The 72,089-nt window shown below is 42.0% G+C and overlaps 1 protein-coding gene across 5 annotated transcripts; it reads right to left on the minus strand.

Moving 5' to 3' along the window:
• Positions 1-5,651: 5,651 nt before the first annotated feature.
• Positions 5,652-45,761, minus strand: LOC140211991 (uncharacterized). 5 transcript variants are annotated; one of them, XM_072282319.1, is made up of 12 exons: positions 45,689-45,761; positions 41,196-41,939; positions 35,059-35,118; positions 34,473-34,525; positions 31,535-31,679; positions 27,882-28,312; positions 20,017-20,245; positions 18,837-18,954; positions 16,926-17,049; positions 12,455-12,566; positions 10,826-10,938; positions 5,652-9,476 (listed from the first exon to the last, which is right to left on the minus strand). In XM_072282319.1, the coding sequence occupies exons 2-12, from the start codon at positions 41,925-41,927 to the stop codon at positions 9,404-9,406; spliced, it is 2,190 nt and encodes a 729-aa protein (XP_072138420.1). In that variant the 5' UTR covers positions 41,928-41,939; positions 45,689-45,761; the 3' UTR covers positions 5,652-9,403. The 5 variants fall into 5 exon arrangements, with proteins under 5 accessions (XP_072138420.1, XP_072138423.1, XP_072138421.1 ...); XM_072282322.1 differs by lacking the exon at positions 45,689-45,761 and adding an exon at positions 45,573-45,628; XM_072282320.1 differs by lacking the exon at positions 45,689-45,761 and adding an exon at positions 44,227-44,364.
• Positions 45,762-72,089: the final 26,328 nt, after the last annotated feature.

Below are 72,089 nucleotides of genomic sequence, written 5' to 3' on the forward strand. Positions count from 1 at the left end.
TACTCCCTGTCCACTCTAGCTATGCCTCTCATAACATTATAACCTCTATCAGATCTCCCTTCAGCCTCCAGTGGCGGTCTCCCAGACTTCCCATGTCCCACACAAAGTACGAAACACTGCTCCGGAGCCATTCTCACTAATTTACGATGCCCTAACAGATGAGGAATGAACAAATAAGGACAGAGAGTAACTTACAAGACAATATACCTCACCCAAACCTGATCTCCTCTAAGTACCTCACTCATACCCAAGCAAACGTTCCTTGAGTGGTCCTACCCGCTCCCTAGCTATCCTCTTGCTCTTGGTGTCTGTGTAGAATTCCTTGGGGTTCACCTTAATCCTACTTGCCAAGGACTTTTCATGGTCTCTCCTGGCTTTCATAATCCCTTTATTGAGTTCTTCTTTGGCGTCTTAATACTCCTCAGGTGCTTCATTTGATCCTAAACCCTCTGAAGCTTCACATACTTTTTCTTTTTCTTCTTTACTAACTTGATCACCTCTCTGGACATCCAAGTTTCTTTCCATTCCCTTCCTTCCTTCTGACAGGAACATATCTTTCTTGTACTCTGTGCAATTGATCTTTAAACACCCTCCACATGTCTGATGTGGAGTTGCCAGAGTAAAGATGTTCCCAATTAATGCTTCTTAGTTCCTGCCTAATGCCCTCATAATTTGCCCTACTTCAATTAAACCTCTCCCATAAGGACCATACCTAACCCTATCTATAGCTATCCTGAAAGTTAAGGAGCTGTGGTCACTGTTCCCCAGCTGTTCACCCATTGAAAGGTCAATCACCTGGCCAGGCTCATTACCCAACACCAGGTCCAGTACAGCCCCTCCTCTCACTGGACTGTCCACATATTGATTTAAGAAACCTCCCTGGCTACACTTAACAAATTCTGCTCTATCTAAATCGCTTTCATTAAGAAGGTCCCAGTTTATATTAGGGAAGTTGACAACCCCAAAATAACAACCCTATTATTTTTACACATTCCCTTAATCCAATTACATATCTGATTCTCAATGTACAGGTGGCTATTGGGGGGGGGGGGTCTGCAGTACAATCCCATCAGTGTGATTGCACCCTTCCTATTCCTGAGTTGTACCCAAGTGGACTCAGTGTCTGACCCATCCATTATGTCTCCTTTGAGTTCAGCTGTGATATTGTCCCTGATTAGTGGTGCAATTCCACACCCTTTTACCTCCTCCGCTATCTTTTCTAAAACTGTGAAAACCTGGTACATTAATCACCCATTCTTGTCCCTTGCTCAACCAAGTTTCAGTAATGGCTACAACATCATAGTTCTATGTACTGATCCGTGCTCTGTTCATCATCCTCACACATAATACTCCTTGTATTAAAACACACACACTTCAAACTATCCAACCCGTAATACCTGTTAATTTGATTTTGCCTTTTAATACCTTCTGGTCCGATCCTTCTCTACAAACCTGAGGCTCTGGTTTCCAGTCCCCTGCAAAACTAGTTTAAACTCTTCCGAGTAGCATCAGCAAACCTCGCAGCCAGGATATTGGTTCCCCTCCAGTTCAGATGCAACAGGTCAGTCCTTCCACAGAATAGGTCCTGATGATCCAAGAACTTGAATCCCTGTCCCCTGCACCATCTCCTCAGCCACACATTCATCTGTACTTCCACCCCATTCCAACCTGCACTAGCCCACAGCACAGGGAGCAATCCAGAGATTACAACTTTGGAGGTCCATCTCTTCAGCCTCTTTCCAAGCTCTATATACTCACTGCATAGAATCTCTTTCCCTTTTCTGCCTCTGTCCTTGGTGCTAATATGCACCATGGCCTCTGGCTGATCCTCCTCCCCCTTGAGAGCTTCAGAATATCCTGCAGCCGCTCCGATATATCATGGACCCTAGTACCTGGGAGGCAACACACCATCCTCATGTTTCTTTTACGGCCACAGAATCTCCTTTCTGCCTCCCTAACTATGGAGTCTCCTACAATTACCACACTGCCCTTTACCCTTCCCTGTCGAGCCTGCAAGTGGATAACATTACTTAGGGTACTCAGACATGCTGGTAATAGTGGACGGGTTTTCAAGAGAACTGGAGGCTATTCCAGCAAGGAAAACCACTGCCACACATACAGAAGAACTCTGATCAAGCACTACGTTTCTAAATGGGGATTGCCACGTCACGCTGACTTTGACCAAAGGGCACATTTCACTGGAAGTGTTTCAGGATCAGAATCAAGCTTAATATCACCATCACATGTCGTGAAATTTGTTAACTTAATGGCAGCAGTACAATGCATTACATGATAATATTGCGAAAAATAAATGTCAATTACAGTAAGTATATATGTATATTAAATAGTTAAATTAAAAAAGTGCACTGCCTCACTTTTTTTAATATACAGTATTTCGGTTTTTGCACTTTTTAAAATCTATTCAATATACATAATTGATTTACTTGCTTATTTATTATTTTAATTTGATTTATTATTATTATTTTCTTTTCTCTGCTATATTATGTATTACATTGAACTGCTGCTGTTAAGTTAACAAATTTCATGTCACATGCCGGTGATAATAAACCTGATTCTGATTCTGGAAAAAAAACAAATAATATTAAAAATGTGAAGTAGTGTTCATGGGTTCGATGTCAGTTAAGAATCGGATGGCAGAGGGGAGGAACCTGTTCCTGAATCGCTGAGTGTATGCCTTCAGGCTTCTGTACCTCCTTCCTGACAGTAAAAATGAGTGATGGGGGTCCTTAATAATGGATGCCACCTTTCTGAGGCATCGCTCCTTGAAAATATCTTGGATACTACGGAGTCTAGTACCCAAGATGGAGTTCACTAATTGAATAACTTTCTGTGCAGTAGCCGCCCCATCCCCCCATACCAGAGAGTGATGAAGCCTGTCAGAATGCTCTATGCGGGACTTCTGTAGAAGTAAGCAAATCACCTCAAACTCCTAATGAAATATAGTCACTGCCTTGCCTTCTTCATAGCCGCATCGGCATGTTGGGACCAGGTTAGATCCTCAGAGATCCTGATACCCAGGAACTTGAAGCTGCTCACTGTCTCCACTTCTGATCCCTCTATGAGGATTGGTTCATGTTCCCTCATTCTACCCTTCCTGAAGTACACAATCAGCTCTTTGGTCTTACTGACGTTGAGTGCAAGCTGTTGCTGTGACACCACTATGTTATATCTCGCTCCTTATGCACTCTCGTCTCCATCTGAGATTCTACCAACAATGGTTGTATCATCAGCAAATTTATAGATGGCATTTGAGCTATGCCCAGCCACAGTCATGGGTAGAGAGAGAGTAGGGCAGTGGGCTAAGCACACAACCCTAGGTGCGCCAGTGCTGATAGTCAGCAAGGAGGTGGTAGTATTACCAATCTGCACAGATTGTGGTCTTTTGGTTAAGAAGTCAAGGATCCACTTACAGAGGGAGGCACTGAGGCCCAGGTTCTGTAGCTTATCGATCAGGACTGGAAATGGTGGTGTTAAATGCTGGGCTACAGTCAATGAACAGCACCCTGCCATAGGTGTTTGTCGGGAATTGAATTTGCTGATGAACACTGAATGGTGCTTCCATTGTCCAGATCATCAGAGTCATCAGCACAATTAGAACGAATGAAATGAATTCTTACACAGTGACTAACTTCCATGAAGAGGGCATACCTTGGCTTTCAGCTCTTCCCATGGTCTTGTGCAGTATCAAAGAAACTCCAAAGACTAAATTAAGCCCATTCAAGATGGTAACAGGACAACCTACATCGCTACCTCGAGTCATTGATCTCAGAGAGGCTGATATATACGTCATGACAGTTTAGTTGACTTTTGTGTGAAACTAACCCAAGCTATTCAGTCTTCTCAACAAGTTTCTACTGCTTGGGGTGATCCAACAAATAGAGGTCATACTTTGATTCCTGGTGAGTGGGTCCTGATCAAGAAACCACATAGACATTGGATACTCAATGGGAAGAATCTTATCAAGTGCTGTTTATTACCAACCCAACCGTAAGTCAAAGGAAAAAGTAAGTGGATACATGCTACCATTGCCAGTGAGCTAAGGCGGTACCAGAATATTGTCAATAGTGTCAGAAGTCACTTTCTGGGTAATATGCTAGTAACTTCTGACTCAGTGCCTATGCCACTGGGTTACAGTGAGTAAATCAATAATTAGCCAGAAGATGCCGAACAATCATTAACTACTGGACATGTTTATTCTGTTATTGTATTTTGACCAGTCTTGTCTAATTAATGTATTGCTGCAGCTTTAGAAAGAGTAAGCACCTACACTGCTGGTTGCTTACATAAATTAAGAACAGAAATGGTTGTATAAGATGGTTCTCCAAAATCTTATGGTGCTAGATCTTTTTTGAGCTGTTAAGAGAGGATATAGAATGTAGTTATAGGCAAGGAGTGTTGTATGTACTGTACATACCTAACCAGTCTGAAGACCTTAACTGATATGGCTGATCATACTCAAAGAAGCTTAAGTACATCACCCTGATGTGTGGGATGACTTTGACTGGATCAAATCAAAGCTAGGAAGCTGGGGCTACTCAATATTATGTGTTATAATATTTGCTATGGTGTGCTGTATTACTATTTACATCCTAATTACTTGTATAAGGGCTATCATTAATAGCATTGTTTAAATTTATGTGAGATTGAGACAAGTGAGGCTCCCCACCCCCATTCTACCAGAGAACCATTGAAAGTGCCCTGACCAGCTGTATCACTGACTGATAGGGGGATTGCAAAGTATTTGACTGCAACAGAGTGAGAGGACTGCTGAGAGAATCCCTCTCCCCCAACCCAGCCAGGACATACACCAGAGTTGCTGCATTCACAGAGCCCTCAGTGTTGTCAAGGATCTTGCCCATCCATCCCACAATTTCTTTAACCTCCCACCATCAGGCAGAAGGTACCACAGTAATTATAACGTGGACTGTTAGGCTGGGTAGCAGCTTCTTCTCCCAGGCTGTGAGACTTCTGAGCACCCTGCTACAACCCAGTACACATCATTTACGGCAGCACCAGCAGCATCGCGCTGTTGTATATTTAACTATGTCATTTGTTTCAACTTGTAGATCTACAGAATAACTTTTTAAACCTGTTTATATTTATCAAATGTGCTGTATGTGATATATGTACTAAGTTTTGTGCCTCATCTTGACTTTCAAATAACCTTCTTGTTCAAAATATTTCCAGGGCCAACAGGCTGTGGAAGCCAAGTTACTGCATATTTAAGGCTAAGATTGAGGGGTTCTTGATTGATAAAGGGGGTTAGGGGTTATGGAGAGAAGGTGGGAGAATGGGGTTGAAAGAAATATTAGCCATGTTTGAATGGTGGGCTGAATAGCCCAATTCTGCTCCTAGACCTTATGGTAAGCAGCAGCAGTTCAGAGTACACAGAACTGCAGAACACTAGCATACTGTACATTGTACCCAAAGCAGTCAGATGGTAGCTACAAAGCATGGGTTAGGTTCCATAACTGATCTTCATTGGGCCATAGTCTTTAGTCAATGCTGGCCCATACTTCAGTCATGAGGCATGCATGAGCAATGGCCCATCCAGATGAATAACAATGGGTGACAACATTAGATGAAACATAATCACAATACTTACAGCGCACTATGAATAAGTATTGTAATTACCTGTTGATGCATTTATTACAGAAAAGGTTAAGAAAAACAGAAGGTTAATAGAGAGTGCTCTCCATTCTGGTTACAACTAGTTAAGTAAATGTTAACACGAAATATGTTTATCTGCAATTTCTCCTGATTCTGGTGCTTTTATCAGATGATGCCACTGGTACAGCTATCAGGCGTTCATTCATGACTTCACACACAGTGATTTTGTGAACTACCTTCATTAATTAACAAAGGCCTATGAAATTATAAGCAAAATAAAACACTTTTACTCCAACTACGCCATAACAAACATCTCAAAACTGACAAAACTAAAGTTTATTTTAAAATACTGTCAACTCTACATACATGCAAATGTGTACTTCTTATTTTTAAAATATTTTGTCAGTTCATCATATTAACCATTTCAGAGTTATAATTTTGCACCAAAATTCAGAACTATGACCAGGTTAAAGTTTATTATTCCCAGAAAATGCTGTATTTGACTACCGCATGTCTCTCTGCATCACTAGAAGTTTACCAAATGATAATAGGGGTTTACAAAGCTCACCCAGGCAAAGAGAAGACTCAGTAACTGGTAGTACAAATTGGAAATATGGAACGCTACCATGGATAATGTACTTATAGTGCCTGTGCTCCTGACCCATGCTGTTGGCAGACAAGACTCCTCCCTACAGCAGGTTTGGTCAAACTACCGGATGTATCTCGTTAACAGGCTGATGTGACCATGGACGGACCTGACTGCATGGCTGCCCAGTGAATGGTCTTGGTCTTCTTTGCAGTCAGGTCATGAGAGCACAGGGAAACTGTGCTCTACAGTCACGCCTTTACACTGAACAGTTGCTGAAGGGAGGTGGTAATAGCTGGTGGAGGTGATGGGGAACAAAACCCAAAGACACTCTTGTTACGAAAGTGACATCTGTCATTTCATGACATGGGGAAAAAAAACTCATGACAATTAGGGCCTTGAGGAGTTATACTCCAAAACAAAGGAGGGCCATTTCATTACTTACCATGGGTCATAGCTGAGGGTTTTAGTTCCATAAGCATCATGTTCAGACTGGCACCAGCATCCAGTGCTTAGCTAAATATCAGATTCAGATTTAATCTTACAAAGTTTCATTTTTGTACTTTCCTCTTGTGAACCAGTTGAGTTAAGAGGAGCAGGAGTAAATAGTCAGCAGGTCAAAGAGCACAACCACACAAAGTAACGCAGGAAGAGCAAGAGGAGAAATGCTAGAATAAATAAAAACTGTCTAACACCAGAAATCCAAAATTAAAAAAAAATATTAGAAATACTCAGCAGGTTGGGAAGCTACGTGGAGAGAGAAACGAGAGCTGTTGTTTTAAACTGATGATCTTTCATTAGGTTTATTTGTCCCCAGACCTGAAATGTCAAGTTTCATCACTGCTGCTGCCTAGATATGTTACCTTTGTTTTCTTTGTAATCAGGAGCATAGGAGACACTGAGCTATGGACAAGGTTTCTGGAAGCAGGATGCTGTTCCTGTGCACCACTGTGAGAGTCAATGAACAAGTCGAAGAAAATTGTACTGTATCTTCAGTTCACTCCAGGCAATTATAAGAATATACAACTGAGCTTAGAAACTCAAGCTGCAGTCAGAGAGACAGTCAAACTCCTTGCTGCCAACAGTCCTCTGTGGAGACATGGGCTGTCGGCTAAGAGTTTTGCCAGGCAGTTCTCTTCCCAGGCTTGCCCCTGAGAGATGCCAATCTGAATGAGGTACAAGGTGGGGTAAGAGGGCATGAAGGATGGCTTGCACACATGCAGAAGTCACAGACATCATATAAAATTTGGTGGTGAGATGGGGAGTGAAGAGCCAGGATGCAAGTAATTAGACCTACACCATCCAAAATGCTCAACACCCAAGCTTCTGAAGGCCCATAGCTCCCAGTTCCTGAAGGACAGAGCAAATATGACTGCCAGGGACGGAAGGGCCACAATCCAACACTGGTTTTCTGCAGGTTGGGCTGCAAACATTTATTATCATTCCAGCAATTCAATTCACTTTGCTCTGCAAACACGAAGTGGTGTACTGGGAAGCTCCATTACTTATACAGTGGAAACCGGCATTGTCCAACTGGGCAACAGTGGGGTACTCAAACCTGGGAGGCTTGGAGATAGATCCCACACAAGCATGGGAGCCTGTGTTTTAACTCTTCCATTCCAGTGGAGGGGTACCTGCTATCTGCAGGAACGCACAAAGGTGACACTCTACTCTGCTACTCTCTTTAACCAAATATTCCAAGTGCCTTTTCAATTCACTATAGCCTTATTTGCATAGAGAAAGGGAGGGTTAAGAATAGAGATTGACAAGAGTTACAGCTCTTCGTTCTAGCACCCCTGATGTACAATGTATCCATCCCTTCCCGCCACTTGTATTCTCACCTTCCTTCTTTGAAAGAGGACCTTGGACTTTAAAATGTTATCTATCTCTCTCTCCACGGACGCAGGCTGACCTGCATTTTCCATTTTTACTTTTGATTTTCAGCTGTTTCTTGATCTTCAGAGACTTAGAAATTTTTGTTAGAAAAGTTTTTTGGTGGATGGGGTTGGGGGGTCTGATCAGTCATTCGCAGAGCAAACAACAAAGCAGAATCAAGTGAGGGAATGGAGTACGCTTTTGTCCTACGCTCCACAAGTAGAGTCAAGACCACAGAATGAATCACAGGGCTCAGGGACAAATACATGTTATTAGATGGGAGTGACAGTGGAGAATCCTACCCGGTGGTTTTCTTTAGCACAGCATTTATTCAGAATCAGTAGGAGACGGGGATGGAGAATGTGGAAGCAGTAATGCTCATGCATTTTACAAACTACTACCCACGTGGATGCCTGTTGTTCACCAAAAGAGGTTTTTTAGTTCATTCTTCCATCTCACTTACAGGGCAACAACCATTTCCTTGTTTATTGTCGACGTGGCAACGTGTTGCATAGAATAAGATTTGACTGCATTTTATAAAATTACCAAATTAAATGTAAATCAACACAGTGATAACCTTTAACATTCAAAGCCAAATAAGAACTCAACTTCCAATTGTACTTGCGTGCAGGCTCCTGGTGCCACAGATCAGGAGGCTGGGCTGAGTTAGAGCACCATCAATTCTCAGAGTTTCCCTGCATCACGTTACAGCTTTTGTTGATCCTTCCTACACAACTGCAGCAGCACGATCTGCTCTGTGGCATGTGTTCCAGCGAAGAAAGGAAAAGACTCGGCTAATGCTGTCAGCAGGAGCAGCACTTCACTCAAACTGTATGCGATACGGGTAACTTGGTGGACGTTTTGCATACTACACAGTTCCGGTTTCATTAGCTGCTGTGTCTACTGGTACAAACACACCCAGAACTTCCACGTGACAGGACAAACCGGTACTGGATGACTGGCTCAGAAGAGTTGGAGTGGATTGCCAGCAGGGCACAATGACTTTCGCCAACTTGCACCTCTCATACACTGTAAATAACGTAGGGCAGTCATCAGATGCGTCAAACCCACGTGCACGACCAAGGCATGGATGGCGTCATACAGTAAACGGCGTCCCATTCCTCAATGGACTCTTTCACCCCCTCTCCCCGAGATCCTTGAAATTTGAAAACATTTATCCTTTCATCACCTCACAGGAGGTAGAAAGAAACAACAGGGAAAAAGAAAAGCACGCACACACCAAACCCACTCACAGAGTCATTACTAAGGCCACCGTTCCCCAGTCAGGGATCCCAAGCAGGGCCACTCTGCTCACTTCCGGTGCTGCTGCTGGGAGCGGCGGGACACGGTCTTCACACTGTTTGAGTATTTCTGTTTGTCTTTGCTGTAAAAGAAACACAAAGAGCAAAAGGTGGCATAGGCAAGTCAGATCCAGCTGTGAGATCCATACATTCAAAATCAATCCTCTTGGAACTCCAGCTTCTCTCACCCTTGAGGGCATGAATAAAGCACCAAATAAAGACATGCTTCCTCACTCCTTGCTGGTGAGTGGTGGAGGTAGGTACAATTATAAGACCATAAGACATAGGAGCAGAAATAGGCTACTTGGCCTATTGAATCTACTCCACCATCACATTATGGCAAAAGTTCTTAACCTCTCAACACCATACCATGATCCTGCCTTCTCCCTGTAACCTTTGACACCCTTACTAATGAGGAACCATTATCCTCTGTTTTAAATATACCCAATGGCTTGGCCTCCACAGCCACCAGTGGCAACGAGTTCCATAGACTCACCACCCTTTGGCCAAAGAAACTCCTCCTCATCTCTGTTCTAAAGGGACATGCCTCTATTCTGAGGCCATACTCTCTGGTAGACTCCCCCACTATAAGAAACATCCTCTCCACGTCCACTCTATCCAGGCCTTTCAATATTCGATGGGCTTCAATTAAATCCACTTCTCATTCTTCTAAACGCCAATGAGTACAGGCCCAGAGCCAAATGCTTATATGTTAACCCTTTCATTCCTGGGATTATTCTTGTGAACCTCCTTTGGACCCTCTCCAGTGCCAGCACATCCTTTCTTAGATACGGGGCTCAAAACTGTTCACAATGCTTCAAGTATGGTCTGAGTCAACGCAATATAAAGCCTTAGCATTATATCTCTGGTTTTATATTTCGAAATGAATGCTAATATCGCATTTGGGCATTTATATGGCAGTAGAAGGAATGCACCACCTCACAAACTATCTACGCATTGGACCCATCAACTACCTCTTTGCCTATATGTGGAAAGGTCTGCAGCTCCCACACCTCTCATCCGCCACTCAAACTGATAGAACAGCAGTGACTGCAAATCATCTTTGATCCTGGGGGATTGCCTCTGAAGTTATAAACATATTTAATGTAGGTGCAGCCTCTCCCAATACCTGATACTCTTTGTTGATTTGCCTTACAGACAAGGGGTAAACACACGAAGGTACAGCCATGAAGCTAGGAAGTGAGAGGCACTGGGATTCAGAGATTTAAAAAACATTACACCTTTTCCATTGAAACAGGTGACAAGTGTGTATAAAGTAAAATAAAAGCTGAAAGTTCGCTAACAAGGTGAAGTAATTTTGGATTCCAGTGCAGGGCCTGAGAAAATTATTCTGATAAATGAACAAATCCCGACTCCCCAGTCTTCCTATTGACTCCGCATTTCGGGGACGCTGAGGTCACTGGTAACTTACCGACTCATCCGCACTTGGTTCCGGCAGCCTCGGCCCCCTTCCCAGTGGCTGCTGTGGGATCCCTTTGTCATCATAGCTCCACAGGCAGCACAGGGTTTCCCGTTGCTGTACGGCTGCAAACACATACACTTTGTGAGTCAGAGACAAAACAGCCCTGCCACCTTCCAGACTGAAACTCAACCCTGCTCGCAAACTAGTCTCACTGGATCATAATCCTAGTTGAGATATTATCACATAGACAGCCAGTATCAGGGCTGAAATGTCTCAATACTGGAGGGCATGCATTTAAGGTGAAGGGGCCAATTTTAAAGGAGTCACGCAGGACTCCTGTTTTTTTTTTAAACTGAGAGAGTGCTGAGTGCTAAGAGTGCACTGCCAGGGGTGGTAGTGGTGGCGAATATGGTAGAGGTGTTTCAGAGGCTCTATGATAGATATGTAAATATGCAGAGAATGGAAGGATATTGATGTGCAGACAGAAAGAACTAGCTTAGTAGACCTTTAATTAGTTTGGTATGACACTGTGAGCCAAAGGGCCTGTTCCTGTGCTGCATATCTCTATGTTCTATCACAAGCTGACATGCAAGGTACAAAACATAGTGACCCATTTCCACTTACGCCTCCACGGGGCAGAAAAAGACCTGCATTTTGAATACATGCCTCAAAGCACATTATAAACTTTCCTGCATATCCTTGCAGTATCAAGAAAGGGCAGCAGCCAAATTGCACAAAAACAAACATCAAAGATCGAAGGGACAGGTTACCAGGGAAAGCCCCCACTCTTCAAAACAGTACCGGGGATTTTTTTTTTTTGGGAACAGGGAGGGCCTCAGGCTCATCTCACACCAGTAAAATAGCAGCTCCGACAATCAAGTACTCTTGCAGTAATTCAAGGTTTTGGTCCTCAGGTTCCTGAATTGGAACTTGAACCACAGCCCTCTGGTTTGTTAGTTAAAAACAGCACTAACTAAGCAACATCAGATATTCCTTTAATGTGCACCCATTACATCACTTAATCAGGTGGTAACCCACATGACCACGGCTGGTAGTGTCCTCAGCACTACCATCTGTTGTAGTCTGCAAAGAAAAAACACAGCACTAAATGCCTGTAAGGATCATGGTTACGAGCTGTCTGGAACCCATCCCTTACAATCTTCTCTATTAAGTCACACCCCACCAACAGGCCTGGAAACATATTGCCTTCTTCATCACACATCTCCCGAAACATATGGGTATTCCTTCACACACTTGCTACAGTGGCTCATCACTACCACCACATATTCAGATTCTTTTTCATACCTTCATAGAAGAAGCAGGACACCATTCAGCCCAACTCATCCGGGGAATTCTCTGAGCAATCCCAACAATTTCCCTCTCCCATTCTCTCTCACAAGCCAATTAGTGATGGACAATAAATGCTGAGCTTTCTTTCATTATTGGCATCCCATGGGAGAATTTTTAAAATTCTCATACACTAGGTTTTAGTTCCCCAACCATCGGCAGGTTACACTTGTCCCTTCCTTTCCCAGTCCTCACCTGGGATAGCTTTGCTGTGACTAATACATCATTACATGGTACTTGTTGTTTTGAGTTTCAGATCATCCAAAGTTACTTTGACACAGCTGGGCTCACCTGCTCCTTTGCACAGAATCCACAGATCATTCGAGTGGCCATCTCCATTACGTGGTCCTGGTCGTCATCATGACACAAGTCACATGGGTAAGCTTTCCCACAACACTGAAACCTGAAAGAATCCACCAAAAAGGAACAAGGCTTATAACAATGCAAGAGCAGACATATATAAAACACCACAGAAATATTGAAATTTTGCCTGCGTGAATTCCCTCTCTGGAAGAGGGGGAAGTTTAACACAACAACATTAAATAACGGCCTCCACTTTGGGTGGGTTTGTGCCCATCGGGAAGGGAATGCAGATCCTCCAAATCACTCCCTTACAGCAGGGAAAGTGGGCTGTAATCCTAGCAACTGACGCGAGCCCAAGTGCTGCAGCCGAAAGGACCTTGCTCCAACTCACTGCACGGGCGACAATCAGCCAAACGTCTGATTCCAGTCAAACGAAGGCTCTAAGAAAAGGAGGGGGTAAAGTAGGCAAGTTAATAGCCAACACGACACAAACGTTTTGTGCTAACAGAAAAAAAAAATCAGGCTAGATTTACATTTATAATTTGGCTTAAAACTGCACTGCAAGTACTTGGCAACACAATTCTGTGAAACCACCAACAGAATTACTCAGTCACAATAGAAAATCCATGTGACATTGATACAACCTTTTGATTTTGAGAAAAGATGGGGCTCATTTGCTCGTTATTATCATTTGAGTTAATTGATATAATTTTTCCATGATCTAATTGTAAATTTTTTTAGTATATTTTCTTTTCTTGCTGGCGGTTTGATGTTTATTTTTAGAAGCTTTTTGTATGACGCATGGCTCCGGGGTTGTACACCTAATGGGTTCTTTTTTTTTCTCACTTTTCTGCTTAGTAGGTTTTTTTTTGTTATCACAAAATTTTTTTTCAATCTTTAAGATAATTTTTTTTTGAGGCATTGTAAGTGTTGTTACTTCGATGTACTCATGTTATTTTTTCTGGATATAACAATAAAAAGATTTGAAAAGAAAAAAAAGATACAACCTTCAGATTAAGTACTCAACACAACAACTCAGAGACCGGGGATCTCAAGCATGTACCCATGACATTGTAAAGCTCAAGAAATAAACCATAACATTCAAAGTACATTTATTATCAAAGTACACACAGCACTGTGCAAAAGTCTTAGGCACATATGCATAGCTAGGGTGCCTGGAACATTGTTGTAATTTGTATGTATTGCACTGTACTGCTGACACAAAACAAAACAAGTTTCTTGACATATGTGAGTGTTGATAAACCTGATTCTAATATGGGTCTCTATTGGGAACTGAGAAATGGAAGGGGGCAGGGAGAGGGGAATCATGGTTGAGAAAGGGGGAAGGGAGAGAGGATGGACCATGAAGAATGAGATAGACATTCTGTCATGATCAGTAGACTAGTTTGTTTGGAATAAAGTGACCTTGCCTGGTATCTCGGAGCTGGGTGTGTCTGCACCCATGCCACCTCCACCCCTGGTGCGCATGCGCGCACACACACACATATATATACACACATATATACATCTATATTTGTGTGTGTGTGTGTGTGTGTGTATATATACACACACACACATACATAAGACCTCTACACAGTACTGCAGCTATTCTCCAGTCTTGTGGTACTTCATCCATGGTTAACAAAGATGCAAAAAGATGCCAGAATCCAACTCTGGTGCTCCCCTTAGCACTTTTTAGATTCATTTTATTTATTATACAAATGAAATGGGCTGTTTGTGTTAACAGCCATCAGAGCCCAAGAATACGCTGGGAGTAGCCCACAAGTGCCACCACATATTCTGGTGTCAACACAGTCTGTTCATAACGCTCAGCAGAACACCAGTAACTAAACAACAGCAGCAAAACAAGCCCCGTTCCTCCCTCCCACCCTGGAAGAGGTTCCACCAGTTCCTGGGGATTTATCCACCCTAATGTGTGCCAATATTTCTAACACTTCCGCCTTCCTGATACAGACATGTTCCAGAAAAACAGCATATCTGTTCCTTAATTCTCAAGCCTCGCTGGTGAATACCGATGAGAAGAATCCATATCACCGGCTCTACATGTAGATGATCTCTTTGTTCCCTATCGGGGCTACTCTTCCCTTAGCTGACCTCTTGCTTCTGTACCAGTTTCTAGCAGTCCTTTGGATTCATCAGCTGCGTAAAGAGGGGGAGCCTGTTGCATGGGCAACAGCTGCTCTCCATATCGTACCGGCCAGGCTTGTGTATCAACTGATGGCGATAATGTAGTCAACCAAGAGGCAACATCCATGGTCGCCCCTGACCAACAGAGGGCCTCTTGCTTTTGATATACTTACTATGCTTATTTGTGTGTTGGATAAAATGATTTTTCCCTACAAACAGTATCTTAGTAACATGGTAACACCTACAAAATGCTGGAGGGAATCAGGTCAATTAGCATCTATGGAGAGGAACAGGCAGTCAACATTTCGAACCAAGACCCTTTATCAGGGCCTGAAGGGTCTCAGCCCAAAACATTGTCTATTTATTCCACTCTGTAGAAGCTGCCTGACCTGCTGAGTTCCTCCAGCATTTTATGTATGTTACTCTGGATTTGCAGCATCTGCAGAACCTTTTTTGTCCACCTCAGTAACTGTGATATGGTTAACTGCAGAGATTCATCAGGAAAAATACCACTAAAACCACAGACAGCAATTATTTATAGATGAGTGTTGAATACTGTCCGGTCAGATACAAGAATTGGAGCATACAGCCCTCACAGAGAAATAGATCACAAATCATCTCCTAAACCTAATAACTTCTCTACCCTCCCAAAATTTCAGAATTGCCAACTGACCCCCCAGTTTTTGGTAGTATTTTAGTGGAGTTCCATGCTCCTGCATTGTTTGAGTGAAGTTGTGATTGCTGGCATCGTTGTGCTCAACAAGACGTTATACTGGTCTCCCATATCAATGGAAAACAGTTTCCCTCTTTCTACCCCATCAGTCTTTAAATTCACCTTAAATATCTTACTTGCCCCATTATTTTTTTTACACACTAAGGATACGCAAACCAAATTGATATGAAACCTATTTAAAGCATCATTTTGATGAACCTTCCCCAGGACCAACTCATCCATCTGATGTTGATGTCCAGGATTGCTTATCATTCTTCAGTCATGATAGGGTGTGTGGAAGGAATGTAAAGATAAAGTAATATTAATAAAAGCTTGGGAGGTGGAACAACTGAAAAGTAAGGGCAGAGAAAGCAGCTTTAATATGATAAGACATCCCATGGTGTCTCCAGAAGTATTGTTACACACCAGAGCAGGTATTCGAATAGGCAATAAAAAGTTTGGCTTTAGGTTGGTGTTCAAGAAAAGTAGAGTGTAGGATGGTTTATGGCAGGAATTCCAGAGTTTAGGAGATTAAAAGCTGAAGAATATTGCTTACCTGGGTCAGCAAATACAGAAACAATGAGAGTTAAGGGTGCAGCAAATTAGGATACAGAGCTTTGGATGACTTCAACTTTATGAAAGATAAAGCAAGGACAACAGCCAGGAATCAAGCCTAGGGGCATCAAAATCTTGAATTAAGGTTTACAAAACACAAAATTGGAGTAGGAGTAGACCACATATTTAAGTGAGACAGTTCCATCTTTGAATGTTATGAACAATCTTAACTTCAGCCTCAACTTCAGTTTCCTGTGAGATTTCCCCCATAACCTTCAATTCCCCTACAGCCCAAAAACTTTTATCTCTGTCTCAATTCCACCTAATAATGTAATTTTTGCAACTCTCTAGGGTATGGAACTTCAAAAGAACTTCCTCCTCATCTTATACAAGTCTTCTAGCTCTATACTCCTCCTGAGGGTAAACATCCTCACAGTATCTGTCATCAGAACTTCATATAATTTCTCATTCTACTAAATTCCAGAAAACGCAGATCCATTCTACACAGTACTGTCTCCCTAAATTATTTCTTAGGTCAAGAAATCTCCGCACATGCAAGCACATCTTCTGCAAATTAGTAGACTCAAACAATATTAAGCACTGCAATGTTGTTCCACATACTATATAGCCGCAGCAAGACATTCTTATTTCTATACTGTGTCCTCAGTGCAATAAAGGCAGATATTTCATCTGCCTTCTTTACTAGCACTGCATGCTAACTGTTTATGTTTCTGAACATCTAAATAAAAAATATACAGCACAGGAACAGGCCCTCTGTCCATGTCCGCACCAACTATGATGCCAAATTAAACTAATCCCGCCAAGGTCCGTATCTGTTGCCTCCTTCTTCTTGAGGACACAACAGACCTCTCCAACAGCTAATAGTGTCATAGAAAATCATTATTTAACCAATACTTTTCTTACTAATGCAGATTCTTTCCCATTTCACCACCCTACTCCATCTGCTAAAAGTAAGCCATGGCTGGGTTAGAGACTGAGAAACAATTTTCAGTGTCAAAACCTGAATTTAATGCATGCCCTTACCTGAGCCAACGACAACTTTTCTTGTAATGGCTGCAAGTGCCAAACTCAGGCAGCGGTTTACCAAGCTGAATGGTAGGTACTTGAGGCTGCCTCTTCTGATGCCGATGAACTGAATTTTTATTACCTTCAGCAACAGATAAAAACAAATAATTGGTCACTGGATGGTTGAAGTATGAGACACATATAGTCAAGCATACAAACTACAATAAAAAGGAGGAAATGGTCCAGGGAAGAACTCTTCTCCCCAACTAGGACTGTGCCCGGACTTCTTCAGTGTCTAGTAATAAGGAAACTCTCATTTAGTTCTTATTTGTCTTATTAAACAGATGTACATTCCGCATATCAGATCACAGCTAATACATGTAGATGGCTAATTAGTCTAAAATTTCTTTGGTTTAAAGGTGAAATTGTCAAAACCCATCAGAAAACAATCTCAGCTGGTTTGTTCTTGTGTAGTTAGAAGGCCAAGGAGTGACTCAGAATAGGTTATGAAAGATTTTAATCGAATAAGGAGTGGGGGAGGGAGGCAGCAGACCAAACCCAGACAGCGTCAAGACAAGGTATTCACTAGTAAACCACAAACAGATTTCAAAAGAAATTCAGTTTCTGAAGGCTGTGGTAAGAATTTGGAACCTGTTAATTGCACCTTTGGGGAAAGGGTTTCTCTAAGGGAATGAAGAAAAATGGGATTTTGTGGTCTACTGATACATTTGGATAAGTAAGGGCAGGAGGATGGAAAAAATCATTAAAGGAGGCATGGATAACACAGATTCCACGCTCTGTAATTCCAGACCTATGTACCAAATGTTGTTTTTGTATCAGTTCTCCTCATTCAGACCACAGTACGTGTGCTTGCAACACTGTGTGTCCGACAGAGTGATCAGCAACAGTGGGGCTCCACAGGAGACTGTCTTGTCTCCCTTTCTCTTCACCATTCACACCTCGGACTTCAACTACTGCACAGAGTCTTGTCATCTTCAGAAGTTTTTGGACGACTCTGCCATAGTGGGATGCATCAGCAAGGGAGATGAGGTTGAGTACAGGGCTACGGTAGGAAACGTTGTCACATGGTGTGAGCAGAATTATCTGCAGCTTAATGTGAAAAAGACTAAGGAGCTGGTGGTAGGCCTGAGGAGAGCTAAGGTACCGGTGACCCCTGTTTCCATCCAAAGGGTCAGTGTGGACATGGTGGAGGATTACAAATACCTGGGAATACGAATTGACAATAAACTGGACTGGTCAAAGAACACTGAGGCTGTCTACAAGAAGGGTCAGAGCCGTCTCCACTTCCTGAGGAGACTGAGGTCCTTTAACATCTGCTGGACGATGCTGAGGATGTTCTACGAGTCTGTGGTGGCCAGTGCCATCATGTTTGCTGTTGTGTGCTGGGGCAGCAGGCTGAGGGTAGCAGACACCAACAGAATCAACAAACTCATTCGTAAGGTCAGTGATGTTGTGGGGATGGAACTGGACTCTCTGACGGTGGTGTCTGAAAAGAGGATGCTGTGCAAGTTGCATGCCATCTTGGACAATGTCTCCCATCCACTACATAATGTACTGGGTGGGCACAGGAGTACATTCAGCCAGAGACTCATTCCACCGAGATGCAACACAGAGCGACATAGGAAGTCATTCCTGCCTGTGGCCATCAAACTTTACAACTCCTCCCTTGGAGGGTCAGACACCCTGAGCCAATAGGCTAGTCCTGGACTTAATTCCTGGCATAATTTACATATTACTATTTAACTATTTATGGTTTTATTACTATTTAATTACTTATGGTGCAACTGTAACGAAAACCAATTTCCCCCAGGGTCAATAAAGTATGACTATGACTATGACTACGACTATGACTATTCCCAGCTCTGCAGCCTTTTGCCACTGGAAGCAGGTATATTTAGGCATCCTCACCGATTTCATCCTGTGATTGAACGTTCATCTGGTAAAACTGTGTTGCCTCCACCAAAACGCCAAGTTTGCCATGACAGTGCAAACAGTTTAGCTCCTTGTACCGGCCATAGGACAGATCCTGGATAAAAAGAGAAAGTTTACGAACTGCAGTCACTCAGTTAGCAATTTCTATAAGGGACTCAATACTCTTATATACAAATACTGCTTATAATTTAAAACTCAATAATTGAACTTATTAAAAGGGAAAAAATATGCCAGAAATGTTGTCTCTCAAATTCCGTTGCAGATTTTAAAATTGCATTTGCCATTTCCTTGAGCTAGGGCATGGAGTGGCATCATCAACCCCATGCATTTCAGAAGCTCCTTCATTTTCTTCGGCTTGCTATCTCATACAATTTAATGCAACCTTCCAAGTAAAAGTGTCAAAGTTGGAAAACAAACACAGAAAAATCCAGAGATGCACAGAATGAGAAATATGGAGGAAACCCTTTTCCTAGAATCCTCTGATCCAGTTGTTGTAATCTGAAGTCAGAAACAATCTCTCTATTGACGAACTAACATTACATGTACAAAATCACCTAGATGCTTAAAACCTTTTGGATTCTCCAGTTACTAGGATGCCAAATGTAATATTGTCCGTCCAATGACACATATTCTCCAAGAGGACCACAATCTTGCGGTAGGGGGCTGAAAGCTTGCATGCCTCGATGACCTAGTGAACTACGTTGGCTGGAGTCAGTGCTTTATGCTTTGGCTCTTAGTAGAGTCACCCATGCCAAACAGGTCAAAGGATAGAGGCTTGACTAAGAGTGGTCCACCAGATTCAGCTCAGGGCTAACAACCCTGAGTGACAAAATAAAACTGTTATGGAAACAGCAATGAAGAATCCTTTTACATCTGAGTGTGACGGTATTCCTGAGTCTCCAACTGGGACTTGCATGACAGACAGTAGAGAAAACTGAGAAAAGTGGAAGCTACTGACTTGATGAAGGAATCCCTGAACACCACTAGAGATGGAAGATCTTCATTGCTGCCCTAAACGCCAACGGCATAACAGGCAGTAAGTATGACACATATACATTACAAGATTTATCTCAACTAATCTTTTATGCCAGAGGGACAAAAAAGCTACTAGAATCTCAACAGGTCAGATACTTAAAATGCCTCCTGTTTTACTCACTTGCAGAGAGCCCTCTTTGGAGCAGTTTAGACAGCCCACAGTAAAGTGACTGTCCTGTAAGATCAAGTCTACAGGGACACTTCCATTCAGGTCCAGGTAACCCAAGACATTCGAATTCTCATGCAGTACACCGGGTTGGAATGCCACACTGATGTCATTGTTACACTTCTCACAGCTTGCAGAAGAAGGGTGATTTTGGGACACAGTCAGATCTGCAGTTATTTTGCACCTTTGAAAAGAAATTGGACAATGGTCAATTCTAAAGGAGATACTCATTAGGAATACTAAATGCTAAAATCCTGCTGAATCTTTTCGGCCAGTTTGGTTTTGACTCAATTACAAGATTAAAAATGGTAAGTAATGCAACCTGACACCAAGCATGTTACAAATCTTCAGCAGCCTACTTCTGAATGGGGAGAAAATTCAGAAATCAGGGATCCAAAGGGGTTTGGGAGTCTTCATGCTGGATTCCCTAAAAGTTAATTTACAGGTTGAGTCAGTGGTAAATGCAATGGTAGCATTAATTTCAAGGAGATCAGAACATAAAAGCAAGGATGTAGTGCTGAGACTTTATAAGGCTTCGGTCAGATCACACACACAGGGTATTGTGAGCAGTTTTTAGGCCCCACTTAACAAAGAATATGCTGGTATTGGAGGGAGTCCAGAGGAGTTTCGCAAGAATAGTTCCAGGAGTGAAAAGGTTAATATATGAGACATGTTTGATGCCTCTCAGCCTAGAAGAATGAGGGGAGATGTCACTGAAATCCATCGAATATTGAAAGGTCTAAATAGAGCAAACGCTGAGAAGATGTTTCCAATAGTGGAAGAGTCTAGGACCGGGGGCGCAGCCTCAGAATAGAAGAATAAGCATTTAGAATGGAGATTTGGATGCCAACCAACTAACGGGAGTGTTGAAGGACATTTTCAACCTCTCACTGCTATGGGCAGAAGTTCCCACTTGCTTCGAAAAGGCAACAATTATACCAGTGCCTAAGAAGAATAATGTGGGCCGCCTTAATGACTATCGCCTGGTAGCACTCACAGCGACAGTGATGAAATGCTTTGAGAGGTTGGTTATGACTAGACTGAACTCCTGCCTCAGCAAGGACTTGGATCCATTGCAATATGCCTATTGCCACAATAGGTCAATGGCAGACGCAATCTCAATGGCTCTCCACATGGCTTTAGACCACCTAGACAACACAAACACCTATGTCAGGATGCTGTTCATCGACTGTAGCACAGCATTTAATACCATCATTCCCACAATCCTGATTGAGAAGTTGCAGAATCTGGGTCTCTATACCTCCCTCTGCAATTGGATCTTCGTCCTCGCTGACAATCAACACTAGCACACCTCAGGGGTTGTGTGCTTAGCCCACTGCTGTACTCTCTATATACACACGACTGTGTGACTAGGCATAGCTCAAATACCATCTACAAATTTGCTGATGATACAACCATTGTTGGTAGGATCTCAGGTGGTGGTGTACAGGAGTGAGATATGCCAACTAGTGGAATGGTGTCGCAGCAACAACCTGGCACTCAACGTCAGTAAGATGAAAGAGCTGACTGTGGACTTCAGGAAGGGTAAGATGAAGGAACACATACCAATTCTCATAGAGGGATCAGAAGTGGAGAGAGTGAGCAGCTTCAAGTTCCTCGGTGTCAAGATCTCTGAGGATCTAACCTGGTCCCAACATATCGATGTAGTCATAAAGAAAACAAGACAGCGGCTATACTTTATTAGGAGTTTGAAGAGATTTGGCATGTCAACAAATACACTCAAAAACTTCTATAGTTGTACCGTAGAGAGCATTCTGACAGGCTGCATCATTGTCTGGTATGGAGGGTCTACTGCACAGGACCAAAAGAAGCTGCAGAAGGTTGTAAATCTAGTTAGCTCCATCTTAGGCACTAGCCTACAAAGTACCCAAGACTCTTTAGGGAGCAGTGTCTCAGAAAGGCAGCCTCCATTATTAAGGACCTCCAGCACCCAGGGCATGCCCTTTTCTTACTGTTACCATCAGGCAGGAGGTACAGAAGCCTGAAGGCACACACTGAGCGATTCAGGAACAGCTTCTTCCTCTCTGCCATCCAATTCCTAAATAAACACTGAAGCTTCGGACACTACCTCACTTTTTTTAATGTACAGTATTTCTGTTTTTGCACATTTTAAAAAAATCTATTCAATATCTGTAATTGATTTACTTGTTTATTTATTATTATGTTTTATTTATTTTCTTTCTGCTCTCTGCTAGATTATGTATTTTATTGAACCACTGCTGCTAAGCTAACAAATTTCACGTCACATGCTGGTGATAATAAACCTGATTCTGATTTCTTTTGTCAGAGAGAGGTGAATCTGTGGAATTCTTTGCCATAGACAGCTGTGGAGGCCAAGTTATTGGGTATATTTAAAGCAGAAGTTAATAGGTTCTTGATTAGTAAGGGTATCAAACGTTACAGGGAGAGGACAGCAGAATGGGGTTGAGAGGGATAATAAATCTGACATGATGGAAGGACGGAGAAGATGCAATGGGCCAAATGGCCTAATTCTGCTCCAATGTCTCATGGTGTTAAGATTGCATCCCAAATCATAAGAGAACAGAGAGGAGTGTGCCATCAAGAAAGACAAGGAAACTCATCCAGTAGTAATTTAAAACATTAATCACAATGGTAACTGAAAAGCAAACACTGTAGCCTGAAGTGCAAAATTAAAACAGAAAATGCCGGAAATACTCGGGGGCAACCCTAGACAGAGAACGGTCACTGACATTCCATGATAATTTTACACCAATCTCAAATCCAAATGCGCTGATTATCCAGCAGGTTGCTTCTTTAGCTTGAAGAGTTCTGCATTAAGTGCTGGAATCCATCTTTTGGTGTGTGGTAACAGGGCCCTATTAAAATCCACGTTGCAGCATGGATTTGTGAAAAATAGCATTGGGCAAATCTATTGAGTTTTAAAAAATCTTTATATAAGGGGGGAAACAGTGGAAGTAGTAGAACTGGACTTGCAGAAAGCATTCAATAAAGTGTTATATATGAGGTCATTAAATTAAAACTGATGGGCTTGGGACTGTTAGCCCAGATGGTTGACAGAACATAGAGCAGAAGTAGAGATTCCCCCCACCCCCCCAACCCAGTATGGCACACAAGGACGTGTGATTGGTTTCAGTTATTTGTAACTTTTATCAATGGCAACTAAAAGGACAAACATAACGTTCTATTTTCTTTCACCCAAAAAAGATGTAAATTTAGCTGGAAAACAAGTAGTGAGGAGAATGAAAAACTATGCATGCAGTCTGGTGAGGGGGTGGGGGATATGGAAGAAATATGAAGTTACCAAATTTGGTAGGAAAATCAGAAAAGACAAATGTTTCTTTTTTCTTTATCTGACTGTGAAATATTTGAATTATGGCAACTTCTCTCTCTGCAAAACAATCTTTTCTCCTGCTTGGCCCACCACATATTATGAAACACCTGCTTAAAGTGTTGATATCACTGAAAGGCAATGTGTAGCAAATAATTCAGAAATCAATATTTTTAAACAATATCTCACAGCTAAAGCCAGCATTTATTGCACATCCCTTAATTGCCTATGAGAAGGTAACATTGAGATGTCTCTTTGAATTGCTGCAGTCCTAGTTAAGGTGCAGTTGGGAAGGGATGTCCAGGATGTAGACCCAGCAATGACAAAGGTATTTTCCTCAAGTGTGTTTGGTAATGAGGTTATAGAAGTGATGGCATATATTAAGGAGTCATACATCAGTAACATGCCTCTATTCTGCACTCCACAATATTCTGCCTCATCTGCCAAGAATCACCCGCATTATTTTGATTTAAATCGCAGAGGCATTCTTGAGAACAGTCTTGACCTATGCCTGGGGTCCTTCTTGGCAAATGGAGAATATATGTACTTGACTTAGAGCATTTTCTTGGAAAAGGATTTGAACTGTGAGAGATGCATATTTCAATGTTCCTTCAAGTTTAAAAAAGTAAAACTTACTGTAACATAAAAAACTTATGGAGTTTAATATACTAGTTGCTGGGACAATGTTACCATGCTGGGGTACCAGAACTAGGAATCGTGATATTAGAATAATGGCCCAGTGATTTCAAACTCAGGCAAATCATCAGAATTTTCCACACAGAGACCTTGGGATTCACTGTCCTCTAGTGTATTCAAGGCTGAGTAAAAGATTTTTGGAGTTAAAGAGATGTAATGAATTAAGGGATAATTCAGGAGAGCAAGTTAAGGTAGAAGATCAGTTGTGATCTTGCTGAAGTACAGAATGGGCTTGAATCAAAGAAAATGTATGTCATGGAAGGAGGAAGGAAATCATTTGACCTATCGTGTCCATGCTGCTAAAATAACCTATATCTAGGTGGCAGGGTGGCTTGTCTCTATCAAAGGAAGTGCGTTCCTTCTCTCTGCTAGCCTGTAGGCCACCCTTGGGTAAGATGTAGAACCTGCTTAGCCCCCCGATCAGGGCCACATGAAGCCATGGGAGCAGGAGGTGGAAGGGCGTATGAGCAGCTGGTGCACATCACAAATCCTGTCTATGAGACCACTGACACCAGACAAACAACCACCAAAGAGTATTAATAATGGCTGGGGTCACCCACCTTGTAAAGGCACTGCCCAGAAGGCAATGGCAAACCACTTCTGCAGAAAAATTTACCAACAGCAATCATGGTCACGGAAAGACCGTGATTGCCTACATCATACGACACATCACATAATGATGATGGTGACCCTATATCAGCTGCCTGCACCAACCACTTAGCCCTGAAGGCCAGTGCTCTTCAAGTCCACAAAAAAAAATGTGGAGAGGATTTTTGCTTCTACCACCCCTTTAGGCACGAGCTCCTTTAGTGAAAAATCCTTTCCCTGTCTGCTCTTCAACCCTTCTCCAATTTAAATTTTTTGCAAACATTATCTCAGCCTTTAGTAGTTCTCCCCTCAGCCTCCTCTGTCCAACAGGGAGAAAAATGGCCTATACAACCTTTCCTTGTAGCTAAGTTTTCCAATCCTAGTAACAGTCTCATGGATATGGGCTGCACACTCTCCTGTAATATGGTGACTAGAACCGCATACATTCAAGCTGTGGCCCAACTAGTGTCCTATACAGTTCTAGTGCAACCTCCTTGTTACCGTATATTCTAAGCATCAGCTATTAAAGGAAGCATGCATTTTTAAATTACACAAATAAAATCTAGACAGAGCACAGAAACCAGCTCTTCTGCCCAACTGGTCCATGCTGATTAAGGCATCCATCTAAGCTGGCGCCGTCTGCTAGCCCATATCCTTCTAAAACACTGCTATCCACGTACTTATCCGAATGTTACAAATGATTATTTATATTCTTTTTATTTTTTTAAACTTTTGTGAACTTTTAATACTATAGTACAGTAATTTCATCCATAACAGTTTGAATGTTTCAAAAATATTTCAATAGCTACAAATTGCTGTGCAAAATCACTACAGTAATTACTAGATAAAATTAGCATAGTACTGTGCAAAAATCTTAGGCACATATATGTATAGCTAGGGTGCCAAAGACATTTGCATTGTTTTGTAGTAATTTTATCTATTGTGCTGTACTGCTACTGCAAAACAAACATATTTCATGATCTGGGTGATGATAAACCTGATTCTGATATGGGTCTCTATTGTGGACTAAGAGTGGGAAGGGGACAGGAAGAGGGGAATCATGGTTGGTAAAAGGGAAAGTGAGATGGGAGGGAGTAGGAGGAGGCACCAGAGAGACATCATGTAATGATCAATAAACTGTATATTTGGAATCAAATGACCTTGCCTGGTGTCTCAGGGCTGGGTGTGTCTGCTCTGTATCACCCCTTGCCCCTGGCACTCCTCCTCTACCACCTGTCCCACACCCTTCCTGCCTTGTCATTCCTAACATCCTTTACCTCTGTCAAATTTACAAACTCACTCTCCACTCCACATTGACGAATACAGTACTATGCAAAAGTCTTAGGCACCCTAGCTACAGCTGCAAGAAAAAGTTTGTGAACCCTTTGCAATTACCAGGCTTTCTGCACTAATTACTCATAAAACATGTTCTGACCTTCATCTAAGTCCCTTTCCCTTCCAAACATAGCGGTGTGCATTTCTGCCAAAAAGTTCAACTTCTGTCTCATCTGTCCACAGAATATTGTCCCAGAAGCGTTGTGGAACATCCAAGTGGTCTTCTGAAAACTTGAGACATGTAGCAATGTTTTCTTTTGGAGAGCAGTAGTTTCCTTCGTGGTGCCCTTCCAAGAACACCATTCTTGTTCAGTGTTTTTCTTATAGTGTACACATGAACAGAGACTTCAGCAAGTTCTAGAGATTTCTGCAAGTTTTTTGCTGTTACCCTTGGGTTCTTTCACCTCCTTCAGCATTGCACGTTGTGTTCTTGGTGTGATCTTTGCAGGACACCCACTCCTAGGGCGAGTAACAACAATACTGAATTTCCTCCATCTGGAGACAATTTCTCTTATGAGTGACTGATGAACACTCAGGCTTTAGAAGTGCTTTTGTAGCTTTATCCAGCTTCACACATCTCTGCAATTATTCTTCTAAGATCCTCCGAAAGATGTTTTGATCAAGACAAGATGCACATAAACAGACCTCTTTTGAGAAGAGCAGGCTCTGTCAGTAACTTGACTTTATGTGTCTTTTTTACAGGGCAACCTACAACCCTCTACAACCCACACGTCCAATCTCATCTCATTGATTGGAACACCTGATTCCAAATAGCTTTTTCAGAAGGCATTACCCCTGAGGTTCACATACATTTTTGACTCTGGACTGTGATTGTTTAAATGGTGTACTCAGTATTGACAAGAAGTATAATTGTTTGTGTGTTATTAGTTTAGGCAGATTGTGCTTGTCTATTATTGTAACTTAGATGAAGATCAAACCACATTTTGAGTACAGTAATTAATGCAGAAAACCAGATAATTGCAAAGGGTTCCCAAACTTTCTTGCAACTATATGTGTATAAGATTTTTGCACAGTCCTATACATCTATCTCTAATTATATGCACATGTTAGAAATAGATACCGGATCCTTGGCTTTATTAATAGAGAGAATAGCTATGCTAATATTTTCACAATAACATCACTGCCTTGGGTATCTGCAGCATTGCCTGAAATTCTGAGCAACACTGAAGAATTTCTAGCAGAAATATTCAAGGAAGTGTAATAGAGATTTTAATTGTGTGGATAGTATGAAGAAACTGGGATTGTACTCCTTACAGCAGAGAGGATGAAAAGATTTAAATATTCAAAATTAGAAAGAATTTTGCTAAGTGAATAGGAACTGCATCCACCACTGATCAGAAAATATATATATTTTTTTAAATGGTAACAGGTCCTTCTGGTCCAAAGAGCCTGCACTGTCCAATTACACCCATGGGACCAAGTTATCTACTAACCTGAATATCTTTGGAATGTGGGTGGAAACTGGAGCACCTGGAGGAAGACCACAGAGTTGCGGGGAGAATGTACAAACTCCTTACACAGTGGCAGAATTGAACTCGGGATGCTGGCGCTGAAATAGCATTACGCTAACAGCTACACTACCGTGCCCCACCCCCCCACACACAAATATATTATTTTTTTTTAATAATAATTGGCAAGAAGAGTCAGTGAGGAGATGAGGGGATTTTTCTTACTAAGTTGCTGTGACCTCAAATGAATTACCTTACTGGAAGATTGTTTTATCGGGCTTTGCGAAAAGATGCATTTGGTTAGCCTTACACAATGAGCCGAAGGGTCTTCTGATTCACAATTGTGTGCCTTGACGGCTGACTGCCCCAATGCACTTTCACACCACTATCGCTCGTCATACCTGCTGCAGTTCAGTGACACAGTGATCTGCTGAGCTGCCAGTGTCGCTGTCCCTTCTCCCAGCTGAAAGCCAAGAAATCGCACTGCTGTTCCCTTAGGCAGAGCCTTGCTGTTACAGCCTATTGGCAGGTGCCCACTCCCATTGGCAGCTGGGAGGGGTTTATGCCTGCCAGATGCATCAGTCCTCGAACAACCATCAACTTCCTCACCAGAGCTGGCTTCACTGGCTGTGCCACTCATCTCTGGACTTTCTGATTCCGTGAACTTGGCCTGCTGAAGATGCTGCGACAATCCTTTGACAGGATCTTCATTCTGAGGGCATGGAGAACCTTCCGAAGGCTGCAGAACCTGTGCATCTGGTAGGCATGGCTTAAGCTCCTGAAAGGGTATAAAACGGATCCCCGATTTCTCTGTGTCCAATTCCCTCTTTATCTGGAAAAGAATAAAAGACTGAAAGTTAGCTTCAATTTAAAAAAAAAACATTATCCTCAACAATAGAACAGAGGCAGGTTTAATATCACCGGAATATGTTGTGTAATTTGTTAACTTTGCAGCAATACATGATAATATGGAAAAGAACCGAATCACAGTGTGCCTTCAGTCTTCTGTACCTCCTTCATGATGGCAGCAACGAGAAGGGAGCATGTCCTGGGTGATGGATGCTGCCTTTTTGAGGAACCACTCATTGAAGATGTCCTAGATACTACGGAGGCTAGTACCCATGATGGAACTGAATAATTTTACAGCTTTCTGCAGCTTACTTCAATCCTGCGCAGTAGCCCTCATCCCAACTCATACCAGATGCAACCTCCTAAATATAAAGAATTCTACAAGAGAGAATGTATCACAGGGTTATAAGTGGGGGAACAGGATTGCTCAGAGTTGGACCAGATAGCCTCCTTCTATGTCTATGAAATACGGGAAATAAACATGGAAGAGTATCATCTTGGATTTAAGTATCACCAATGCAAGACCTCAGAATACGTCAGAGCCTGTGAAGCAATTTTGAAATGCTTTAATACATATTGGGGTTGAATATTTCCATTTTAATTTAACAACGTTTTTTAAAAAAAACATATGAAGACTAGGTTATTGCTAAAACTTTGCATTACGTAAGTTTTACTTTTAAGAAAACAGCTTTTAGAACAAAGAAATGGTGTCTGGATTACTGATTAAATTGTTTGTGAATAATGTGGAGGTGTGGTGATGGTGACGCTGCAGTAAGAAAACTGCTTTAGTTAAAAACAAAAGCAGAAACGAATGGATGACTTTGAATGTGGAGGTATTATTTATTATGGTGGCCATCTTTGCTGCAAATTATGATCACAGAAGTTGATGCATTTGTTTAAGGTCTTCTGTAATAACCACAAGGTACTCAATGTTAGCACAAGAGGGGAAACCACCCTCTCCATCCCAAACACCACTATTTCACAAAAAAAAATTCAAAGACCCAATGTATAAAATGCTGTTGTTAATTATGTGGGGTTGGTTAATGCATGAACATTGGTCAGGGGGTAAGGGAGAACTCCTCTGCCTCCTCCAAAAGGTTGCACTTCCAAAGGCATACCGTTCCTTCAATGTTACATTGAGTATCAACCTTGCCCGCTGCTCAAGTGATGGGACAAACTCTCAACCTCTGACTCAAGAAGCAACAGTAGTACTGACTAAAACATGGCTAACACTTAAACGATATTAATAAAACTGACCTAATAAAGGCTCCTGCCTCAGCAAGGACCTGGACACACTGCAATTTGCCTATCACCACAATAGGTCTACAGCACCTGGTCAATACAATACAATACAAACACTCACATCAAGATGCTGTTTGTTGACTATAGCTCAGTGTTTAACACCATAATTCCTACAGTCTTGATCGATAATCTACAGAACCTGGGCCTTTGTACCTTTCTCTGCAATTGGATCCTCAGCTTCCAAACCAGAAGATCACAATCTGTGCGGATTGGTAATAATATCTCCTCCTTGCTGACTATCAGCACTGGCACACCTCAGGGGTGTGTGCTTAACTCACTGCTCTACTCTCTCTATACCCATGACTCTGTATAGCTCAAATGCCATTTACAAATTTGCAGATGATACAACCATTGTGGGTAGAATCTCAGATGGAGACGAGAGGGCATACAGGAGTGAGATATACCAGCTAGTTGAGTGGTGTCGCAGCAATAACCTTGCACTCAACGTCAGTAACATGAAAGAGCTAATTGTAGACTTCAGGAAGGGTAAGACAAGGGAACACAAACCAATCCTCAGAGGGATCAGAAGTGGAGTATGCAATTTCAAGTTTCTGGGTGTCAAGATCTCTGAGGATCTAACCTGGTCCCAACATATCAATGCGGCTATAACGAAGGCAAGACAGTGGCTATATTTCATTAGGAGTTTGAAGAGATCTGGTTTGTCACCTAAAACACTTGAAAACCTCTATAGATGTACCGTGGAGAGCATTCTGACAGGCTGCATCACTGTCTGGTATGTGGGGGATGGGCTACTGCGCAGGATCGAAAGCAGCCACAGAAAGTTGTAAAATCAGTCAACTCCATCTTGGGTACTCGCCTCCGTAGCATCCAAGACATCATCAAGGAGCGGTCCCTCAGAAAGGCACCGTCCATTATTAAGGACCCCCCAAGATCCAGGACATGCCCTCTTCTCATTGTTATCATCAGGAAGGAGGTACAGAAGTCTGAAGGCACACATACAGTGATTCAGGAACAGCTTATTCCACTCTGTCATCCGATTCCTAAATGGACATTGGACTCATGAACACTACCTCACTTTAAAAAAAAAATTTGTTTTGCACTATTGTAATTGACTTATTTTTTTCTTTCTATATTACCATGTATTGTATTGAACTGCTGCTGCTGCTAAATTAACAAATTTCACGACACATGCCGATGATAATAAACCTGATTCTGATTCTAGTAATGAATTGACAAATATATTTTTTCACATGGCTTGATACCCCTGTAGTTACAACTCTCAGCACTGGTTCTGCAGCAACCAAGTAGAAGAAACAGAAGACATGACTTCAGTCGGTTATATTTTAGTACACAGAGCAGGAGCAATTTATTCAGCAGAATTCCTTTCAGTGTCCAGTTTGACAAACACCACTTAACCATGGGACAAACTAACAGCAAGGAATAAACTATTCTAACACAGTGAAACACTGAGAATAGACTGGCCCACAAGTGTTTTACTTCTTTTTTTCCCCCCTTATATCTTCTCAAGCATGTAGGAGAATGAAGGGAAATTCAATAGAGGTGTACAAAATTATGAGGGTTATAGAAAGGGCAAATGCAAGCAGACTTTTTCCACTGTAGTTGGGAAAGACTACAACTAGAGGTCATGGGTTGTGGCTGAAAGGTAGAACTTTCAAGGGGGAAATGAGGGGGAACTTCTTCACTCAGAAGGTGGTGTGATCGTGGAATGAGTTGCCAGCAGAAGCAATGGATGAGGATTCCATTTCAACATTCAAAAGAAGTTTGGATAAGTATATGGATGAGAGGTCTATCATCTGGGTGCAGGTCGATGGTACTAGGCTGAAAGGTTTGTTTCTGTGCTATAGTGTTTTATGACTCTTAAGTGCCTTACTTTGTTACCATCAGATGTAAAATTTTCTTTATCAGGTTAACTTGCTTTTACCTTTCTGGCTCCCTCAATGAACAGCTTCTCCAGGTTGCGATCTAGCCACCGCAGGTAAGGACGAAATAATAGCTCTAGTTTTCCTGTAAGCCGGTTGGTGGCATGTTTGGCCTGAAGCCATTCCTCTGAAGCATTACACACATGCCTGAAGTAGAGAGGATGGAGTGTAACCTTGTGAAATTACAGAACAATCTTCAAAACTAGGACTTTAAGTGAAAATTAACAACCATCTGAGAAATGAAGACCAAGGAAAAGCTCCATTAATGCAGCACATTTGGGACTTGTTGATGCTAGACTGATAGATTTTCCAGACTATTAATATTATCACATACACACTGTTGGTTCTTTTCTCTTTTTAAGATATTAGACAATAGTACGTTTTTTTCTAATAAACCCACTGAATTTCAAGATGAACCAGATGCCAAACCTTTTGTACTTCCAAAAAAATCAGAGCGTGGATTTACTGCACACTCAGTGTGCATCTGCTCTTAATACAAATATCTAATCAGCCAATCTTGTGGCAGCAACTCAATGCATAAAAGCATGCAGACATGGTCAAGAGGGTCAGATGTTGTTCAGACCACACATCAAAATAGGGGAGAAATGTGATCTAAGTGACTTTGACCGTGGAATGATTATTGGTACCAGACAGGGTGGTTTGAGTATCTCAGAAACTGCTGATCTCCTGGGATTTTCACACACAATATGCTCTAGAGTTTACAGAAAATGGTGTGGAAAACAAAACAAAAAAAAAATCTTGTGAGTAGTAGATCTGTGGTCAAAAATGCCTTGTTAATGAGAGGTGAAAGGAGAATGGCCAAATTGGTTCAAGCTGATAGGAAGGCGACGGTAACTCAAATAACCACATGTTACAACAGTGGTGTGCAGAAGAGCATCTCTGAATGCATAACATGTGGATCCTTGAAGAGGATGGGCTACAGTAGCGGAAGACTACGCTAGGTTCCACTCTTGTACCAGCACCACTTAGTTCACATTTCCACTAAAGGAAGAGAAGGGGGTTAGGATGGGAATTTATTTTAATTTTATCATTTATTCTTTTGGTTAAGTTTTTGCTTTCTTTTTGGGATAAAGGTCTTGCTGCTCTTCTAAAGACTGATGTGCATCTTATGCCAGGAAATGTTTCCTGACTGACTTTTATTGACTAATGACTATGCTGCATAACAAAACAGAACCACTAAAACCTTCAGTGATACAAATGGCATTGGATTAAAGTGATGCAGATTCTCTTCTGCACTACACAGTTGCTGTTACTTCTATACATAATCCACAGAAAGTATTTAGATATCGTTAGCTACAAAGAAGTAAAAGCAATTGGTGAATATATTCCCATGAAGAAACTAAGACACTAAACATATATAGGAGCATGAATGGGCCATCTGTCCCTTCAAACATTCTCTATCATGTAACAAGATCATAGCTGATTTATTCTATTTACCTTCTTTTCTGTAGTCAGTAACCCATAACCCTTGGTTTCCCAATCTCTCAAAAATTTATCCTTAATGGCCAGGCCTCCAAACCTTCTGATGTAGAGAACCTTTAGTTTTTATTCTCAGCAAGTACGAGATGCACTTTGACTCTTTCAACACCCACAGAGAATCAAGTAATGGTCAGAAAGGTTTTGAGAGTGATGCAGTTAATAGGGAAAGTGGCCCAATCACCACCGGACGCTATTGACTGGAAATTCACTATTGACAGTGATTCTAGCAGCACAAAGCTGAGGAAAGGGAGAAAAATGACTCAACACCATGTTAGCTATAACACCAGACATACAAAAATTGCTGCTCAAATATCCTCCAACATGCAATGCAAACCAGTGCTGCTCACTCTCCACCTTTCTCTTCTCTATTCCTAGCTCCCATCCACACTTCATATCACTAGAGCTTCAACTGTCAACAGGGATTTTTAAAACAGAGTGGTTAATCACCAGATACCACTGGGTGCAAAAAAAAAATACAGAAAGAAAAGGGAACAATAACTACTAAATTAGAAGGAAAAATAAAAATTATGTCCCAAAACTCCAATTTGAAGCTCAGGTTACGAGAAAAGACCAACAACTTTCCAGGTCCTGGAAAATTATTTCAATATCCAAATCTGCCCAAACATCTCAAATGGGAATGTGGAAAATATAAGCAACAAGCCTGAGTCTGGACATACGAGTAGCCCATTCTACTTTTTGGAAACAAAGAACAGGAGTTGTGCCACTCTCAGTTTGTAATGCTAATCACAGCCTGAAATACATGTTGATCAGGGAATAACAAAATGATACCTTCAATCCTTCAATGAACAGTACTGACAGAAGAATAACGTTCCCAGAATTGTCAACTCACACTTTTTCAGATTAAAGAACTAAAATACAGATGATTTAAAAAAAAAAATGTAGATACTGGAAATCTGAAATGAAAATAAAATGCTGGCTACTAGGCAAGTCAGGCAGCATCTGTGGAAAGAGAAACATAATCGACATACCACGTTGGATGAGAGGTAATAGACCCAAAACATTAAATCTGTCTCATTTCACAGAATCTGTCTGACCTGCTGAGTTTTTCCAGATTTTACTGCTTTTATTTAAGTTAAAGCATAGCATCACTTAGGGTTATTGTTAAAATCTTGGAAGATAGAATGGGACCAGAAGTGGTCTTGACGCAAAACACTGACAAACTTTTTTTTTGTTCCACAGGTACTGTTCTTCAAATGTTCTGAGTTTTCTTTGTCCTATATTCCTGCATCTTTTATCCACATATAAATGCAAGTTGTGATGAAACACAAAAGGGTTTAGTAGTGAAAATAAACAAGGTCTTTCATCTTTGGAAAGTAGGACAGGCTTGAACGAAAGAAGCATTAGGTTTTTCAGTCTAAGCTTAAAACCAGAGACAAACCATTTCCAATGGTTCAATGTTTTACCATCATTTCTCCTTACCTCCCCATGGATGCTGGCAGATCCTGATCCTCAGGGATATCCAAAGTGAACACCTTAGAATAAGACAAAAAATAAAATGCTCGAGTAACATCCTACTGTATTTGAGACAGGACAAAGGGAAACAATACAGGTTTAGTAAATTCATTTTTCAACAAGGTAGGAACCGTAGGCATAGTTCCCTTAATGTCTGGGATGTACATAGAGGTAAAAGATACAGTAGAGTGAACTCCTGCTGACAGTTCCATTGTAACATAATGCAATCCCCTCAGAAAAATAACCCATCACTTGGATGTGTTTCCACTTCAGTTCCTGTACTGTACATGGTTGTGAACCCTCTCACTGAGAAATATAACATTATGCAGGTAGATCACCATGAACAAGATCGGCTTTGATCTTATTGACTGTAGGATAGGGTTTGTCTTACTTATGTTCTTCCAAAAATAATGCACAATATGTCTGTGTCATAGATTGATGTGCTCAGCCACAATTTACCTTTAATGTAAAATAATGCCATAAAGCACGTACAGAACATAACTCTTGACTGTGAAAGCCTGCATTATGTGCCATTGGGAGTACTGCCTCTTACCTCCAAAGGATAATTGTCCGGGAAACAAATCTGTATGTCCATCTCCTTCAAGTCAAAAGGCTGCAAGAGAGATAGAAAATGAGAATCAACATTGCAATTTCAGGGGCTGGCCACGGAAAGCAAAAAAAAATCTATGCAGTTCATTCGGAGAAAAACTAAAGGCTGTTTATGTAGATGGGGATGGGGAGGAGTTGAATGCAACCCTTGAGTAGGTTAATGGGAAAAGAAATCAGAAAATGTGAAAGAAACACCCACAAAATGCTGTCTGGGCTGCTGAGTTCCTCCAGCATTTTGTGTGTGTTGCTCCGATTTCTAGCATCTACAGATTTTCTCATTTGTGAGAAAATGTGAAAGTGTCAGACTTCAGACAATCCTTGAAACCAATGCTGTTTTAGAATACTTACAGAAGAGCATTATAGCTGAAGACTGGCCACCAACGGACAGGTGAGAAAGTGGCTTGTTATCAAGTTCAAGTTATTGTTATTCAACCATACCCATGTATTAGCCGGCTGGTGGCGTAGTGGCATCAGCGCCAGACTTCGGAGCGAAGGCTCCCGAGTTCGAATCCAGCCGGCTCCCCTGGCATGCTTTCCATCCGTGCTGGATTGAGCATCGAGTTAGCAACTCGGCCTCGTAAAGAAGTTGCCTGCTACAGAAACATCAAAAGTTGATGGCCTAAGCTCTCTCGTGAGTTTAAAGGCAATTTCTCTTCTTCCTCTTCATACCCCTGTATATAGCTAAATGGAACACTGTTCCTCTGGGACTAAGGTGCAAAACCAAGTATATTCTGTCACAGACAGCACATAGTTATGATCTAGCACATACGGTCACAAAATAATATTAGCACAAATCCTCGAGTGGGACATGGCCTGAAGATTGACAGGGTGACAGAGGGTGTGGCGCACGTTTATGTAAGACAGTATAATGTTACTGGCACTACAGATTTCCCCCGCCATCCGAAGGTACAGCGTTCCTATGAAACGGTTCGTAAGCCGAAATGTCGTAAAGCGAAGAAGCAATTACCATTTATTTATATGGGAAAATTTTGTGAGCATTCGCAGACCCAATAATAACCTACCAAATCATACCAAATAACATATAAAACCTAAAATAACAGTAACACATAGTAAAAGCAGGAATGATATGATAAATACACAGCCTATATAAAGTAGAAATACTTTTCCCCAATCATTACTGAACTGTTCTCTGTAGCAAAAATCTCACACAAGTGCCGTCGGCAGAAAATCTCACCCAAGCGCTGTTGGCGGAAAATCTCACGCAAGTGCCGCCGGCAGAAAATCTCACCCAAGCGCTGTTGGCAAAAACACGGCGTAAGCGCTCTCCAGTAACCTTTAAACTATGAAGCTGCCAAATCATACCAAATAACATGTAAAAATACACAGCCGACATAAAGTAGAAGTAATGTATGTACAGTGTAGTATCACTTACTGGAATCGAGAAGTCAGCGCCGAGCACACTGATGATGGTGTGTTAGACTGAGTTGTCACAGGTTGGTTGGTGCAGTGGCCCCCACCATTTCAAAATTAAAGTCGTACTTTATCATTGCAGTGAAAATCTCACGTAGTTGCTTCACTTTTGCTACTGCATTCGGTTTCGTTTGTTATCCTTTCCTCTTCCAATTGCATCAGCTCTTCATCTATCAGTTCTTGGTCATGGGATGCCAAAACCTCTTCAACATCATCTTCGTCAGCTTCCACAAGCCAAACTCACTTTATCCTTACTTCGTTCACCATGATCGAAACGCTTAATTATGTCTAGTTTTACGCTAAGTGTAACACCCTTACAAGCTCTTTTAGGTTTTTCAGATACCATAGAACTCATCTTGCAAATGGCTGCTCACAGGCACGTGTTAAAGCAATGCCGGCTAGAATGCAATTCCGAATCCGGGTGAGAGCGGCTGCTCAGTGTGCACGCTGCCTTTTATCAAGCGCTGATTTTTTTTTGCATGCTGAATTTTTTATCGCGTGCTGTTTTTCTTCCCTACAGTGAAAACACCTTCTGAAAGCGAAAACAGGGTACTAATGTAGGTTTTTCGTAACAGTGAGGTTTCGTAAAGCGAACGTTCGAAAAGCGGGGGACACCTGTATTATAATAAAATAAGCAGTTGTATAAAAATGTGAAACGGCAACAATAAAGGTGAAAAGTGACCAGTGGAGGACTTGAGTGCCTACAAGTTGGGGAGTTCAGGAGGGAGGTGTCAGCAGGGCACTCAAACAGGGTGTTTATGTGTGTTGCTGACAGTTCTGGTCCTTATGCTGTAGTACCCTCTGTCTGATGGCAGGAAGTCAGAGATGATGGGAGGGGTCATTGATAATGCTGGAAGCACTGTGTACGCAGCACTTTTGATATACATCCTGAATGGGGTGGAGAGAGACCCTGATGATGTTTTCAGCAGTCCGTTGCAGGGTCTTGCGATTTGATGCAACACAATTCCCATAGCAGACAGTGATGCAGCTGGTCAGGGCACTCTCGATGGTGCTCTGGCAGAATGTGGTGAGAATGGTGGGGGGAGACAATAAACCTGAACTTGATAACAAGCCACTTTCTCACCTCTCCTTTGACGGCCAGTCTTCACCGGACTTATGCAGGGTTAGAGGAAATTCTCTACACAGGGCTCCAAAGATGAACCAGTATTAGGATTCATTATTCTTGCAACAAGACAAAGCTGAGTAAATTGAGTAAGATGACGTAAATCAACTGAATGCACGTAGGTCTTATATAGGGATGGTAGACCAGCTTTAGAAAGCTGCCTGATCTAGATGATGCATGGAGACAAAGATCAGTCAAAGAAAGCATTGGAAAATAGTATTCAGAAGTATACACAACAAGTTGTGGACCTAAACAACATTTAAATGACCTGTAATTTTGTGTAGAAGGTAGGTTAACAATTGTTCCAGAGTTCAGATCCTGCACAAGCAGGCTTAGCCTAAACAAAGCACAAGAGATATTATTAAAGTCAGCACCACAGTATAAGCTGTCAGCAATGACCTAACTGGAACTGATAGTTTTGCTACGTTCAGCAATGAGTAACCATCATCCCATATGTACTCTATAATGGTAGTAACCCAGTACTTGATAATATACTGGCACAGGTAGATAACATACATGGTACATGGAACAGAGCATAAAATGGCCTTACAAATAAAAGACAAGATTAAATAGCAGAGGCAGATGAAACTATAAAGATAGAACTCTCGGAAGGCATTTTTCAAAAGATCTAGGGGAGACAAGGACAATATGAATGCACCTAAGGTCACACAGGATGTCAACAATGAACGTCTTGAGTAGACTGCAGTCCAGGTTAGAGGGAACAATGGGTACAGGATTTGATGGCAAGGTGCACCTTTAAGGGCCTGGTCCCAAATCCTGAAAGAAGATACCTTATAACGAGGATTGATCTGGGCTTGCCATCTTCTCAAGTTGGGGATGGACATTAAACATTGGCCTTGATCGTAATATTCCACAAGGAAATGAAACGTCCAAGTCAAACACAATCTTTGTGTCATGTGCACAAGCACACAAGTGAGGAAAACTTTGCAACAATATCACAGGTAAACTCCATTCAGGACACAACATTCAGAAAAAAAAACAAATTATACAAAAACGTACTGAGGTTACTGATGTGGCAGCAGCTGGCCAGAGAGGGGTTTCAGGGGGAGCTGTTTTGTGAAGTAGGAAGACAGTGCCATCAAAGGCAGGTGACCAATATTCACTAAACAATACACATCAAAGTTGCTGGTGAATGCAGCAGGCCAAGCAGCATCTGTAGGAAGAGGTGCAGTCGACGTCTCAGGCCGAGACCCTTTGTCAGGACTAACTGAAGGAAGAGAATATTCACTAAACTTTTTTTGGTAAATAACTAGGTTTTGACCCAGCTCCCTGCTGTTTCTTACTCTCAACAACCTCAAGTAATTTTTCCCTGTAGTCTGAAACTGAAACCAGCCCTATTGCCAAGTGATGCCAGGCAAGTATAGCAATTCATCTGGTTGTGAAATCCTGCACAGTTCCAAGGTACTATCCATAAGAGGCCACTCAATTAGAGACTGCAGCAAGCTAGCTTCATAGAACTCTGCTCGAGTGCAAGTGACTGTCCTTAAGAGCACTAGGGAAAAGTTTGATTCTCTCCTCCTAATGTCAGTAAATGTTACCTGCCATAGAGAAAAGCAAAATAAATAATTTAGCCCCTCCAAGCCTGTCACACCGCCCAATGAGATCAGGGATGATCTGTTCCTTAAACCCTCTTCTCCTGTCTTTGCTCTATTTCCAACTATATTTTCACCTAATCTAAAAATCTTACAATCTTGTAGCTCCAAGTGACCACTTTGTGTAACAGAAGCTTCCTGATCTCAAATGAATTGCAGAGCTCTAATTTGAAAAATTGACAATTTTGTCCATCTACCTTATGAATCCTTTTAATATAGATTTAACTTGTGCCCTGGATTTTTAATTTTGCACTCCACTAGTACAGTACATGTTCTCTACTCTAAAATGCACACACTGAATATACACTACAGATGGGGATATAACAAAGCGCAAGAAACAGTCAGTAGGTCAGGCACCATTTTACACAGAGAGAGATAAAGAGAATTATTCTTCCAGCTCAAAGGCACCTGGTCAGATCTGAAGAACTAAGCAGTGTGTCGGCCTGAAACAAGAACTGTTTCTCTTCCACAGATGACACGCTTCCTGCACTTTCCATTTTCATTTCAGAATTCTAGCACCTGCATTCTTTTTAAATGTTTGATTACACTGGATGGGCTAGGACCAAGAATTTACAAGTGAAGCATCTCTTCCTTCAGTCCATTCCGGTCTCAAAGATGGACCTGAAGAGAAAAGGGTTATATGGCTTCAAAGAAACAGCAGGGAGGTGGGTCTAATCCTAATTATTTTATTATTTATTTATTTATTGGTGTGTGCTTGCGTGCGTGCGAGTCTGTGTGTGTGCGTGTCCGTGATGATGTCATTTTCATAGCTTTTTTAACAAGGCGCGGAGCGAAAGAGACTGTGTGGTGCGCCACTCCTCACACAGACATTTTTGCAGTATTTTTCCCTTTATTTTACGAGATCAAGTTGCGATCTCGACACTCAACCTGGCATGGATGGAAAGCATAACCGGGAGCGGACCCGACTGGTTTCGAACCCAGGAACCTCTGCTCCCGGGTCTGGCACCAATGTTATTGCGCAACCAGCCGGCCCCTAATCCTATTTATTTACTAAAAAGCTGGAGAAAAACAATGGGATGATGGCCTATTTCTGTGATTCTTGAAGTGAACAGTTTTGATGCATTTTATTTTATTGAGATACAGAGTGGAATTGGCCCTTCGAGCCGTGTCACCCAGCAATCCCTTGATTTAACCTTAGTTTAATCATGGAACAATTTACAATAATCAATTAACCTAACCTACCAACCAATATATCTTAGAATTGTGGGAGAGGCCAGAAGATGAATAACTAAGGAGGGACTAATGATCAAATTAGTTTTAGGTCTAGTCTAGCAGCTGTGAGACTTCTGAACACCCTGCTACCACCCAGTATGCATCATTTATGATAGTGGCAGTAGCATTATATTGGTGTATATTTAACTATGTTGTATATACACTGTATGTCAACTTGTACATCTACAGAATATTATTTTATTATCTACTAATATTATTTTATGTGCTGTATCAGATATACATAGATTGTTTTGCACCTTTGTCCCAGAGGAACATTGTTTCATTTGGCTGTATACATGTGTATGGTTGAATGAGAATAAATGAGAACTTGAACCTTTAGTTTGGTTCCATTTGTCAGGTACATCGAAACAGAGCAAAATGCGTTGTTGTGTCAAATCAAATCAGTGTGTATTATGCTGGGCAGCCTGCAAGTGTCGCCATGCTTTCTGCACCAAAATAGCATGCTCACAACTTGCTAACCCTGACCCATATGTCTTTGGAATGTGGGAGGAAACCAGAGCACCCACAGGAAACCTGTGACCACGAAATTGAAGAATGTCAGTGCTGTACACTCAGTATGATATTTGTGATTCTGAGCTGGATGATAAGATTTCCAATATGCTCATTCTGACAATAGCGTCTCGCTCTGCACCAACCCATAGCATGTCCCCCAGGACTTACCCAGTCTGGATCTGTAGGCTCCACCACAATGCGGTAAAAAGTCTGTTTCCCATCCTCACTCTCCTGAATGATCAGCTGGTCCTTTGGGAAGCGTTTCAACAGCTGGTTGATTTCAGTCTCTCGCAGTTGCCGGGCAACCTCTTGGGTCAGCTCAGTGAGCTTTACTTCATCCTTGACCACAGCAGGCCGGGGGAGGGGAGGTCGAATGAGTGGTCCTGGTCCTGGTCTCAGATTGATTCGGGTGGGCTCAGGATCCACAGGGTCTCTCAACACAGGCAACCGCTCGGGATGCCAAAAACGGCACCGCTCTTCCATCACGCAATAGCCGGACAGAAAGTAACGGCACGGCCTCTTAACTCTCTCTCTGGGACCCGTCATCTTGGGTGTTCCAAATCGAGTTCGCCCCTGTGCTGCAGCATCCTCACCAAACCTGACTGGGCCACTGCCTGCAGGACATTCTGCTTCACTCTGGCACTGAGGGATATTTTCAGCAGCCCCACTGCTCTGGCTTTCAGGCACACTTGGAGCAATTCGTTGCTCCTGATGCTCGTGCAGAAATCGGCACCTCCGGCCAAACTGACAGTACCTTCCACGAGAATAGAAACGACACACTGGTGGGTATGTATTCATGTTTCTGGGTTTTGACTGAGAGGTTCCAGAGTTCCGGGTCTTTTCTATCACGTCACCGGGGTGAGACACAGAGTCAGACGCTGGGCAATGACCTTCCTCCATTGTTTTCAGGTTCTGTGGACGGAAACAGCAACCGAAGTTAGTGAGGAAATATCCATATCACAGACTAAATGCAAACATGCTAGATTTGTGCTTGGGCAGCCTCTGATTTAATATCATCAGTAACCAATCAAAAGCTCCAAGACCTCGGCCTCAATACCTTGTGCAACAAAGATTCTGGATTTTCTCTTTTGCAGACCCCAGCCAATTTCGATTGGCAGCAACATCTCCTCCACAATCTACATCAGCACAAGGCTCTGTGCTTCATCCCCTGCTCCACTCGCTTTATAATTATGACTGTGTGGCTAAGCACAGCTTCAATACCACATTCAAGTTTGCTGACACCACCACTGTTGTACGCCAAATCAAAGATGGTGATGGAATCAGCATATAGAAGAGAGATTGAAAATCTGGCCGCGTCGTGCCACAACAATAATCTCTGTCAGCAAGACCAAAGAGCTGATTATTGACTTCAAGAGGAGGAAACCAGAGGTCTATGAGCCAGTCCTCATCGGAGGATCAGAGGTGGCAAGAGTCAGCAACTTTAAATTCCTGGGTGTTGTTATTTTGGCGGACCTATCCAGGGCCCAGTATGTATGTGCAATTACAAACAAATACGGCAGCGCCTCTACTTCCTTACGAGTTTGTGGAGATTCAACATGACATCTAAAACTTTGACAAACTTCTATGGGTATGTAGTGGAAAGTATATTGACTATCTGCATCACAGCCTGGTAAAGAAAATCCTACAAAAAGAAGTGGATACGGCCAGCCCATCACAGGCAAAACCCTCCCCATGACTGAGCACATGTACATGAAACACTGTCACAGGAAGGCAACATCCATCATCAGGGACCCCCACCACCCATGACATGCTCTTTTTTGCTGCTGCCTCCAGCCTCAGGAACAGTTACTACCCCTCAACCATCAGGCTCTTAAACCAAACGAGATAGCTTCACTCAACTTCACTTGCCCCATCACGGAAACATTTTCACAACCTATAGACTCACTTTCAAGGACTCTTCCTCATGTTCTTGATATTTATTGCTTGCTTGCTTATTTATTTATTTCACAATTCACACAGTTTGTTGTCTTCTGCACACTGATTTAACACCCAAGTTTGGTGATCTTTCAGTCATTCTATTATGATTATTATTATTATACAGATTTACTGAGTACACCCATAAGAAAATGAATCTGAGGGTTGTATATGGTAACATATACGTACTCTGATAATAAACTTACTTTGAACTGTGATCTGGTTTTCTGACTTTCTCGTCAACCTGAAACCTGTACCTTTGTTTCTATCTCCACAGATATTGCCTCTGTTTCCAACATTTTATTTTTTTAATCACGAGAGGAAGGTGATTTACACAACATCTCAAAAATCAGACCCACAGCTTAATATTGCCAGATAAGCTTTAGCTTAAAAGAAACTTCCGGGAACAAGTAAAAATAAAATACGGCAAGATTTCCAGTTTCTTTTTCTTCTGTGTTTTGTACACACCCCTCAAAAGGCAACAAGAACTTGTAAAAGGATTTTACATCAGATTAAATGGTGATAATATTAATAAAATGGATTTCCTGCCTTCTCTAATCTATAACAAACTCTAGCCATCATGCTGTCTGATTCACTCTATTACAATTTTAAATTACAGAGAGCATTATAAATGCTTCTGCAGTGTTTCAGAAATGTTGCTCTAGATCGATTAAATCTGCACTTGAAGTTGACACTGGTTAGTCATGTCACATGCATCTTTACTCATTGCCCTAGCAGCTATCACAGGCATGGCCAATTACATCTTCACCAAACCATCTGTGCACGCGCATACACACCCTACAGCAGGGGTGGCCAACCTTTTACATTCCATGCGTCAATTTTTTCACGCACGAGTTCTATATTAACATAATTTTCAAGAATTGAATGGGGGTACAAGAGTTATATGGTGCATTTGAACTCATGAGTGAAAAAATTGACGCATGGAATGTAAAAGATTGGCCACCCCTGCTTTATAGCAAGGTTTACAGGATTAGCAATTAAAAGACACAAAATCCAATTATAGCAACCCTCCTGTTGTCAACATTTAAATTTCAGAATTTTGTGTGGCTGCTTTCTGTAAAGAACAGCAAATGTACCCCATTGTACATTTATTCAGTAACTTGTTTGCAAACTTTAAAAACAGTACATTGACCATGACATTGAAATAAACTGAATATTTGTTTACAAATGTTCAAGGTTACTGAAGGTTTAAACCACGTCATAGTTTCCCAGTTCACAACCTCAAAACATCTAGTTTCAGTACTTGGCAACATCAAGGGGCCATGTTTCTGTAGTGTGCGGTCATTTCTGCAGTGGTTAAACCTTGAAATCTGGTGATATAGCCATCATGCAGCTGAAGAAAATCTGACAGATGTAAAAAACCATTGAAGGTCTGGTCCTGAAAAAGGAAAGCAAAAAGCAGCAGACATTGGAAGCCTGAAATGTAAACAAGAATGGCTGTAAACACTCAGTAGGCCAAAAAGCACGGCAGCAACGGAAAGGTTAATGGCTAAGATCAATGGCACCAGGAGCCTAAAGAAACTTGACATGCCACCCCCTTGACCCTCACAATTTTTAACTGATTTACCACAAAATACATCCTATCCAGATGCATCACAGCTTAATATGACCACTGCCAGGAACCCCAGAGTTACAGACACATCTCAGCACATCACGGAAACCATCCTCCCCTCCATGGACTCTGTCTATATTTCTCACTGCAAAGTAGTCAATATAATCAAAGACCCTATCTATCCCAGACATTTTCTCTTTTCACCTTCCCATCCGGCGGAAGATACAAACGCCTGAAAGGGTACATTCAGTAAGGCTCAAGGACAACTTCCAACCTGCTGTTATAAAACTATCAAACAGTCCCAGTATGATAATATGGACCCTTAAACTCACAATCTACCTCATTATGGACTTGAACCTTATGCTTGCTTGTACTGCACCTTCTCAGGAACTGTAAAGCTTGATTTCCTTGTACTATTTAGTGCACCTTTGTAATGAAAGTATCCGTATGGACGGCGTGCAAATCAACCAATGTAGGTATAATTTTTTCCCTTTAGAAATCATGGATCTGAAATATTTAATCTCTTTTGATCCTCTGACGATGTCTAACCCGAGTTCTCCCAAGATTTTGTTTTTAGCACAGTTGCATTAACTTAAATATTATGCTGATTAAACGAATTTTTGCTTCAGTAAATTCTAGCTAAAAAGAAATTAAAGCTAAAACTTCGCTCAACTTTCGTTGTGTCTAGGACGTGCATACCCAGAAATCCTTGAGACCAGCAACAAATAACAGGAGCATAAAAAAGCGCCTGAAAACTCTTAGATCCAATTTATGACAGAAGAGTTTGGGCAGTTCTCCTCCCCTGCCTGACCTGTTGAATGCTTCGGTGACAGTGACCAGGTCAAATCCCCTGCCAGAACTCAGTGGGAAATATCCCAGCAGGGAGTGAACTGGACGCAAGAGGTGCAGGGATCAGAGGCGAGGCTCAGATGTCCCTTCGGGGCCAGTCAGAGTGACGGGACTCACTGCTCCTCAGGGCTGTAGGGACTCCCGCTCCTCCCCACGAATCCACCGCCCCAGACCCCGCCAGGAATTACGTCGAAACGCGCAACGCTCGCACCGCAGCTGCCGGACCCTTTCTCTTGCCCCCACTCCCGCCTCGACTCGGGATTTAAAGCCACTCCCATGTACTGCGGGCAGAGCCGCCATTTACCTTCTAAAGCCGGAACGACAAAACCATCGGACCAGCTCCCGCCACAAACCCTTCCCCCGGACTAATCACCCTGACAGCGAGTACGCCTGCGCGGCGCTGGAGGCCAGTCTCCCTCCGGCAGCAACTGCACCTGCGTATCACTGGAGAAGACCGGCAGCAACATATGCGCCTGCGTAAAATTAGAGAGCCGTCAATAGCCACTACGTTTGTGCAAAACCGGTATGCACTCCCAAAATACGCATGTCTACTGAACGGGTCCAGCCGGCAGTGATCAGTAGTTGCTGTTAAACTTGGCTAAGTTTAAATTTGTTACTACAGACTTCCGTAACTGTTAAGCTACAGGCGTACGTAGTTGTTAAGATGTCTTAAGTCAACTTGTTAAATTGAGCCAGGTTTAAGTTTATTGTCAACAAGGTATGAATGTCATGAAAGTTTACTTATCACAGCAGAAACACAGCACATTATACACATACAGTAAGTTAACTTAGACTGAAATTAACATAGATTATATACAACATACATGACAAAATAAGTATTATGATATCAGTGCAAGTTGAGAGAATAAAACAATCACATTGTTGCTTCTGGAATCTTGTAAATGGTGATAACTAAACGCTGCGTCCAGGTGAGTAGATTGAATGGGGACATGGGTGTTCATTGTAATTGGTTAATGCTGCGTTTTATGGTCCATGAAAGCTTCCTAAGTAAAGAATCACATTTACAGAGTATCTGTGGACAGTGCTGGAAACGTTGACTGTTTATTCCCTTCCAGAGATGCTGCCTGACGAGTTGAGTTCCTCCAGCATCTTCTGGGTTTTGCTCACAGGTTTCTAGCATCTGCATGTCTTGCGTTTAGAGAGTGGGCGTTCCTCAAACAGAATTTTCTCAGGAAGAGCCCCTGCCCCTGTCTTTCCCCACAGATGTGGCATGACCTTCTGAGCACTTCCAGTATCTTCTGTTTTTATTTCAGATTTCCAGCCACTGCAGTTTCTTTTGATTCATGAAATATTTTTAACACCTGGGTGCTTATGGAACTGTGAAAAGGAAGGCAGACAGTTCTATGGTACTATTCACAACTTGAAGAACAAAGCACTGTACAACCAATGAAGCACTTTATGAAGTGCTTTATGGATGAAATCATGACAGATGAATTGTGCACCGCAAAGTCATAGAAGCAACAATATGATTGTGATCATCTGGTTTCTTCCTGTGAAGTTGATTGGAGGATAAACAAAGACACAAGAGACTGTGCAGATCTCCAGTCTTGAAATGGTAACTGTCCAGTTTCCTTCGAAGTTACTGCCTGTTCCGCTGAATTTGGTTTTTTTTTGATGAGGGATGAATATTGGGTACTATTCTGCGGATAGCTCCACTGGCCTTCAACTTACTGCCCATGGGAATTATTACATTTATAGAGTGACAAAATGGGTTTTAGTCAAACATGAACAGTATCTCTTCATAGTGAAGTTCTCACTGGGTAACAAATTGCAATAGATTTTTGTGACAAACTGCATAAGACGTAGGAGTAGTATTACGCCATTTAGCTATCAGGCCTGCTGCACCATTCCATCATGGCTGATTTATTATCCCTCTCAATCCCATTCTCCGGCCTTTTTTCCTGGCTACTCAAGAATCCGGTCAAGATGATGCTGTGTACATTGCCCCTTTGGCCGATGATCTTCAGGATAGATCACTTCCTTTATGTCTTTTACGTTTGTTTTTCATTAATTGAATGTGATTCTGGAACTGTTGGAGCCTGGGATTTGCGGTTTGGAGATGGTTTGAGTGTTTCAGCGCCCTGCAGTCTCCGAGGGGATTCCGGGAGGCAAAGGCAGTGTGCGGGAACCTCGTGGAGAGAAGGATGCGAGTTGATGCTGGACTCCATTTCACTGATTAAAACTTCTGTAGTTCGCCAATTAAAGGGATGAGGGTGATTGAAGTGCTGGCTGCCTGCCTTTTTAACACTGGTGAGATCGCTCTGCTACGGAGAGGGAGAATATTGCCCAGATTTTCTGCAATTTGGATGTGGACTTGGACTGTGGGCTTTTTTTTTCAGTCTTATGTTTTTTTTTGTATTCTGTGCTTTTCACCGGATCTTCCCTTTTTTTTTGTGTGTGTGCGGGGGGAGAGGGATTTGGTGTCGATGTGCCTGTTCTGTTTTTGTTTGTCTTTTTGTGCAGGGAGGAGGGATTTAAGGGTTGATGATCATGCTGCTGGTTTTTTTTATCTTTCTTGGTCTTGTGGCTATCTGGAGAAGAAAAAATTCAGAATTGTATACTTTGATAAATGAACCCTTTATTTGATGCCACTACTAATCAAGAACCTTTAACATCTGTCGGACGATGCTGAGAATGTTCTACGAGTCTGTGGTGGCCAGTGCGATCATGTTTGCTGTTGTGTGCTGGGGCAGCAGGCTGAGGGTAGCAGACACCAACAGAATCAACAAACTCATTCGTAAGGCCAGTGATGTTGTGGGGATGGAACTGGACTCTCTGACGGTGGTGTCTGAAAAGAGGATGCTGTGCAAGTTGCATGCCATCTTGGACAATGTACTGGCCATCCACTACATAATGTACTGGGTGGGCACAGGAGTACATTCAGCCACAGACTCATTCCACCGAGATGCAGCACAGAGCGTCATAGGAAGTCATTCCTGCCTGTGGCTATCAAATTTTACAACCCCTCCCTTGGAGGTTCAGACACCCTGAGCCAATAGGCTGGTCCTTGGACTTATTTCCATCTGGCATAATTTACATATTATTATTTAATTATCCATGGTTTTATATTGATATATTTATACTCTATTCTTGGTTGGTGCAACTGTAACGAAACCTAATTTCCCTCGGGATCAATAAAATACGTCTATCTATCTATAACCTCTGGGAGGATGACCAAAAGCTTGCCTCAAGACGTAAGGTATGGATGCCGTGAGGCCTTGGGGGCTGAATTCAAGAAAGGCAGCAACACCTCCACCAAGACTGTTCTGAATACTGGTGCTCCACGTGCCCCAGCTCTACTCCCTGTACACTCGTGATTACATGGGCAGATTCTGCCCTAACTGCACCTACAAGTTTGCTGATGACAGTTCTGTAGCGGTCTGTATCACAAATAACGGTGAGTCAGAGTATAGGAAGGAGATTGAGAGCTTAGTAATGTGGTGTCATGACAACAACCTTTCCCTCAATGTCAGCAAAACAAGAGGACTGGTCACTGACTGGGGCAGTGCCCGAGCTCCTGTCTACATCACCGGTGTTGAGGTCGAGCGGACTGACAGCTTGGAAGTTCCTAGGTGTGAACATCACCAGTAGCCTGTCCTGATCCAATCACTTTGATGTCATGGCCGAGAAAGCTCACCAATGCTACTACTTCCCCAGGAGACTAAGGAAATTTGGCATGTATCCGTTGACCCTTACCAATTTTTAGCAATGAGTCATAGGAAGCATTATGGCTTGGGATATCAACTACTCTGCACATGACCACCAGAAACTATAGGACACAGATCCAGGAACCAGCCTCCCCTCCATGGACTCTGTCTACACTTCTCGCTGCCTCAGTGAAGAAGCCAACATTATCAAAGGCCCCACCCGTCCCTCTCCCGTTGGACAAATGCCTGAAAGCACCTACCACCAGGCTCAGGGATAGCTTCTATTATCAGAATCTTGAACAGACCAGGCGGACCCTTGGCCTCACAATCTTGCACTTTATTGTTTATCTGCACTGCACTCTTCTCCCCATTCCCACCGCGACATGTCAGCCCATGGCTTCTTCCTCTGCTACAATGAGGCCACTCTCAAGTTGGAGGAGCAACACCTCATATTCCGTTTGGGTAGCCTCCAACCTGATAGCATGAACATTGATTTCTACAACTTCCGGTAATTTTCCCCTCCCTCTTCCCCTTCTTCAATTCCTCCCTCCAGCTCCCCTTTGACCTCTCCCCCTCACCTGCCTGTCACCTCTGCCCTGGTGCTCCTCCTCCCCTTTCTCCCATGGTCGACTCTCCTCTCCTATCAGATTCCTTGTGCTCCAGCCCTTCACCTTTGCTACTTCACACATCCCAGTTTCTTATTTCAACACCCCTCCCCCACCCACCTATCTTCATCCATCACTTTATAGCATGTCCTATTCTCCTCCCCCACCCCCCACCTTCTTATTCTGGCTCCCCCCCCCCCACTTCCTTCCCAGTCCTGAAGAAGGGTCTCGGCCCGAAACGTGGACTATTTATTCATTTCCATAGATGCTGCCTGACCTGCTGAGTTCCGCCGGCGTTTTGTGTGTGTTGCTCTGCACTTCTCTATCGGTAGCTTTTACACTCTATTTTACATTGTTATCGTTTGACATTATTCTAGCTCGATGCACTGTACAATGATTTGATCTGTACGAACTGTGTGCAAGACAAGATTTTCACTGTATCTTAGTACATGTAACAATAAAGGGTTCAATTTAATATCAAGGAATGTATACAGCATACAACCTGAAATTCTTACTCTTCACAGGTGCCCACGAAACAGGGAAAAACTCAAAGAATGAATGATAGAAGCAGCAGAACCCCAAAGTCACCCCTTCCCCCTCCTATGAGCAGCAGAAGAAGCATCAACCCCCCCCCATTTTATTGTTTAAGTTTATTATCATTGGACCGTACGCATGTATACAGCTAAATGAAACAATATTCCTCGGGGACTGAGGTGCAAGACAGAGTACATATATCACATACAGCACATAAAATAATATGAACGGATAATAAAAAATATTCTGTAGAGACAGAAAATATTCTGTAGATGGGGGGTGGGCACCAGTGCTCAACGTATAGTTGACATATAGTGAATATATGATATATAGATAAATATGCAACAGTATAATGTTACTGGCACCATCATAAATAATGTGTACTGGTCAGTGGTAGGGTGAGCAGAAGTCTCACATCCTGGGGGAAGAAGTTGTTACCCAGACTAACAGTCCATGCTGTTGTTCTGCGGTATCTTCTGCCTGACGGGAGGTCACAGGGATTGTGGGGTGGATGGGAAAGGCCTCTGACAATACCAAGTGCTCTGTGAAAGCCGTGTCCTGGATGTTGGGTGGGTGCTGAAAGGTGATTCTCTCAGCAGTCCTCACAACCCGTTGCAGGGTCTCGCGGTCAGGTTCCTTTGCAATTCTCATGCACGGCTGGCCAGGGCGCTCCCGATGGTACTCCGGTTGGAATGGGGGCAGGAAGCCTCATTCACCTCAGTCTCCTCAGGAAGTGGGGGTGCTCTGCTGTCCTTTCTCGACGAAAAGAGGTGGCATTGGGGAGCCGGCTGAAATCATCCATGAAGAGCAGTCCTAGAAACTGGGTGCTCCGGACTCTCTCCACGGGAGGAGCCATTGATGTGCAGTGGGGCCTGCACCTTCCTAAAGTCCACAATCATCTCTTTAGTCTTGTCCACACTGAGGTTCAACTTGTTGTGTTCACACCAGTCCTCAAGCTGCTCTGTATACTGACTCATCGTTGTTGCTGCTGTGTCCTCAGTGGACATATTGATGTGGTTAGAGCTGGATCTAGTGGTACAGTCATGCATCAGCAATGTGAATGGTGTTGGGCTGAACACGCAGCCTGGGCTGGGGAGGGCACAAAGGTGCTCAGCATATTGGAGCTAAAGGTGGTGCTGCCAACGTGGAGTGTCTGTCAAAAGTCCAAGGTCCAGTTACAGAGAAGGGTGTTGAGACCCAACAACAGTTTACCCACCAGCTTCTAAGGAATGATTGTATTTATATTTGTTTTTATTTTTATTTCTTACATCCAAAGGAGTGAAACGCTTTATGTTGCATCTCCATCGCAATGTACAAGCAATAAGGAAGGGAAATGTGGGAGGGTGTTGCCCTCACACTAAAATTGTACACATAATTGTTTTGTATACGTGTGTACAGTCAGGTATGCAATCAGAACAATGTACAGTCAGACATACAATCAGATCAATGTGTATTGATCAGTCTGATGGCTGTCCCGGAGCCTGTCAGTCCTGGCCTCAGTGCTGCAGTGCCGTTTGCCGGACTGTAGCAGCGGAAACAGTTTGTAGCTGGGGTGGCTGGAGTCCCTGATGGCCCTCCGGGCCCTTTTTGAGCACCTGCTGCTGTAAGTGTCCTGAACAGAGGAAAATTCATGTCTACAGATGCGCTGGGCTGTCTGCACCACTCTCTGCAGTGCCCTGTGATTGATTGGTTCTAGCAGACTGTTTCTATAGGAGCTCCCTAAACCACATGCCCAACCTGTACAGGAGACACTGCCACTTTCTGAGCCTTGAGGAGGGCTATGGGCCTGAAATGTCGTTTTATTTCTTTTCCGTTGACGTTGCCTGACCTACAGAGTTCCTCCAGCATTTTGAGTGTTGCCTAATGAGTTTTATCCCATCTGTTAGCTTGTAGGACCAATGTGGGTTTTTATTTTCAGTCTTTTTTTTCCCCAGGATTGGAGAATCAAGAACTAGAGGGCATAGGTTTAAGGGGAGAGGGAAAAGATTTAATAGGAATTTGAGGGGCAACTTCCTTGTATGGAGGGTGGTATCTATGTGGAATGAGCTGCCAGAAGAACTGGTTGAGGAAGGTACAATAACAACTTTTAAAAACATAACTTTTAAAATACATCGGAGGGGTATTTTAAAGTGCAAACACTGGCTAATAGGACCAGCTTGGTTGCGGTATCTTGGTCAGCATGGATCGGATGGGCTGAATGGCCGGTTTCCATGCAGTATGATTCCATGACTCCATGACTTTTCCCTTACCCATTTACATTAACAATGAGGCAGTCACTGAATAGCAGGCAACTGTGCTGGAGCTTTGATTGGCGATTCAATAAACGACCGGAGAGTGGCACGGTAGCATGGTGGTTAGCACAATGCTTTACAGTGCAGGTGACCTGGGTTCAATTCCCACTGCTGCCCGTAAGGAGTTTGTACATCCTCCTTGTGACCACGTGGGTTTCCTCCGGGTGCTCTGGTTTCCTCCCACAGTCCAAAGACTGGTAGGTTAATTGGTCGTTGTAAAATTTCCTCCGATTAGGTGGCATTAAATTGGTAGGTGGCCGTGCGATGCGGCCCTAAAGTCCAGAAGGGTGTATCTTAATAAATGAATAAAATCTCTTGCCCTCTGCTGATGTTCCTTTGCCTGACACTGAGAGATTACAGTCCCTTCTCATATTCACACCTGATGTTAGGGACAGTGGCTGAGCTCTAGTTCAGGGGGTTTCTTCTCTCTTCCAATGCATCAATAACTTCAGAATTATACGTCATCTGGTCATTCAAAAATCCCAGTGGTACAGCTTTCAGTTGAATGTGTGCTGATACTTGTGGCCCCTTTAACACACTGGATCCCAGTCTTCACAGCCCCTTGAACACACCCGGTTTCTGGTTCGCATTAACACAAGAGATTCTGCAGATGTTGGAAATCCAGAGTAACACACACACAAAATGCTGGAGAAACTCGGTGGGTCAGGCAGTATCTACCATATGCAGAGGGAAAGATAGTCCAGTCAGAGTCTCGGCCTGAAACGTCAACTGTTTATTCCTCACCGTAGATGCTGCCTGATCAGCTGAGAGCCTCCGACATTTTATGTGTGTTATTCTGGTTCCCATGCTCCTCTCAGCTAGCTCCCAGGTTTTTAAAATTTCATCTGTTTGCTGGAAAACTTGTAATACTACTTCTAAAAAAAATAAAATGTATAAGTGTGTTGGAGAATCAATTGGAATAATATCCAACAATCCAACTATTCCAGCTGAAATGGATTGTTCTGGAGTTATGAAATTATGGATTGCTGATATTAATTAAAATGGGAGTCAGTCTTCACGTTCACAGCCTGTTCACAATTTAACTTCAACTAATACTTTAAGGCTGTTGAAGCCAAATCGCTGTGTGTGTGGCATTCTGATTCTGTCCCATGCAGGGGAAGGCAATAGATGAATGTTCATCTTAAGTTCAAGTTCAAACCTATTGTCACTCAGCAGTACACTTGTATACAGCTAAATGAAACAATGTTCTTTTGAAACCAAGGGGAAAAACACAGTACAAATCTCACATACAGCACACAAAATAATATTAGCAAATAATAAAAACTATTCTGAAGATGTACAAGTTGACATAAAGGGTATATATGACATATACTTCTACTGACTCTGACATTAATAATGTGTACTGGGTGGTATCATGGATAATTAGTTTGCATTACTGAGATTTAAAGGTTCTCAGCCCAAAAAGTTGACTGCTGATTACCTCCATTGATGCTGCCTCATTTGCTGAGTTTCTGCACCATTTTGTGTTGGTTAGAAAGGATGATCCCTGATGTAATTCCCAGGACTAAACAGATGAACTGTTAGCGCTAAACACTTGATGTTCAGATGTTCACTATTGAATGTGCAGCTGTTGAGATGTTCACTATTGAATGTGCAGATGTTGAGATGTTCATTGTTGAATGTGGAGATATTGAGATGTTTACTGTTAAATGTGGAGATCTGATCTTCACTGTTGAAATTGGAGATGTTGAGATGTTCACTGTTGAAAGTGGAGATGTTGAGACGTTCGCTGTTGAATGTGATGTTGAGCTGTTCACTATTGAATGTGCAGATGTAGAGATGTTCGCTGTTGAATGTGATGTTGAGATGGTTCACTGTTGAATATGGAGATGCTGCGATGTTCACTGTTGAATGTGGAGATGTTCAGATGTTCACTGTTGAAAGTGGAGATGTTCAGATGTTCACTGTTGAATGTGCAGATGTTCAGATGTTCACTGTTGAATGTGATGTTCAGATATTCACTGTTGAAAGTGGAGATGTTGAGATGTTTGCTGTTGAATGTGGGGGTACAGAGATGTTCACTGTTGAAGGTGATGTTGAGAAGTTCACTGTTGAAAGTGGAGATGTTGAGATGTTCAATGTTGAATGTGCAGATGCGATGTTCACTGTTGAATGTGGAGATGTTGAGATGTTCACTGTTGAATATGGAGATGTGATGTTCACTGTTGAATGTGGAGATGTTGAGATGTTCACTGTTGAATATGATGTTGAGATGTTTGCTGTTGAATGTGGAGATGTTGATATGTTCGCTGTTGAATGTGGAGATGTTGAGATGTTTGCTGTTGAAGGTGATGTTCAGATGTTTACTGTTGAATATGGAGATGTTGAGATGTTCACTGTTGAAAGTGGAGATGTTGAGATGTTCGCTGTTGAATGTGGAGATGTTGAGATGTTTGCTGTTGAAGGTGATGTTGAGATGTTCACTGTTGAAAGTGGAGATGTTGAGATGTTCACTGCTGAATATGGGGATGTTGAGATGTTCACTGTTGAATGTGATGTTCAGAAGTTCACTGTTGAAAGTAGAGATGTTGAGCTGTTCAATGTTGAATGTGCAGATACGATGTTCACTGTTGAATGTGGAGATGTGATGCTCACTGTTGAATGTGGAGGTGTTGAGATGTTCGCTGTTGAATGTGGAGATGTTGAGATGTTCGCTGTTGAACATGATTTTGGGATGTTCGCAGTTGAAAGTAGAGATGTTGAGCTGTTCAATGTTGAATGTGCAGATACAATGTTCACTGTTGAATGTGGAGCTGTTGAGATGTTCACTGTTGAAAGCAGAGATGTTGAGATGTTCACTGTTGAATGTGGAGATGTTGAGATGTTCACTGTTGAATGTGATTTTGAGATGTTCGCTGTTGAATGTGGAGATGTTGAGATGTTCACTGTTGAATGTGGAGATGGTGAGATGTTCACTGTAGTATGTGGAGATGTGATGTCGGCTGTTGAAAGTGATGTTGAGATGTCCACTGTTGAAAGTGATGTTGAGATGTTCACTGCTGAATGTGGAGATGTTGAGATGTTCACTGTTGAATGTGATGTTCAGAAGTTCACTGTTGAAAGTAGAGATGTTGAGCTGTTCAATGTTGAATGTGCAGATGCGATGTTCACTGTTGAATGTGGAGATGTTGAGATGTTTACTGTTGAATATGGAGATGTGATGTTCACTGTTGAATATGGAGATGTGATGTTCACTGTTGAATGTGGAGGTGTAGAGATGTTCGCTGTTGAAAGTGATGTTGAGATGTTCGCTGTTGAATGTGATCTTGAGATGTTCGCTGTTGAATGTGATTTTGATATTTTTGCTGTTGAATGTGGAGATGTTGAGATGTTCACTGTTGAATGTGGAGATGTTGAGATGTTCGCTGTTGAATGTGGAGATGTTGAGATGTTCGCTGTTGAACGTGATTTTGAGATGTTCGCATGTTGAATGTGGAGATGTTGAGATGTTCACTGTTGAATGTGGAGGTGTTGAGATGTTCACTGCTGAAAATGGAGATGTTGAGATGTTCACTGTTGAATGTGGAGATGTGATGTTCGCTGTTGAATGTGATTTTGAGATGTTCGCTGTTGAATGTGGAGATGTTGAAATGTTCACTGTTGAATGTGGAGATGTTGAAATGTTCACTGTAGTATGTGGAGATATGATGTCCGCTGTTGAAAGTGATGTTGAGATGTCCGCTGTTGAGAATGTGGAGATGTTGAGATTTTCGCTGTTGAATGTGATGTTGAGATGGTTCACTGTTGAATGTGGAGATGTTGCGATGTTCACTGTTGAAAGTGGAGATGTTGAGATGTTCACTGTTGAATGTGCAGATGTTCAGATGTTCACTGTTGAAAGTGGAGATGTTCAGATGTTTGCTGTTGAATGTGGGGGTACTGAGATGTTCACTGTTGAATGTGATGTTGAGAAGTTCACTGTTGAAAGTGGAGATGTTAGAGCTGTTCACTGGTGAATGTGGAGATGTTGAGATGTTCGCTGTTGAATGTGATGTTGCGATGTTCATTGTTGAAAGTGGAGATGTTGAGATGTTCACTGTTGAATGTAGAGATGTGATGTTCACTGTTGAATGTGGAGATGTTGAGATGTTTGCTGTTGAAGGTGATGTTCATTTGTTCACTGTTGAATGTGGAGATGTTGAGACGTTCGCTGCTGAATGTGGGGATGTTGAGGTGTTCACAGTTGAAAGTGGAGATGTTGAGATGTTCGCTGCTGAATGTGATGTTCAGAAGTTCACTGTTGAAAGTAGAGATGTTGAGCTGTTCAATATTGAATGTGGAGATGTTGAGACGTTCACTGTTGAATGTGGAGATGTGATGTTCACTGTTGAATGTGGAGATGTTGAGATATTCACTGTTGAATATGGAGATGTGACCTTCAATGTTGAATGTGGAGATGTGCAGATGCAGAGATGTTCGCTGTTGAATGTGATGTTGAGATGGTTCACTGTTGAATGTGGAGATGTTGCGATGTTCACTGTTGAATGTGGAGATGTTGCGATGTTCACTGCTGAATGTGGAGATGTTGAGATGTTCGCTGTTGAACGTGATTTTGGGATGTTCGCTGTTGAATGTGGAGATGTTGAGATGTTCACTGTTGAAAGTGGAGATGTTGAGATGTTCACTGTTGCAAGTGGAGATGTTGAGATGTTCACTGTTGAATGTGATTTTGAGATGTTCGCTGTTGAATGTGGAGATGTTGAGATGTTCACTGTAGTATGTGGAGATGTGATGTCCGCTGTTAAATGTGATGTTGAGAGTTCACTGTTTAATGTGATTTTGAGATGGTTCACTGTTGAATGTGGAGATGTTGCAATGTTCACTGTTGAATGTGGAGATGTGATGTTCACTGTTGAATGTGGCGATGTTGAGATATTTACTGTTGAATATGGAGATGTGACCTTCACTGTTGAATGTGGAGATGTAGAGATGTTCGCTGTTGAATGTGGACATGATGTGATGTTCACTGTTGAAAGTGGAGATGTTCAGATGTTCACTGTTGAAAGTGGAGATGTTGAGATGTTCACTGTTGAAAGTAGAGACGTTGAGATGTTCACTGTTGAATGTTCAGATGTTCATTGTTGAATGTGACGTTCAGATGTTCACTGTTGAAAGTGGAGATGTTGAGATGTTCGCTGTTGAATGTGGAGGTATTGAGATGTTCACTGTTGAAAGTGGAGATGTTGAGATGTTTGCTGTTGAATGTGGAGGTGTTGAGATGTTCACTGTTGAATGTGATTTTGAGATTTTTGCTGATGAATGTGGAGATGTTGAGATGTTCACTGTAGTATGTGGAGATGTGATGTCCGCTGTTAAATGTGATGTTGAGATGTTCACTGTTGAATGTGATTTTGAGATGGTTCACTGTTGAAAGTGGAGATGTTGAGATGTTCACTGTTGAATGTGGAGATGTTGAGATATTTACTGTTGAATATGGAGATGTGACCTTCACTGTTGAATGTGGAGATGTAGAGATGTTCACTGTTGAATGTGGAGATGATGCGATGTTCACTGTTGAAAGTGGAGATGTTGAGATGTTCGCTGTTGAATGTGGAGGTGTTGAGATGTTCACTGTTGAAAGTGATTTTGAGATGGTTCACTGTTGAAAGTGGAGATGTTGAGATGTTCACTGTTGAAAGTGGAGATGTTGAGACGTTCGCTGTTGAATGTGATGTTGAGCTGTTCACTATTGAATGTGCAGATGTAGAGATGTTCGCTGTTGAATGTGATGTTGAGATGGTTCACTGTTGAATATGGAGATGCTGCGATGTTCACTGTTGAATGTGGAGATGTTCAGATGTTCACTGTTGAAAGTGGAGATGTTCAGATGTTCACTGTTGAATGTGCAGATGTTCAGATGTTCACTGTTGAATGTGATGTTCAGATATTCACTGTTGAAAGTGGAGATGTTGAGATGTTTGCTGTTGAATGTGGGGGTACAGAGATGTTCACTGTTGAAGGTGATGTTGAGAAGTTCACTGTTGAAAGTGGAGATGTTGAGATGTTCAATGTTGAATGTGCAGATGCGATGTTCACTGTTGAATGTGGAGATGTTGAGATGTTCACTGTTGAATATGGAGATGTGATGTTCACTGTTGAATGTGGAGATGTTGAGATGTTCACTGTTGAATATGATGTTGAGATGTTTGCTGTTGAATGTGGAGATGTTGATATGTTCGCTGTTGAATGTGGAGATGTTGAGATGTTTGCTGTTGAAGGTGATGTTCAGATGTTCACTGTTGAATATGGAGATGTTGAGATGTTCACTGTTGAAAGTGGAGATGTTGAGATGTTCGCTGTTGAATGTGGAGATGTTGAGATGTTTGCTGTTGAAGGTGATGTTGAGATGTTCACTGTTGAAAGTGGAGATGTTGAGATGTTCACTGCTGAATATGGGGATGTTGAGATGTTCACTGTTGAATGTGATGTTCAGAAGTTCACTGTTGAAAGTAGAGATGTTGAGCTGTTCAATGTTGAATGTGCAGATACGATGTTCACTGTTGAATGTGGAGATGTGATGCTCACTGTTGAATGTGGAGATGTTGAGATGTTCACTGCTGAAAGTGGAGATGTTGAGATGTTTGCTGCTGAATGTGGAGATGTTGAGATATTCACTGTTGAATGTGATGTTGAGATGGTTCACTGTTGAATGTGGAGATGTTGCGATGTTCACTGTTGAATGTAGAGACGTTGAGATGTTCACTGTTGAATGTGCAGATGTTCAGATGTTCATTGTTGAATGTGACGTTCAGATGTTCACTGTTGAAAGTGGAGATGTTGAGATGTTCGCTGTTGAATGTGGAGGTATTGAGATGTTCACTGTTGAAAGTGGAGATGTTGAGATGTTTGCTGTTGAATGTGGAGATGTTGAGATGTTCACTGTAGTATGTGGAGATGTGATGTCCGCTGTTAAATGTGATGTTGAGATGTTCACTGTTGAATGTGATTTTGAGATGGTTCACTGTTGAAAGTGGAGATGTTGAGATGTTCACTGTTGAATGTGGAGATGTTGAGATGTTCACTGTTGAATGTGGAGATGTGATGTTCACTGTTGAATGTGGCGATGTTGAGATATTTACTGTTGAATATGGAGATGTGACCTTCACTGTTGAATGTGGAGGTGTTGAGATATTCGCTGTTGAATGTGGAGATGTAGAGATGTTCACTGTTGAATGTGATGTTGAGATGGTTCACTGTTGAATGTGGAGATGTTGCGATGTTCAGGGTTGAATGTAGAGACGTTGAGATGTTCACTGTTGAATGTGCAGATGTTCAGATGTTCATTGTTGAATGTGACGTTCAGATGTTCACTGTTGAAAGTGGAGATGTTGAGATGTTCACTGTTGAATGTGATGTTGAGATGGTTCACTGTTGAATTTGGAGATGTTGCGATGTTCACTGTTGAAAGTGGAGATGTTGAGATGTTCACTGTAGTATGTGGAGATGTAATGTCCGCTGTTGAAAGTGATGTTGAGATGTCCGCTGTTGAAAGTGATGTTGTGATGTTCGCTGTTGAATGTGATGTTGAGATGTTCACTGTTGAATGTGATTTTGAGATGTTCACTGTTGAATGTGAAGATGTTGAGACTTTTGCTGTTGAATGTGATGTTCAGATGTTCACTGTTGAATGTGGAGATGTTGAGATGTTCGCTACCGAATGTGGGAATGTTGAGATGTTTGCTGTTGAATGTGATGTTCAGAAGTTCACTGTTGAAAGTAAAGATGTTGAGCTGTTCAATATTGAATGTGGAGATGTTGAGATGTTCACTGTTGAATGTGGAGATGTGATGTTCACTGTTCAATGTGGAGATGTAGAGATGTTCGCTGTTGAATGTCATGTTGAGATGGTTCACTGTTGAATGTGGAGATGTTGCAATGTTCACTGTTGAAATTGGAGATGTTGAGATGTTCACTGTTGAAAGTGGAGATGTTGAGATGTTCGCTGTTGAATGTGGAGATGTTGAGATGTTTGCTGTTGAAGGTGATGTTCAGATGTTCACTGAATGTGGAGATGTTGAGATGTTCACTGTTGAAAGTGGAGATGTTGAGATGTTTGCTGCTGAATGTGATGTTCAGAAGTTCACTGTTGAAAGTAGAGATGTTGAGATGTTCACTGTTGAATGTGGAGGTGTAGAGATGTTCGCTGTTGAATGTTGAGATGTTGAGATGTTCGCAGTTAAATTGTGATGTTGCGATGTTCACTGTTGAAAGTGGAGATGTTGAGATGTTCACTGTTGAATGTGCAGATGTTCAGATGTTCACTGTTGAATGTGACGTTCAGATGTTCACTGTTGAAAGTGGAGATGTTGAGATGTTCGCTGTTGAATGTGAAGGTGTTGAGATGTTCACTGTTGAAAGTGGAGATGTGATGTCCGCTGTTAAATGTGATGTTGAGATGTTCACTCTTGAATGTGATTTTGAGATGGTTCACTGTTGAATGTGGAGATGTTGCAATGTTCACTGCTGAAAGTGGAGATGTTGAGATGTTCACTGTTGAATGTGGGAATGTTGAGATGTTCACTGTTGAATGTGACGTTCAGAAGTTCACTGTTGAAAGTAAAGATGTTGAGCTGTTCAATATTGAATGTGGAGATGTTGAGATGTTCACTGTTGAATATGGAGATGTGACCTTCACTGTTGAATGTGGAGATGTAGAGATGTTCGCTGTTGAATGTGATGTTGAGATGGTTCACTGTTGAATGTGGATATGTTGCGATATTCACTGTTGAAAGTGGAGATGTTGAGATGTTCACTGTTGAATGTGGAGATGATGCGATGTTCACTGTTGAAAGTGGAGATGTTGAGATGTTCGCTGTTGAACGTGGAGATGTTGAGATGTTCACTGTAGTATGTGGAGATGTAATGTCCGCTGTTGAAAGTGATGTTGAGGTGTCTGCTGTTGAAAGTGATGTTGTGATGTTCGCTGTTGAATGTGATTTTGAGATGTTCACTGTTGAATGTGGAGATGTTGAGATGCTCACTGTTGAAAGTGGAGATGTTGAGATGTTTGCTGCTGAAAGTGGAGATGTTGAGATGTTGAGATGTTCACTGTTGAAAGTGGAGATGTTGAGATGTTCACTGCTGAATGTGGAGATGTTGAGATGTTCACTGTTGAATGTGATGTTCGGAAGTTCACTGTTGAAAGTAAAGATGTTGAGCTGTTCAATATTGAATGTGGAGATGTTGAGATGTTCACTGTTGAATGTGGAGATGTGATGTTCACTGTTCAATGTGGAGATGTTGAGATGTTCACTGTTAAATATGGAGATGTTACCTTCACTGTTGAATGTGGAGATGTAGAAATGGTCGCTGTTGAATGTCATGTTGAGATGGTTCACTGTTGAATGTGGAGATGTTGCGATGTTCACTGTTGAATGTGGATATGTTGCGATATTCACTGTTGAAAGTGGAGATGTTGAGATGTTCACTGTTGAATGTGCAGATGTTCAGATGTTCACTGTTGAATGTGATGTTCAGATGTTCACTGCTGAATGTGGAGATGTTGAGATGTTCACTGTTGAAAGTGGAGATGTTGAGATGTTCGCTGTTGAATGTGGAGATGTTTGCTGTTGAAGGTGATGTTCAGGTGTTCACTGAATGTGGAGATGTTGAGATGTTCACTGTTGAAAGTGGTGATGTTGAGATGTTCGCTTCTGAATGTGATGTTCAGAAGTTCACTGTTGAATGTAGAGATGTTGAGATGTTCAATGTTGAATGTGGAGATGTGATGTTCACTGTTGAATGTGGAGGTGTAGAGATGTTCGCTGTTGAATGTGCAGATGTTGAGATGTTCGCAGTTGAGTGTGATGTTGCGATGTTCACTGTTGAAAGTGGAGATGTTGAGATGTTCACTGTTGAATGTAGAGATGTTGAGATGTTCACTGTTGAATATGATGTTGAGATGTTTGCTGCTCAATGTGGAGAAGTTGAGATGTTCACTGTTGAAAGTGGAGATGTTGAGATGTTCACTGTAGTATGTGGAGATGTGGTGTCCGCTGTTGAAAGTGATGTTGAGATGTTCACTGTTGAATGTGATGTTCAGATGTTCACTGTTGAAAGTGGAGATGTTGAAATGTTTGCTGTTGAATGTGGGGGTACAGAGATGTTCACTGTTGAATGTGATGTTGAGAAGTTCACTGTTGAAAGTGGAGATATTGAGATGTTCACTCTGTTGAATATGATGTTGAGATGTTTGCTGTTGAATGTGGAGATGTTGAGATGTCCACTGTTGAAAGTGGAGATGTTCACTGTTGAATATGGAGATGTGATGTTCACTGTTGAATGTGGAGGAGTTGAGATGTTCGCTGTTGAAAGTGATGTTGAGATGTTCGCTGTTGAATGTGATTTTGAGATGTTCACTGTTGAATGTGATTTTGATATGTTCGCTGTTGAATGTGGAAATGTGGAGATGTTGAGATGTTCGCTGCTGAATGTGATGTTCTGAAGTTCACTGTTGGAAGAGATGTTGAGTTCACTGTTGAATGTGGAGATGTGATGTTCACTGTTGAATATGGAGATGTTGTGATGTTCGCTGTTGAATGTGATTTTGAAATGTTCGCTATTGAATGTGATGTTGAGATGTTTGCTGCTCAATGTGGAGAAGTTGAGATGTTCACTGTTGAAAGTGATGTTGAGAGGTCCGCTGTTGAAAGTGATGTTGTGATGTTCGCTGTTGAATGTGATGTTGAGATGATCACTGTTGAATGTGATTTTGAGATGTTCACTGTTGAAAGTGGAGAAGTTGAGATGTTCACTGTTGAATGTGGAGATGTGGAGATGTTCAGATGTTCACTGTTGAATGTGATATTCAGATGTTCACTGTTGAAAGTGGAGATGTTGAGATGTTTGCTGTTGAATGTGGAGATGTTGAGATGTTCACTGTTGAATATGGAGATGTGATGTTCACTGTTGAATGTGGGGGTACTGAGATGTTCACTGTTGAATGTGATGTTGAGAAGTTCACTGTTGAAAGTGGAGATGTTGAGACGTTCACTGTTGAATGTAGAGATGTGATGTTCACTGTTGAATGTGGAGATGTTGAGATGTTCACTCTGTTGAATATGATGTTGAGATGTTTGCTGTTGAATGTGGAGATGTTGAGATGTTCACTGTTGAAAGTGGAGATGTTGAGATGTTCACTGTTGAATGTGGAGATGTTGAGATGTTCACTGTTGAATATGGAGATGTGATGTTCACTGTTGAATGTGGAGGAGTTGAGATGTTCGCTGTTGAATGTGATTTTGAGATGTTCACTGTTGAATGTAGAGATGTGGAGATGTTGAGATGTTTATTGTTGAAAGTGGAGGTGTTGAGATGTTCACTGTTGAAAGTGCAGGTGTTGAGATGTTCACTGTTGAAAGTGCAGGTGTTGAGATGTTCACTGTTGAAAGTGGAGATGTTAAGATGTTCGCTGCTGAATGTGATGTTCAGAAGTTCACTGTTGAAAGTAGAGATGTTGAGACGTTCAATGTTGAATGTGGAGATGTGATGTTCACTGTTGAATATGGAGATGTGATGTTCGCTGTTGAATGTGATTTTGAGATGTTCGCTGTTGAATGTGATGTTGAGATGTTTGCTGCTCAATGTGGAGAAGTTGAGATGTTCACTGTTGAAAGTGGAGATGTTGAGATGTTCACTGTAGTATGTGGAGATGTGGTGTCCGCTGTTGAAAGTGATGTTGAGAGGTCCGCTGTTGAAAGTGATATTGTGATGTTCGCTGTTGAATGTGATGTTGAGATGATCAGTGTTGAATGTGATTTTGAGATGTTCACTGTTGAAAGTAGAGATGTTGAGATGTTCACTGTTGAATGTGGAGATGTGGGGATGTTCAGATGTTCACTGTTGAATGTGATATTCAGATGTTCACTGTTGAAAGTGGAGATGTTGAGATGTTTGCTGTTGAATGTGGGGGTACTGAGAGTTTCACTGTTGAATGTGATGTTGAGAAGTTCACTGTTGAAAGTGGAGATGTTGAGACGTTCACTGTTGAATGTAGAGATGTGATGTTCACTGTTGAATGTGGAGATGTTGAGATGTTCACTCTGTTGAATATGATGTTGAGATGTTTGCTGTTGAATGTGGAGATGTTGAGATGTTCACTGTTGAAAGTGGAGATGTTGAGATGTTCACTGTTGAATGTGGAGATGTTGAGATGTTCACTGTTGAATACGGAGATGTGATGTTCACTGTTGAATGTGGAGGAGTTGAGATGTTCGCTGTTGAAAGTGATGTTGAGATGTTCGCTGTTGAATGTGATTTTGAGATGTTCACTGTTGAATGTGATTTTGATATGTTCGCTGTTGAATGTGGAGATGTGGAGATGTTGAAATGTTTATTGTTGAAAGTGGAGGTGTTGAGATGTTCACTGTTGAAAGTGCAGGTGTTGAGATGTTCACTGTTGAAAGTGGAGATGTTGAGATGTTCACTGCTGAATGTGATGTTCAGAAGTTCAATGTTGAAAGTAGAGATGTTGAGATGTTCAATATTGAATGTGGAGATGTTGAGATGTTCACTTTTGAATGTGGAGATGTTGAGATGTTCACTGTTGAAATTGGAGATGTTGAGATGCTCACTGTTAAATGTGATTTTCAGATGTTCGCTGTAGAAAGTGGAGATGAGATGTTCACTGTTGATTGTTGAGATGTTCACTGTTGAATGTGGAGATGTGAAGTTCACTGTTGAAAGTGGGGATGTTGAGATGTTCACTGAATATGGAGATGTGATGTTCAATGTTGAATGTGGAGGTGTTGAGATGTTCGCTGTTGAATGTGGAGAAGTTGAGATGTTCGCTGTTGAAAGTGGAAATGTTGAGATGTTCACTGTTGAAAGTGGAGATGTTGAGATGTTCTCTGTTGAATGTGGAGATGTTGAGATGTTCACTGTTGAATGTGATGTTGCGATGTTCATTGTTGAATGTGGAGGTGTTGAGATCTTCACTGTTGAATGTGATGTTAAGATGTTCACTGTTGAGCGTGGTGGTGTTGAGATGTTCACTATTGAAAGTGGAGGTGTTGAGATGTTCACTGTTGAATGTGATGTTGAGATGTTCACTGTTGAAGGTGATGTTGAGATGTTCACTGTTGAAAGTGGAGGTGTTGAGATGTTCACTGTTGAAATTGGAGATGTTGAGATGTTCACTGTTGAATACGGAGATGTGATGTTCACTGTTGAATGTGGAGGAGTTGAGATGTTCGCTGTTGAAAGTGATGTTGAGATGTTCGCTGTTGAATGTGATTTTGAGATGTTCACTGTTGAATGTGATTTTGATATGTTCGCTGTTGAATGTGGAGATGTGGAGATGTTGAGATGTTTATTGTTGAAAGTGGAGGTGTTGAGATGTTCACTGTTGAAAGTGCAGGTGTTGAGATGTTCACTGCTGAATGTGATGTTCAGAAGTTCAATGTTGAAAGTAGAGATGTTGAGATGTTCAATATTGAATGTGGAGATGTTGAGATGTTCACTTTTGAATGTGGAGATGTTGAGATGTTCACTGTTGAAATTGGAGATGTTGAGATGCTCACTGTTGAATGTGATGTTCAGAAGTTCAATGTTGAAAGTAGAGATGTTGAGATGTTCAATATTGAATGTGGAGATGTTGAGATGTTCACTTTTGAATGTGGAGATGTTGAGATGTTCACTGTTGAAATTGGAGATGTTGAGATGCTCACTGTTAAATGTGATTTTCAGATGTTCGCTGTAGAAAGTGGAGATGAGATGTTCACTGTTGATTGTTGAGATGTTCACTGTTGAATGTGGAGATGTTGAGATGTTCACTGTTGAATGTGGAGATGTGAAGTTCACTGTTGAAAGTGGGGATGTTGAGATGTTCACTGAATATGGAGATGTGATGTTCAATGTTGAATGTGGAGGTGTTGAGATGTTCGCTGTTGAATGTGGAGAAGTTGAGATGTTCGCTGTTGAAAGTGGAAATGTTGAGATGTTCACTGTTGAAAGTGGAGATGTTGAGATGTTCTCTGTTGAATGTGGAGATGTTGAGATGTTCACTGTTGAATGTGATGTTGCGATGTTCATTGTTGAATGTGGAGGTGTTGAGATCTTCACTGTTGAATGTGATGTTAAGATGTTCACTGTTGAGCGTGGTGGTGTTGAGATGTTCACTATTGAAAGTGGAGGTGTTGAGATGTTCACTGTTGAATGTGATGTTGAGATGTTCACTGTTGAAGGTGATGTTGAGATGTTCACTGTTGAGTGTGGAGATGTTGAGATGTTCACTGTTGAAAGTGGAGGTGTTGAGATGTTCACTGTTGAATGTGATGTTGAGATGTTCACTGTTGAAGGTGATGTTGAGATGTTCACTGTTGAAAGTGGAGGTGTTGAGATGTTCACTGTTGAAATTGGAGATGTTGAGATGCTCACTGTTAAATGTGATTTTCAGATGTTCGCTGTAGAAAGTGGAGATGAGATGTTCACTGTTGATTGTTGAGATGTTCACTGTTGAATGTGGAGATGTTGGAGATGTTCACTGTTGAATGTGGAGATGTGATGTTCACTGTTGAAAGTGGGGATGTTGAGATGTTCACTGAATATGGAGATGTGATGTTCAATGTTGAATGTGGAGGTGTTGAGATGTTCGCTGTTGAATGTGGAGAAGTTGAGATGTTCGCTGTTGAAAGTGGAAATGTTGAGATGTTCACTGTTGAAAGTGGAGATGTTGAGATGTTCACTGTTGAAAGTGGAGATGTTGAGATGTTCTCTGTTGAATGTGGAGATGTTGAGATGTTCACTGTTGAATGTGATGTTGCGATGTTCATTGTTGAATGTGGAGGTGTTGAGATCTTCACTGTTGAATGTGATGTTAAGATGTTCACTGTTGAGCGTGGTGGTGTTGAGATGTTCACTATTGAAAGTGGAGGTGTTGAGATGTTCACTGTTGAATGTGATGTTGAGATGTTCACTGTTGAAGGTGATGTTGAGATGTTCACTGTTGAGTGTGGAGATGTTGAGATGTTCACTGTTGAAAGTGGAGGTGTTGAGATGTTCACTGTTGAATGTGATGTTGAGATGTTCACTGTTGAAGGTGATGTTGAGATGTTCACTGTTGAAGGTGATGTTGAGATGTTCACTGTTGAAAGTGGAGGTGTTGAGATGTTCACTGTTGAAGGTGATGTTGAGATGTTCACTGTTGAAGGTGATGTTGAGATGTTCACTGTTGAGTGTGGAGATGTTGAGATGTTCACTGTTGAGTGTGGAGATGTTGTGATGTTCACTGTTGAAAGTGGAGATGTGATGTTCATTGTTGAAAGTGGTGATGTTTAGATGTTTGCTGTTGAATGTGGAGATGTTGAGATGTTCTTTGTTGAATGTAGAGATGTTCATGTTGAACGTACAATGTTTAAATCCCTTCGCAACTAGTCAAAAAAAGTAACAGCCAATGCCTGCTTGAGCTAGACCCAGACAATGTTTAGGCATGAGCTGATAAGTGGCTAGTGACATGCAAGTGACATTCAAGTGCCAGACTACGACTACTGCAACAAGACTTGACATTAAATGGTATGACTATCGCCAAGTTCATCTTCAACAACATTTCATACAGTCACTGTTGATCAGAACTTGACCCTCCATAAATACCATGACTACAAGAGCAGGTCAGAAGATAGGGATACAGCAGTGAGAGCCTCACCTGCTGATGTCCTTAAGACAAAACCACCCATTTGTCACTGTCCTGGCATCCAATTTTTACAACTATCTCAGGTTTTTGGAAACTTGTGGCAGATTTTCTTGTGGTGAAGTGTGAGGGTGAAATCTTTCCACAAGGCACAAGTCAGGCATCTGATGCACCACTGTGTTGCACCATTTGTACTTTTTCATGCAACTTTTACTGAGTACTGTAATAAGAGAAAATGTACAGATGCTGGAAATCAATGTAATACACACAAAGTGCTGGAGGACCTCAGCAGGCGAGGCAGCATCTATGGAAAAGAGTAAGCAGTTGACATTTATGGCTGAGTCGCTTCATCAGCCTGAAATATCAACTGTTTACTCTTTTCCACAGATGCTGCCTGGCTTGCTGAGTTGCTGAACACTGTAATGTTTAGTTGCAGCCACATGGTGGCAGGGGAGATCAACAAATTGTGCAGTTAGCTCGCTCAGACTTGGAGATGGCAAGTCAATTCAGGACAGCAATAATTCAACACGTCAGTTAAGGACAACATGCACTCACAGAAGCATTCTGATTATTTTGGTCGCAGTAAATCCACCTCAAGGTCATTCTCAGGCACAATTCAACACTGAACTATTCACAGGGATAAATTCTCAAACTCTTGATCAATGAGATAGATTTTAAGGAGCTTCATAATGGTGAGGATGAGGTAAAAAGGTTAGAGTGGAGGCTTCGGGTGGCTGACAACAGTCCTCAGAATGAATGCAGTGTACAAAACTGACAATGCTGGGAGTGGAGTGAAGATGAGACAGAGGGTAGAAAAGAAGCCCTTCAGCCCACTATGTCTGTGACAACCCTTAACATTAATCCGACTGACTTTCCTTCATCTATAGCCTTACATATCTTGGCAATTCAAGTGCTCATCTAGATATTTGTTGAATGTTGTGAGAGTCTCTACTTCCATCATTTACTCAGACAGTGTGATTCAGACGCTAACTACACTCCAGGTAAAAAAAAAAACTCAATTCTTCCTCAGGTCCCTTCTGAACTTATCTAATCCTCCCATGCCTCATCCTAGACCAGGGGTTCCCAACCTGGGGTCTCTAGACCCCTCAGTTAATGGTAGGGGTCTATGATATAAAGAGGGTTGGGAACCCCTACTCTAGACCCATGTCTTCTAGATGCACACTTCTCTGCTATCTAATGATTAGAAAAACAGTCAAATGATTTTGGAAGTTTTTAGGACTGAAAGAGGTTAAATTTATAATCAAAAAACATATACATCACCGGACATAACCCTGAGATTCATTTTCTTGCAGGCATACTCAGTAAATCCATGGTAGAATGATAACCATAATAGAATCAATGAAAGACTTCACCAACTTGGGCGTTCAACCAGTGAGCATTAAAATCATAATAAAAAGAACAAATCTTCCGCAGATCTCTTCTAAACCTCATCCTAAACCTACCTAATCCTCCCATGCCTCATTCTAGACATGTCTTCTAGTTTCACACACCAACTAATCTAGGCACTGCACTTTGTTCATTTACTATTTATTTTCATAGTTAAAGCTGAGATTGGCAAACAAAGTACTCCCTGGACACAAATCGAGGAAGGAGCTAATCCTCAGTTAGAAAAGTATGGATTAAAGAGGAGGTGGTTAAGAATAATAATGTTTGCCTTATCTTGATTAGGTTCTTTGAAAAAAATAGTGTGTGTAGGAGGTAATATAGGAGATGATATTTATATGGATTCAAAAGGCATTTGGTGAAGCAACAGGGTGTATAAATGGTTTGTCCAAAGGCTGATGTAACTTGTGTCGTGCCTCACATTACCTCATTAAATTGCCTTATCAATTTTTGTCAATGTATTATAGAAGTGTCCTACCTGGATGCATAACAACAGGATACAGCAACTGCTCTGCCAGTGACCGTAAGGATCGGTAGAGTTGTTGAGACAGCTTGGCATATCACAGAAACCAGCCCCCCCCACCCCCATGGACTTTGTCTACACTCCCTACTGCCTCTGTAAAGCACCAGCATAATCAAAGACCCCTCCCACCCCGGACAATCTCTGTTCTGTCCTCTTCCATCGGGCAGAAGATACAAAAGCCTGAAAACCCATTCCTCCAGGCTAAAGACAGCTTCCACCCCACTTTATAGACAATTATGATCAGATGGACCCTTGACTTCAATCTAACCTGGACCCACAACACTTCCTCACTAGTCAAGAAGGCACTTGCGGAGATTGAGTTGTGCCAGGCTCCTCACCCCATTCTAATAACTTTCTACAGGAGCACCATTCAGAGCCTCTTATCATCATTGCGTGGTACGGAAGCTATAAGGCGTCAGATCAAAAGGCCCGAGAGGATCATCCTTGCCCACCTCAATTTGTGACATTTACGAGGAACATTGTAGACGAAGGTCCCAAAGCATTGGCAAGGATCTCTACCACCCATCCCGCAATCTCTTTGACCCACTACCATCAGGAAGGAGGTACAGGGACATCAGAACTAGGACTGCCAGGCTGGGGAACAGCTTCTTCCCTCAGTCTGTGAGACGAACGAATACCCTGCCACCACCGAGGTCTGGTCACTAGGTCAGTGAGCTGCTTACTGTGCTAATTACTCTTGACCTGAATCATACTTCAGAATCAGGTTTAATATCAACAGCATATGTCATGAAATTTGTTATGTGGCAGAAATACATAAACTGTAAATTACAGTAATTATATATATTAAAATGCTAAATTAAATAAATAGTGCAGGCAGAGAAAAAATGTAGTAAGGTAGTGTCATGGGTTCAATATCCTTTCAAAAATCGGATGGCTCTTCCTGAATTGCTGAGTGTGTGCCTTCAGGTCTTCTGTACCTCCTTACTGATGGTAACAATGAGAAGAGGGCATGTCCTGGGTGATTGGGGTCCTTAATGATGGACGCACCTCTTTTGAGACACCACTCCTTGAAGATGTCTCAGATGCTGGGAAGGCCAGTGCCCATGATAGAGCTGACTGAATTCACAACTTTCTGCAGCTTATTTTGATCCTGTGCAATGCCTCCCAGCCCCATACCAGACAGTGATGCAGCCAGTTTGAATGCCCTCCATGGTACATCTGTAGAAATGTTAATGTATTTATGGTAATAGTTTGTTTTATGTGCTGTGTGTATTATATGTGCATTGTGGCCCAGAGGAACATTGTTTCATTTGGTTGTACAGTCAAATGAACTTGAAACAAACTTGAACAAACAGAAACAAACTTGAACAATTTACCTCATTATGATCTTGTACTTTTATTATTCACTTGCTCTTTCGCTGTAGCTGTTTCACTCTATGCTGCATTGTTATTGTTTTACCTTGTTCTACTTCAATACATTGCATTGATCAGTATGAAAGACTTTTTACTGTAGCGTATTACATGCAACAATAAATTACAATTTCAAATTCCCAGTCCCCAATTTTAGCCAGATAATACACAAATGCAACAACTTCATGAAACCTCCTGAGGAAGGGAGTTTGACGGTTTCCATTTTCACAAGGGCGAACAGGCCAAGTTATTCAGCAGTTTGACGTGATGCACAATGTCTCTTCTTCACCGGACTCAGGTCATTTCCTTGCAGATTCTGAGCCTGTTTTAAAATCGGCCGACGCCAGGTGGCGCTGAAGAGCCATTAAAGGAAGGGATGCATTTTCTACTTGACACCTCTGTTTAAATCAACACTCACATCATGCTGGAGGAACTCAGCAGGTCGGGCAGCATCCGTGGAAAAGATCGGTCGACGTTTTGGGCTGGAACCCTTCATTACTTATGTTTAAATCGTCACTCTCACCTCTTCCCTTTAAAGATTCGCAGAGATACGGCACGGACATGGGTCCTGAGGACTGAGTGCACACCAACCACAAATCACACGTTTCCATTCAGCTGCCGATGGCCCATTTCCCTCCTAAATGCTGCCTCGGAATCAGAATC

This window comes from Mobula birostris, chromosome 18 (assembly GCF_030028105.1).
Source record: "Mobula birostris isolate sMobBir1 chromosome 18, sMobBir1.hap1, whole genome shotgun sequence".
NCBI lineage: Eukaryota > Metazoa > Chordata > Chondrichthyes > Myliobatiformes > Myliobatidae > Mobula > Mobula birostris.

Coding starts and splice junctions, on each gene's coding strand:
- LOC140211991 (XM_072282318.1), bottom strand. CDS start 44,236: ATGTTGCCAAGTACTGAAACTAGATGTTTTGAG. Junction 20,246..27,881: donor GTGTCACTGAACTGCAGCAG/GTATGACGAGCG, acceptor TTCTTTTCAAAG/GTGCAAAATAACTGCAGATC. Junction 12,567..16,925: donor AAAAGTTGTCGTTGGCTCAG/GTAAGGGCATGC, acceptor GGATTCTTTCAG/GTTTCAGTGTTGTGGGAAAG.